General features: G+C 34.3%; 1 protein-coding gene across 1 annotated transcript; it reads left to right on the top strand.

The window, feature by feature from the left end:
• The first annotated feature begins 28,110 nt into the window (after positions 1 to 28,110).
• On the top strand, positions 28,111 to 45,695 carry LOC127560291 (flavin-containing monooxygenase 5-like). The gene is made up of 8 exons (XM_051994754.1): positions 28,111 to 28,245; positions 30,584 to 30,775; positions 31,257 to 31,419; positions 34,899 to 35,041; positions 40,571 to 40,770; positions 42,378 to 42,727; positions 43,413 to 43,485; positions 45,092 to 45,695. Exons 1-8 carry the CDS (start codon positions 28,111 to 28,113, stop codon positions 45,438 to 45,440), a joined length of 1,605 nt encoding a protein of 534 aa, XP_051850714.1. The 3' UTR covers positions 45,441 to 45,695.
• The last annotated feature ends 22,610 nt before the right edge of the window (positions 45,696 to 68,305 follow it).

Genomic DNA, 68,305 nt, shown 5'->3' with positions numbered 1-68,305 from the left:
TTTTTCCCCTCCCTCCCTCCACCCCCTCCCCTAGATGGCAAGCAGTCCTTTATATGTTGGATATGTTGCAGTATATCCTAGATACAATATATGTTTGCAGAACCGAACAGTTCTCTTGTTGCATAGGGAGAATTGGATTCAGAAGGTATAAATAATCCGGGAAGAGAAACAAAAATGCAGATAGTTCACATTCGTTTCCCAGTGTTCTTTCTTTGGGTGTAGCTGCTTTTGTCCGTCATTTATCAATTGAAACTCAGGTCTCTTTGTCAAAGAAATCCACTTCCATCAAAATATGTCCTCATACAATATCGTTGTCGAAGTGTATAATGATCTCCTGGTTCTGCTCATTTCACTTAGCATCAGTTCATGTAGGTCTCTCCAAGCCTCTCTGTATTCATCCTGCTGGTCATTTCTTACAGAACAATAATATTCCATAACATTCATATACCACAATTTACCCAGCCATTCTCCAATTGATGGGCATCCATTCATTTTCCAGTTTCTAGCCACTACAAACAGGGCTGCTACAAACATTTTGGCACAGACAGGTCCCTTTCCCTTCTTTAGTATTTCTTTGGGATATAAGCCCAATAGAAACACTGCTGGATCAAAGGATATGCACATTTTGATAATTTTTTGGGCATAATTCCAGATTGCTCTCCAGAATGGTTGGATTCGTTCACAACTCCACCAACAATGCATTAGTGTCCCAGTTTTCCCGCATCCCCTCCAACATTCATCATTATTTTTTCCTGTCATCTTAGCCAATCTGACAGGTGTGTAGTGGTATCTCAGAGTTGTCTTAATTTGCATTTCTCTGATCAATAATGATTTGGAACACTCTTTCATATGAGTGGTAATAGTTTCAATCTCATCCTCTGAAAATTGTCTGTTCATATCCTTTGACCATTTATCAATTGGAGAATGGCTTGGTTTCTTATAAATTTGAGTCAGTTCTCTATATATTTTGGAAATGAGGCCTTTATCAGAACCTTTAACTGTGAAAATGTTTTCCCAGTTTGTCGCTTCCCTTCTAATCTTGTTTGCATTAGTTTTATTTGTACAAAGGCTTTTTAATTTGATGTAATCGAAATTTTCTATTCTGTGATCAGTAATGGTCTCTAGTTCATCTTTGGTCACAAATTTCTTTCTCCTCCACAAGTCTGAGAGATAAACTATTCTATGTTCCTCTAATTTATTTATAGTCTCGTTCTTTATGCCTAGGTCATAGACCCATTTTGATCTTATCTTGGTATATGGTGTTAAGTGTGGGTCCATGCCTAATTTCTGCCATACTAATTTCCAATTATCCCAGCAGTTTTTATCAAATAATGAATTCTTTTCCCAGAAGTTAGGGGCTTTGGGTTTGTCAAACACTAGATTGCTATAGTTGACTATTCTGTCTTGTGAGCCTAGCCTTTTCCACTGATCCACTAATCTATTTCTTAGCCAATACCAAATGGTTTTGGTGACTGCTGCTTTGCTATAATATTTTTGTATATCTAGGTCTTTTACCACTTTCTCTGATCTCTTTGGAGTACAGGCCTAGTAATGATATTATTGGATCTGAAAGTATATATGATTCAGTGTCTTTTTGGGTATAGTTTCAAAATTGCTTTCCAAAATGACTGGGCAATTTACAGCTCCATAAATATTACATTAATGTGTGCAATTTCCCCAACCCCTTCAATAATTATTAATTTTCTTTTTTCTCCATCTTTCCAATCTGATGGATGAGAGATAGAACCTCACAGTTGCTTTAATTTACAGATAAGAACAGTATATTTGAGGGGAGGGGTAGAGAGGATTATATCATGTCATTTTACTAAAATTAGTTATTTTTATTGAACTACTAGGATTTTTAAAAATTGTGGCATTATCTCACCTCCATTAATATATTTAGTCCTAGAAGGTATATATAAGGAAACTCTCAGACCAGTTATAGATGTTACCTGACACCCTAATACTGCTGAGCACTCATCAAGGTAGATTTCATGATGGACATACCACTATCCCATAGCTCAACATCATCTCAACTTGAGAACAAAAATCACTCACTTTGGTTACTATGCTACATTATTCATTACAAAAACACAAAGAAGCATTCTGATTAATCACCTGCTTAGTGGCCAGAATTGCCTATATTTTATGCAATTAAAATGGCTAGTTTATTAATCGTTTTGATAAGCATTACCCACGACCATTCAGATAAGAATCTACTTTTTGGGTCACATGACCAGAAAAGGAAGGATACTTAATTTCTGTAAACTTTTCCAGTTCCCAGACTTAAAAAAATTATGTACTAGATATAGAATAAACAGACAAAATCTATACACAAGGTAAAAAAATCACATGAATTAATATTAGAAAACTTTTAAACTTATATCTCTCACATAGCACTCCAAACTCCTACTAGATGTTGGAGTGTACCATAATCAGAGCAATCCTATTTACAAGCTAATTATTCAGAGCCCAGCTATAGGAATCCCTCATAATAGACTAAGACTCATTCTATATTCTCCTTTTGAATGTAGTACAAAATTGCATCAAGTTTTTTGTTGATAAAGATATGGCTCTTTTTGCTTGATTCACTTCCTAAATTTTCACAAACATCCCTTTAATAAAACTTCTAAATTTTGCCGAGAATTAAAATTAAGCTCATGAGCCATAGTTTTCAAATTCCATTTTCTTCCCTTTTTCTGAATTTGCCATTCTCCAGTCCTGTAGCATTGCTCCTATCCTCCATGGTTTTTCAAATATCACCGACCAATGGTTCAATAAATACATCTTTCAATTTTTTCAATATTCTCAGCCTGGGAACCTGGGAACTTATCAAGAACAGCTACGTGGTACACTTTTAGTATCTCCTTACTTATTTTGAACTTTAATGCTCTATTATTCTTTTATCTCTATTATTTCCCATCTAAAGATCATTTCGCAAAGAAACAGTAAATAGAATGTTAAGCCTGGAATCAGGAAGGCCTGAATTCAAATCCTGCCTTACATAGCAAGTCAGGTAACCTCTGCTTGCATGTAAAGGGGGCAAACTATCCTGCACTACTTATGTCAGTTGTAGGATGACATGCCTTCAAAGAGAATATTGAGATACCAAAGAAAGAGGGGTTCATACCAGCTTGAGTATTAATTGGCTTTTAGGGTTAATTAGGTTAATTGGAAGAATTTATTTACAAAAGGCCAGTCATCCTGGGCAGTCGTAAGAAAAAGTAACATCATGGTTCCCTCATACCAAACAAAAGTATAAATGCTATAAATAAATATAAATAAATGCTAAAATAAAAAGTGTAAATAAGTATATAATAAAGAAACAGAACAAAGAATGAATAGGGCCAGAAATAGCCGGGGGCCATGTAAAAGTTTTTCCCTGAGATAGTTGGAGCTTCTTTTGCTATTTGCATCTTTCTGTGGAATTTTAGGTCATATTCCCACTCTGCTCTATTTCTATATACTGCTTCAGTTTCCTTAACTGTTAAATGGGGATATCTACCTGGTGTGGTAAGAATAAACTGAGTTATTTGTTAAGCCTAGCACAATATTGGACACATATTAGTGCTTAATAAATGCTTGTTTCATTTTCTGTTGTTTAGTATCTTCATTCCATTCACACTGAGTAGTAGTTCTATTTCCACTTTAATCTTCCTCTTCCCTCTGATAGAGTTTGAAATCCTATTTTATTTTTCCAAAAACTCCTTCCAAAATTAAAATACTTTTCATCTGCTCTAATTCTTTTTATTATTCTTTCCTTTTTAAAAAATTGTTCCAAGTGAAATTCAAAACTATAATTTCCTATTCCTCACTTATTCCATGCTATCAAGTAAGTACTAGGAGTTCATGATTTCTCTTGAGATTGTTAATCTTCCATTCTTGAAAATTAATTTTGTTACCATTTTCTATATCGTTAATAATGAACAAATATTAACTTGATTGGGATAGCACTAAATCAATAAATCAATGTACATGACAATTTTTATTGCATTGGTATGGCCCATAAACAATCTCTCTAATGCACCCAGATCTTGACTCCGAGGTCAGGTCTTTATACATTTAGCCATGCTGCTTCTCTGTTCCATCTGTAAAGTAGGATGATATAGGGATATAGGTTTAACTGGCTAGGTCACTTTGAGCAATTTGCTTAACTTCCCAGTGTTCCAGGCAACTCTGAGACTCTTATGTTTACATGTCCAAGAGTTGCTTTCTACATCAGTGATATCATAGGTCCCTATTTCTATTTATTCTGGTAAAAATATATTTTTAGTTTATTCAAAGAAGTGTTAAAGTGTTTTATCTAATTTATCTGAGCTTGGGAAATTATTTCTTTAGAGGTTTATGACCTGATCAATTTCTTTTTTTCTGAAATTTGGTTAAGTTCTCTTTTTCTTGTTCTGTTGGTCTGCATGCTTTGTATTTTTTATAAGCATTCATCTATTTCTTTTAAATTCTCAGATTTTTTGGCATGTAAATAGGTAAAAATCCTAACACTTTTATTGGTCCTTCCTCTATTATTTTCCCTTTTGTGACAAATAGTAGTAATATTTCTTTTATTTTTTAAATAAAATTTGAAAATAATTTCTTACTTTGACTTTTATTCATTAGTTTGTAATTATCATTTAAATTTATTCATCTATTTAATTTTCAGGATTTTAATTTTATGTTAATATAGAGTTCTTCAATCTTTGATTTCCCTGGTTTTTTGAGCTGCATGATAGTTCATGGATTTCTTATTTTCCTAGTTTGTTAATGATCATGTTTTAGAAAGATACATAAATTTTCCCTTAGTGACACTTTAGCTAGATCAACAAGTCTGGGTAATTCATTGTTGTTTTTTAATATAAAATTGTACCAATTTGTCATTTGATACACACATTCTTTGAATTCTATTTGGTCAATTTTTTTCTTCTTCAAATAACCTTTATTAGTTATAAATTTACTGAACTACGATCAGCAATAGATATGCTTCATTCTTCGCTTTATTACATTTGTTTGTAAGAATTTTTGTGTTCTAGAAACAAATATGAAACTGATCCTTAAAGCAGGAAGAGTAAAAACAGAAAAAGAAAAATATAGACCAGTTTGATTAATTAATAAGAATGCAAAATCCTAAATAAAATACTAGCTAAAAGGTTACAAGACTATATTACAAAAATTATATATTTATAATCAACTGGGATTTATACCAGGAATGAAGGGATGATTTAACATAAGGGAAACTATTAGAATAATTATTTCAATAACAAAATTTTACATCAATAGACAGAAAAAACTATTGAAAAACTTCAACACTCATTTCTACTAAAGACATTTGAAAGTATTGGATTTTTCCTTAAATTGATTAAAAGCATTTATCTAAAACAATCAGCTGGCATTATTTGTCATGTGGATAAAAATCCCAATAAGGTCAGATTGAAGCAAGAATGCTGGAAGTAATACATCTGCCAAAAAATCCCATGCACTATTTAAACAAAATTATTTTTTAAAAAAGCTTTACACAAATACAATCAGATTTAAATAATTGAAGAAATATTAATTGTTCATGGGTAACTAGGGCCAATTTAATGAAAATGACATTTTTACCCCAACTAATTTATATATTCAACATTATCTCAATTAAATCACCAAAAAATAATAAGAAAATTCATTTGGAAGAACAAAAAGAATATCAAAGTAAATAACAAAAGAAAATAAAGGAAGAAGGTTTAGCAATACTAAATCTTAAACTCTAAGACAGTAATTACCAATTATATTGTCTAAGAAACAGAAAGGTAGATCAATACAAAAAGGAATAGAGCAGACATACAATTTAGAACATTAAATAAACATTATACCCTACTATTTGACAAATGTAAAGATATAAGATTTGGAAATAATAATTTATTATTTTGTTTGAAAACTGTTGGAAAAACTAGAAAGTAGAGTGACAAAAACTGGGTATAGATCAATATTTCATATCATTTACCAAGATAAGGTTAAAACAGATACATGATTTAGATATAAAGATTTTACAAGAAAATTAGAAGAACGTGGAGAGTATTACTTATCAGACTTATGGACAGGTAAACAATTTATGAATAAGCCAAAAATAAAGAACAAAGTTAAGTGTTAGATGCATAATTTCAATTATATTAAGTTTTAAAAGGTTTGTATAAATAAAAAATATAACTAAGATCAGAAGGAAATAAGAAACTTGGAGCAAAGTTTTAATAGATGGTTTATCAGATAACAGTTTCATATCTGAAATTTATAAAGAATTTTGTGAAATCTATAAAAATTCTAGTCATTCCCCCAATCAATAACTAATCAAAATATGTGAACAGGCAGTTTGCCAATAAAGAAATCAAAACAATTTGTAGTCATATGAAAATAATTCTCAAAATCATTATTAATTGGTGAAAAGCAAATAAAAACTAAGATATTTTATACCCCAGATTGAAGGGGAAAGTGAAAAATATTGGAGTAAATGTGGACAAATTGGGACAGTAATTTATTATTGGTAAACTAATCCTAACCCTTTTGGAAGCAAGCTGGAATTATGTCCTGAGAGTTATTAAATTACCTGTACTTTGATCAAGCAATATCAATAACACTACTCAGTCTATTTCCAAACATGATTAGAGGAAAAGAGAAAAAACAAAATATATACATTATAAAATAGTTAAAGCAGCTCTTTTTGTGATGACAAAGAACTGGACATTACAGGGATGCCCCTCAATTGGGGAATAGCTCCATTAGTTGTTGTATGTGATTGTGACATAATACTAATGTGCTATAAAAATGATGAGCTCAATGGTTTTAGAAAAACATGGGAAGACTTGCATGAAATAGTGAAGAGTGAAATGAGTAGAGCCAAAAGAACATTGTATATGGTAACAGCAATATTAACTTATTCTTTTGAAGTTGTTTGTAAGACATTTTTACTGTAATATCCAAATTAACTGTATAAGATTTACTATATCTGTTATCTCTATCTGTATCCCCCCAAAAAAAACTGAAAAATGGAATTATATAGAGAATAACCTATTTGTATCTAATGGCAACTATAACTAGCTCTAAAGCCAGAGATGGGGGTGGGAGGGCAGGGAGGCAGACTGGGAAAGAAAAAAAATGAAACATGATAATTTTGTTGTACATTTGAAAGGAATAGCAAATTCTACATAGTAGATTTGCAGTTTTATAAGCAATCTTTTTTCATACTATGTTATAGAGATGTTTGTTTTAGTCCACAAATTAAAAATAAAATAAAGGTTAAGAAAATAAGTAAAAGAATCATCCAAATCTAAGAAATAAGTGTGCTATTTATAAAACCTGTTCTGTAGTTTCCTGGGGATTATCATACTAACTTTTCTAAAATTCCATTGAATCATTTAATTTCTTCTGGTGTTTTTGTTAGATTTGTATTTGTGCAAAAGGAACATGATATCCATTCTTAACATTGTGTTCTTTCTAGATTTCTTACTTCTTTCACTTAATCCATTATTCATCAATGGCTTATATGAGTAAGAACCGGACTTATAGGATAGTACTTTTCAGTCAGCCATCCTTTCTCATCTATTATATGTTGTATCAGACAGGGACAACTCCCCTGTTCATTCCTGCCTGTTTATTCTTGTACAGGTCATAAGACTGAGGCAAAGTAACTGATGCAGCCAGGCGAGCCGAGTCACAACTGAGAAGTTTAACCTAGGGAAGGCTGGGCTGGAGGATAAGCTGACTAAAACATGGGTCAGGTGGAAGATGGAAATCAAGACCATTTATTCCATAGCTAACTCAGCTTTATATAGAGCATGAGATAAGAAACACCTGGACCCTGTCCTGTGAGAGCCAATTCTGTTCCTCTCTACCTCACTTCCTAGCAGCCTTAAGCATCATGGAAAGATCTCTCATGAAGAACGTGCTGAACCCTGAGCTTACTTCTCATGGGAACAAGAGAATTGTAAGCTCTGATCTGGAATCTTGGCTTAGACTCTATTCAAGCACTTTACAAATGCCTTTTATTTCATGCTCCTGAAAATTTGTTGAATTTTGGCTCTTTTTATTTGCCTTAGGAGGCCCACCACCATCAGGAATTACATTAATAGGCTGTGGAAATTTTTGTAGTACCACTAAGTTAGTATATATCTCATTCTTTTAATTAGACACATAGGGACTATGTTTGGAGGAGGTTTAAGGAAGGAACATAATACACAGCACAATGATCCTTAGTTGCATCAATAAAAATAGTTAAGACATCTAGCAGATGCTCTGATTTAATGATGATTTGTAATGTCCATTTCCACAGACACATGACTCTACCTATTTTAAGGGATTACCCATAAGCCCATCTACCTTGATATAGAACAAGAAGCACCTGCCAATCAATATTATCTGATGACAAACTCTCAATTTGGTTCCTGAGTATAGGAAAGGTATAAGCAACTAAGCTGGTGACCATTCAATTGCAGTACTCTTTTGCAGGTCTTTCTAGCTACCTGGGCAACTTATTCTGCATATGGTGTATGGGTGCATTTTCCTTGATGGGGGCCCACTCATCCATTCCAATACCCCTTGTCTTTGAGATAGACCATTAAAGGGGCTACCAGGTGTAGGGATAATAGTTACTATAACATCCTGATTCCATTGAATACAAGTAATCATAGCTTTGGAAATGGCTCTCTCCACCTTCTCTAGGTTGTGGCTCTGTCTCTGGTGTGAGAAAACTGGGTCTCTTCATAAGATGTCAAATAAAGGTTGTAATTCATGTGGTGCAAGGGCTAAGGAAAACAGGATCCAATTTATGTCTCCCAGTAATTTTTGAAAATAATTGAGGGCTTTTAAATCCTGCCTTCTAATGGTTACCTTTTGAGCTCTTGGCAGCTCAGCAGTAGCCCTAAGGATAAATTTGGTTCTGTCTGAATAACTTTCATTTGTGATAGTAAAGCACGCCCCCACAGCACAGTAGGCAAAGAAGCTAAGATGTATGGCTTATGCAGCCTATTTGTCCCTCATGCTCCCACATAAGCAACAAGGCATTTTATAATGGTCTCTGCACTTCCCCAATTCCCCACATGTTAGTATCAGAATGTTCCACAGCCAGTCTAGAGGCCACTGGTCCTTATTAATAACTGTTTCATCAGCTTCTGTATCTTTAAGGCCCTCAAACCACTTTCCTTCATCTTAATCCTGAGCAGAGGAAGTTTCTGATGTACCTAGCTAATTCCATAAACATGAGGTCACTCTATTCACTTCAGGAGGCAAATGTTTATACTGCTGGGCATCTGTATCACGAAAAGAATGGCAACAGAGTCTCTGGAAGATACTTCAGTCCCTGATTCTGTAATGGTGTATATGGATGCTATGGTAACAATTTCCCCTGCAGTGTGGGCAACACTGCAAAAACTAAAAATACAATAGAGAGAAAGTAATGGCAACAGTATCCTGAGATAGTGGAGGTATTTGCTATATCTTAGTAGAAGCAGTAAAGAAAAGGGGAATGTTGTTTTAACAGAACAGTAACTACTGAGTATACAGTTCCCATTCCAACTGGGGCCGAGATGAGAGTATTAACATGGCTGCTGCCCATATTGTTGTTCTGGGGGCTGAAGCAAGTCCCCTTTTCCTGTTTCCTGATGTGCAGTCTGCAGCCCCAACAAAAACCTTTGCCACAATGGGGACAGGACCCCAGTTGTTTTTCCCTTCTTTGAATCTCCCCAACATCAAGTCTTATAATATCCTGTTTTCCCACATTTATAGCACCCAGTCCATTTTTTTTCCTTTGGTTGGCCCTGTACCTAAGGCTTCTAATTTCTCTGTCATAAGATCTACATAAAAAGCTTACGACTCCATCTTGGCAGTGCATCTAACCATTTCTTCTACAGAGGCTTCCCTAGGAATATCTGCCAAGGTTTTCTTACAATCTACATTGCAATTTCCCAAAGCCAGTTGTTTAATCAATGCTTTAGCTGCCATCCTATCCCTCACTGTACGCTGTACTGCTTGTGTCAAATGGACCAAAAATCTGTGAACATCTCTTGATTTCCTTGCTTGAACTCAGTGAAAGAGATGCCCTCAACAACATCAACGAACTTTAATGAGGCTGTTTTGGTGCATTTGCTCATAAGCTTCCAATGTGAACTCTAATTGCAGGGGCAGGGTTGAGTAATTCTATAATTTATATATTGCTCTTTGTACCTTTTCATTAGAAAGTATTCTTATTAATTGGGCCTCAGACAATTTTTCTTCTATAAGATATAAGTTTATGTTTTGTCTCTGATGACAGAGTTCTAGGAAAGTTTTAAGGAAGGATATCCTTATAAAGTGAATACTAGATGGGAAAGTTGATGTAAAGATATCGATAGCACATTAAAGTCAAACAGCATTTAACAATTTTTTTTAATCATTAAGATTTTGTAATGAATCTCTTCTTGTCTCAAGTTTCTGGGGTCAGATTATTTGAGAATCCATCAGATAGCTAAGATATAAAAAAAGAGGTTTGTCTGAATTTTTTCAGGAGTAGTTACCACACTTCATGAATATAGGGCTTTCTCTAAATTATGTATTATTTTAAAATCTGGATATTTCAGTCTCACTGATGAAAAAGCACATTGATTAATAACCATTATTCCCTTCATGATCTTTCCTATTTCAATATTTTAGCATTTTGTTTTGATAATGTTACCATGCCTAGTAATTACCAATAGTCCTCTTTTCTTTTGTAAGCCAGGAAAGAATGAAATGCCAATTCTTGCTTCATATGGATTTTTATCTTAAGATTCTTTCTGGCATGAGTTCTCATAGAAAAGTTACAATCTCCTTGTTTACAGGAGTTTTAAAAATGATATTTCACTGCTTTTCTGTTTTCTCAAAAGTTCCCAAACTCTCTAATCCCTTGCAGTTTATGCTTTTCTCATTTCTACATGCTTAAATTTTCTATTTCACTATAATAAATATATTTTTTTTCCTTTTCTCTCCCATCTCATGCAAAGCTGCTTCAATCAGCTAGAGATAGAGGGAGAGAAAGAGAAAAAGATTCTCTTTCCTTACACTATCTTATTCTGGAGGAGCCCAAAATTAGCTCTCAAATTACCTTGCCATGATCAAAGAGCCACTCTGAAAGAATTACTACTCTGAATGAATTCCAATTCCAACAATTCAGCCTGATATTTTTCCAAACCAGCAACACAGAGGCTGAATTCTTATCTCTGACAGGCTTGCTAACTGTTAAAATAGAACACAGAATGCAAAGCAGACATACATATACAGACAGACACAGCAGCTTTTACATACAGATTTAAGCCTGATATACTCAATAAGTCCTGGGATTGTCCTCCCAGTTTTCTTCTCTTTATATTTTGATATTTCATTATCAATTTCAGTAACATTTCCTCAGCTTCTTCCTCTTCTATAGTGACATAGGAAGCTTCTACCTTAATTACTTTTGTGGCTAAAGACATCTCTTTTGATTTGGGGATAATTGCCTAATTAAGTTTTTCTCACTTGTTCTGGGCTTTTGATTTGAACTTGGCCCATCTTCTTTAATATCCATTATTAGCCTGACGAATTAGAAAGGTTCCCCTACTTCTACCAGAGCTATGGAGAAAATGAAACTCCCCTTTCCCTCTTCTACCATAGAGCTTTCCTTTTGTTCATATATGTGCTCCCAGTGATGGGTTTATGTTTGGGTTTTTCCTTACCTTTCTCCTAAGAGGAGGACTATCCTCATCCTGATAGGGAAATCCAGATTCCTCCACATATAAGTCTGTACTGTGACTTACAATCCTCTCACTAGGGCCTCAAGTTCGGGCCCCAATTGTTGCAGTCAGGCAGTGCAGAGTCACAATCAAGAAGTTTAGCTTGTGGGAGAATGGGCTGGAAGAAGAGCTGACTAAAACAAGGGTCAGGTGGGAGATGGAAAACAAGTCTATTTATTCCATAGCTAACTCAGTTTTATATAGCTCACGAGAGAAAAAGTATCTGGACCCTGCCCCATGGGAGCCAAGTCTGTATCTTTCTGCCTCACTTCCTAGTGGCCTTGAGCATTGTGGAGAATATGCTGAACTCTGCGTCTGCTTCTCACGGGAACAGAAGAGTTGTAAGCTCTGACCTGTACTCTTGGCTTAGCTTCTGTTCAAGACCTCTACAATTTCCTTCTGTCAAAAGGTAGGCTAGAGGGAAGGAACTGGATACATTACTTACTACATCAAAACTTTAAGGAAACATGATCATGACTGGATTTATAATTTCCTTTTATTTCAACCTCCTCCCCTAAGTTTTTTTCCCCTCTACTAGACCATAACACAATAGACTGCACAGCTCAGCCTTCCCTAAATACCAAGTGACTTCTTTCTCTATAAAAAAGGGCTAAATAAATCCAAAGTCACCCTACTTTTTAAACAATTAAAAGAATTAAACTGTGACATATCCAGGAGGTATATTTGACAAGACAGGATAGATACCAATGAATTTTCAAATTGTAGGTCCGGTAAAAATGATTAGAGAATGGAGTCTCTAGCAATAATTAGGGCAGTTGAGTCAGTACTACAGCCTTTTTGTTCAATAGAAATTATATTGTGGTGAAATGGTTCTTTTATTTTCTTCTTTTCATTGTAATTTTTGTTTTATTTGACACATTTTGTGGGATGTTGTTTAGTCATTCTCTCAGGTTCAACTCTTTATGAAATTCATAGGATTTTCTTGGCAAAGATACTGGAATGTGTTCCAATTTCTTCTTCATTTTACATTATACAGATGAAGAATTAAAGCAGATAGGAGTTAAGTAACCTGTCCAGAGTCACACAGTAAATGTCTAAGACCCAGATTTAAACTCAGATCTTCACACCTCCAGACCCAGTGCTCTATCCATTCCACTGCCCATTACCCCATTGGAGAGATAAATGAAAGAGCTAACTATTCTGCTATTCTGTCTGAAGTACTAAGTGGCACATTTTAGAAAAGTCACTTAAAATTCTTTAGTACCTGAATTTTTCCTGCCTTTCTAATGTCTTTACACTTGAATTCTTTCCATACACTCCACAATCCTGCAACAATGCCCTACTTGCCTTTGCATGAACATGACACCCCATCTAACATGTCTTTACCTTTGTTCTATTTTCTATGCCTAGGATTCCCTGCACTTTTACCTCCATCTCTTAGTTTCCCTGAATTTGTTCAACACTCAGTTCAAATCTTATCTTCTTCCTGTGCCCCCAACTACAATTAGTGATTAGTGTCTTTTTGGATTGTCGTGTGTGTGTGTGTGTGTGTGTGTGTGTGTGTGTGTGTGTGTGTGCTGTCTCTGTCTCTCTGTCTCTCTCTCTCTCTGTCTCTCTCTCTCTCTCTCTCTTTCTCTCTCTCTCTCTCTCTCTGTCTCCCTCCCTCCCTCCTCTCTCTCTCTCTCTCTCTCTCTTTCCCTCTCTCTCTCTCTTTCTTTCTCCCCATGCCCTCATTACTATGTAAACTTCTTGCAGGGTTGAATTAATAGGATACTGTGTACTATTTGCATATCCAGCATGTTAGTGTCCAGAAGTCAACAAACAGGATAGGTAAGAGCTTTGAGAATTTGAGCCATACGACAAGACTATATGAAGATCAATTCTGATAGACATGGTTCTCTTTAACAGCGAGATGATTCAAACCAGTTCCAATTGTTCAGTAATGAAGAGAATCAGCTACACTCAGAGAGAGAACTGTGGGAAGTAGGTGTGGACCACAACATAACATTTTCACTCTGTTGTTGTTTGCTTGCGTTTTGTTTTCCTTCTCAGGTTTTTTTCTTTCTAGATCCAATTTTTCTTGTGCAGCGAGATTACTATATGAATACGTATACATATGTTGGAGTTGACATATTCTTTAACATATTTAACATGTATTGGACTACCTATCATCTAGGGGTGGGGGGAAGGAGGGGAACATTTGGAACAGAAGATTTTGCAAGGGTCAATGCTAAAAAATTCCCCATGCATATATTTTGTAAATAAAAAGCTATAATAATAAAAAAGAGAATTTGAGCCATAAAAGAACTGAAAATATTTAGCCCAGAGAAGAGAATGTTTTTTAGGGAATGAATAGGGGAGGGAGATGACAGCTACCTTTCAGTATTTGAAGAGTTATCTTTAGAAGAGGGATTATACCTGTTCAGTTTGGCTCCAAAAGTTACAGTTTGGGGGAAAATAAGTAAAAGTTGCCCCAGAGGCAGATTTAGGCTTGATGTCAAGAAAAGTTTCTTAAATAATTAGGGTGGTCCTAAAGTGTAATAGGTTGCCTTGAGAAGGAGTGGATTTCCTTTCCCTAGAATTCTCCAAGTGAAGATTAAATGACCACTTGTCAGAAAACATTATAGGACGGATATTGTTCCGCTACAGCAAGGGTAGAAAACGTCTAGTCTGTGGGCTATAAAAGGATCACAAATTAACTTGGTCTGGCCTTACCAAGGCAACTACAGTTCCAGTCATCACATTAGGGGTGAGTTAATTAAATGTTTGGCCAAACATAGCAGGCTAATTTTTAAGTTGATAATTTTGTGTGGCTCACAAATGATACTATAAATATCCAAATGGCCCTTGACAGAAAAAATAAGTTCTCTGTCCATGAGTTACAAGGTGAAGGTTTTATAATAACTTTTATGTAATAACTGGTCTTGTTGCTTTGTAATCATATTTTTACAGATGTTTTATCATTTCATTTAAAGAAGGAAATTCATCTCAGTTTCTCACAGTTATCCATACTCTTTTCTTTTTCTTTCTCTTAGCAATCATCTTTTAGTTAGGCTCCTGTATCTCTCCTGGGATGATATTAATGATTTGGATTGGTTCTAGTACCAGACGTATTTATACCTCTAAGCCAGTTTCCTCATATCTAAAATGAAACTTATCATATTCAAATTAGCTACTTCAAAGAGTTAAGGTGAAAATCAAATGAGATAATATATGAAAACAACATTGTAAACTTTAAAAGACTATCGAGAATCAGCTATGACTATTAATATTCAGTTCAATTCAACTATAATATTTCTATTTATCAAACATTTACAATGGCTAAAGTCATATGCCTAAGTGCACACCATTTCCCTGGTATCAAGTACAATCTTTGACTAAATTCTATTTGACCTGATTTAGTAAAAAGCTGGCATGCCAATATCTACTCACCTGTACCCCATATCTTGAAGCAAAGAGAAGAGGAGAGAGATGCAGGGAGGAGTTTTTGCATACCAGCTATCCTATAAAAGCAAATTTAGTTGGCTGGCTCAGAAGGGAGAAAGCAGACAGGACAACAGAATATCCTGTCCTCACTGCAAGAATTCAGAAATTCATATCTGCCTCATCACCTGGGTACAGCACAGTCAAATCTGAATTTTCTTTTTGTCACAGGTTAGTTTTATGAGCTTTCATTTCCAAAAACATTTGTGACATTAGGATTAAATATTAGTGATGTATGTGTGTATGTCTATATATACACATACATATATATACATAGATATACACATATATACATATGAACTTATGTATATATGGGGAAGACTATGTAATCAAACATTTAGAGAAAATGATTACTTTTCTTTTATATATATGTATAATTACCTATAACAGAGAAAAATGTTTTATTCACATTGTATGAAAATTCATAAATGAGAGCTAAATTAGTATCTTAAAGGCATTCACAATATTTCTAATCTTATTTCGTATTCAATTGGGTTGAATAATGATCTGCCATTAATAACCATAGGGGATGGGGTAGGATTTGATCCTTTTTTAGGCAGAAAAAAAACAGAGAAACAGATCAGAAAACACAAGGAGTTTCATAAAAGCAAAAGAGGAGAAACAGCAGAAGTATTCAGAGACCAACACAGGAAAAACAGCTTACTGGATCTAATAATTTCACTCCGTATTAAAAGTACAGATAATATAGTGTATGCCAAAGACCAAGAATAGAGTAGACATATTCAACTTTAGAATGCTCATTCTTAAATTATGTTGTAAAGCTGGAAGACAACAATTTTTGGCTCTAGTCTCTACATTTCAGCTTGTTTCTATATGACTTTCAATAAGTTGCTTAACCTTAGTTTTATCATTCATAAAATAAGGGGAAGATATGCTATGTTTTTTCTAAAAGCCAGCCCTAACTCTATATTTCTATTATCTATGATGTACAGCTATATTTTTAACATCATTTTGCTGGTGAGTGGTAGAAGGTATTACAAGAATGTTTCTCACTATATGTTCCATATCTCAAGAACTTGTGAATTAATCGGTAATTATAGAGGGAGAGAGAGTTATTTGCTCTTGTTCTTGTACCAATAGTTTATTAACATCAGGACGTATTTCTGAGCTATGGAAATTGATGAAATAGTAATAATATAGTTATAATAGTCCTCCATCCATGGCTTTTTTAAAATCAAGAAAGTACCGTGGATTTTTAGCTAGCTTAATCTCCCACCACTAGTTAGCGGAATAATCAGGGATTTATGTAAGGTCTTCTAAGTCTCAGAAAAACAGATGTGTTTCTATCATGTTGTCTTTGTGACAGATATTCTTGTTTTTTTTTTCTCTTCTCTTCTCTTCTTTTCTCTTCTCCTCTTCTCATCTCTTCTTGTCTCTTCTCTCTCCCTCTCGCTCTCCTTCTCCCCTTTCTTCTTTTTCTCTCTCCCTCTCTCTTTCTCTCTTTCTTTTTCCTCACTCTCAGAACCTCCTCTTTATGAATTCCATGAGTTACTTTTCCAATTATTTTATTCTGATGATTATCTCCAGAAAACACAAGAGGGTATTAAGTCTTTTTTTTTTCAAGTTAAAAAATGCTAGTTGAGATTTCATTTTACAACAACTGATGGAAAGCACCATGCTAGGGTAATGACCGCCTAAAATCTAAAATCCAGTAGAGAATGGCTTTATCCTCTCCCTCCAATACAGATTAGAGCATAGGAGAACTATGATCAAGCAATGAATTGATGAGATAAGCTTTGAGCAAATTTGTTCTGAATTTTCTGATGAATCAAAGAGGTCAAATCATGGAAGAGAACCTTATGGACCCTCCCTAAGTATTGGAATGGGGGAAAAATTTTCTAATTCATTTAACTTACTGCTAATAAGAACTATAGGGATCAACTTTCCAGGAAAAATAAAATCCCTCATTTTTATTACTTATCAACAGACATTTTCTTTTTGGTTTGGTTGAGAGTAGGGTTTTTTCCCCACATCACATCTCAATGCAGAACTTTAAAGTTCTTTGTCAGAAATGCTGAATATTTAAAGATCCACTATTGTGATTTGAGTAATTTAGATGATACACATTTTGAGCTCAAAAATAAAAAAATCTAGATGCTTAGCATAAATTTCCATTTATAAAATCAGATATATCTTTCAAATTCTGGACCTATCACCTGATTATTTGATTTATTTTTGGCACTTCTAATCTTAATTCCATGAAAATTGGGGTTGTGATTCACTTGAAACTTTTCAAAGAATTTTCACATAAATTACTATGCCATATTCTGACTATAATTCAATTATGTATTGTTATTTCCATTTTATAGATTCAGAAACTGAGCCAGACAGGGATTCTATGCCAAGGCAATTAATCATCTCACTGTAGTTTTTATTAGTAGGGTTATATCTGTAGTATTGTGTTAATTCTCATTGCTACTTTTAGAAGAATGGTAATAAAACAGAATCTGTCAGGATAAGGGGGATGAGAATGATAAGGAACCTGGAAGCCATCATCACAATATGAAGAATTGTTGAAAAAAGGAAGAGATGTTGCGTATGGACAGAAAAAGAGAAAGGGAAGAAACACTGTGGTTATCCTCAAATGTTGAAAGAACTATTATGTAAAAGAGATAGCTAGTAGTTGTGATAGCAAAGCAAAAATATTGGGTAAAAGGTACTTACCAAGAAATCAGAGAATACCCAATAAAAATCAGGTAGTGGGTATACAAAGTAACAAGTATATTTGCTAAAATCTGCCTTTTTTTCCAATGAAGATCTCTTTGGATTTGGTAATATCAAAGAAGTGTTTCTAGTAGTTACATGTTTGGAACTTTGAGATAGTTGTTTTCTGGTAACTGAACGTTAATTATCTAACAGCAAGGTCTCCTTTTGGCTTTTACTTTTTCCTACTCCTGGGGCAGATTATTTAACCCCTTTCTCAATTTCTTCAAATTATAAAATATATAATATAATAGTTACATAATATCTATATATATATATGAATATAAAGAAATATACATTTATATTATAACTCCCACCAACTTCCTACAATTGTTGTAAGTATTTCAAATGAGATAATATTTCACATAGCATGGTGCCTGGTGTGTAGTAGGTAGTCAATAAATTCTTGTTTCCTTCCTTTCTTTATTCCTTCATTTTTCTTTCTTATTCCCTTCTCCTATTTGTGATACCCAAACTGGGAAAACATAGGACAGGCCTCCTATATGGAAGAATAAACCAATGTTGTGGAAAAAATGAATAATGTACATATCTCAGTGCATTAATAAGGAAAAAATGTTTTGGTGCTGGATATTTTTATTCTTTTTTATTATAGCTTTTTATTTACAAGATATATAATAGGTAATTTTTCAACATTGACAATTGCAAAAGCTTTTGTTCCAATTTTTCCCTTCCTTCCCCCCACCCACTCCCCCAGATGGCAGACCAATACATGTTAAATATGTTAACGTATAAGTTAAATAGAATATATGTATACATGTCCATACAGTTATTTTGTTGTACAAAAAGAATTGGACTTTGAAATAGTGTACGATTAGCCTGTGAAGGAAATCAAAAATGCAGGTGGACAAAAATAGAGGGATTGGGAATTCTATGTAGTGGTTCATAGTCATCTCCCAGAGTTCTTTCGCTGGGCGTAGCTGGTTCAGTTCATTACTGCTCTATTGGAACTGATTTGGTTCATCTCATTGCTGAAGAGGGCCACATCCGTCAGAATTGATCATCATATAGTATTGTTGTCAAAGTACATAATGATCTCCTGTTTCTGCTCATTTCACTCAGCATCAGTTCATGTAAGTCTCTCCAGGCCTTTCTGAAATCATCCTGCTGGTCATTTCTGATGGAACAATAATATTCCATAATATTCATATACCAGAACTTCCGGCCAAGATGGCAGACAGGAGGCACACAGCTGTGTAAGCTCCACATTTACTCTCACTATCCATTTCATTACAAGCCTCTGAATTAATGCTTGACTGAAAAAAAAAAAAAAAACACAAATAGTTACCAAGAGAAGACCCTTGAGATTCGCCAGGAAAGGTCTGTTTTTGCTCGTGGGTGGGGATGGTTTTAGATTGGGCGTAGGCTGAGGGCAGTGGCAGTGAGAGCACGGGAGCAGACTGGAGAGGGGGTGGGGTGTGATTGCAGCAGTCTCTGCGGGGAGAGTTTTGCTACAAGATTGGATACTTTGCCCTGGCAGCAGAGAAGCTAAAAACACAAGGGAGAGGCGGGGAGTGAAGAATACAACCCCAAACAGTTGGAGTCTCTCCAGACCTGGCCACCCCTCCCCCACAGTGTCTCAGCATGCTCTCGGAGTCTCAGAGCGCAGGCACAGCACAGTCCTGCTAGTTCCTCGCTGCTGCCCTCCGCAGTCTGTAGAGGAAGCTCGGTAACACCACCCAGCCCCTCCCCCAAAGAAAGCAGACTCCATTTAGGGGTTCTTTCTTTTTTTTTCTTTGCTAGTTTGTCTTTGATTCTTTGACAAAATGAGCAAAAAATTGAAGAGGACTTTAACCCTTGACAGCTTCTGTGCAGATAGAGAGCAGACTCTAAATCCTGAAGAGACTAAAAACAGACTGTCTCCAGGTGAATCCCCAAAGGAGGAGATCATCTGTTCCTCAGCACAGATGAACTTCATAGAAGAAATTAAAAAGGCTCTCACAAGAGAGCTAGAAGAAAAATGGGAAAAGGAGAGGGAGTCTTGGCAAGAGAGTCTGGAGAAGTCATCCCACTCATTTAAAGACAGAGTAGATAAAGAAATAAAATCCTTGAAAAATAGGATTAGTGAACTGGAAACAGAAAATAGCTCTCTAAAAAACAAAATTGGCGAAATGGAAAAAAATTCCATAGAACAAAAAAACTCAATTGGACAATTAGAAAAAGATTTTTAAAAAGTGAGTGAAGAAAATACTTCATTGAAAATCAGAATTGAACAAATCGAATGGAATGACTCGAGGAGACAAGAAGAATCAGTCAAGCAAATCCAAAAAAATCAAACAATGGAAAAAAATGTGAAATACCTTCTTGGGAAGACAACAGACCTGGAAAACAGATCCAGGACAGACAATCTGAGAATCATTGGACTCCCAGAAAAGCATGATGAAAAAAAGAGCCTGGACATTATTTTCCAGGAAATTATCAAAGAGAACTGCCCAGAAGTCATAGAAACAGAGGGTAAAATAGACATTGAAAGAATTCATCGATCACCTACTGAAAGGGATCCTAAAATCAAAACACCAAGAAATATAGTGGCCAAATGCCAGAACCCTCAGATGAAGGAAAAAATATTGCAAGTGGCTAGAAAAACCCAATTCAAGTATCAAGGAGCCACAATAAGGATCACCCAGGATCTAGCAGCATCCACATTAAAGGATCGAAGGGCCTAGGATATGATATTCTGAAAGGCTAAGGAACTTGGTATGCAACCAAAAATAACTTACCCAGCGAGAATGAGCATTTTTTTCCAGGGAAGAAGATGGACATTCAACGAAGTAAGCGAATTTCACCTATTTTTGATGAAAAAGCCAGAACTTATCAAAAAGTTTGATCTACAAATATAGAACTCAAGAGAAATCTAAAAAGGTAAAGATTAATCTTGGGAACTATATTTCAGCTATAAAGATGTATAAAGAATACATGTATACCTTGTTCTAGAAACTAGATGTGGAAAGGACATTGTACCAGAAAAAGGGTAAAGTGGGGGTACTACATCTCATGAAGAGGCAAAGGAAACCTATTATATCTGAGAGAAAGAATGGAAGGGGATGAATATAGTGGGTATCTTACTGCCTTCAGAATTGGCTTTAAGAGAAAAATTTTAGACATATTCAATCTATGGTGAAACTTCTCCCACCTCATTGAAAAGTGAGAAGGGAAAAGTGAAAAGGGAAGGAATAAGCTAAGTGGAAGGGAATACAGAAACTGGGAGGGAAAGGGGTAAGATAGGGGGAGGAACTCTAAGGCAGGGGGAGGGATACTAAAAAGGGAGGGCTGTGGGAAGCAAGTGGTGCTCACAAGCTTAATACTGGGAAGGGGGGGAAGGGGGAAAGAAGGGAGAAAAGCATAAACCGGGGTTAACAAGATGGCAAGTAATACAGAATTGGTCATTTTAACCATAAATGTGAACGGGGTAAACTCCCTCATAAAGAGGAAGTAGTTAGCAAAATGGATTAAAAGCCAGATTCCTACAATATGTTGTTTACAGGAAACACACCTGAAGTGGGGAGATACATGCAGGTTAAAGGTAAAAGGATGGAGCAAAATCTACTATGCTTCAGGTGAAGTCAAAAAAGTGGGGGTAGCCATCCCGATCTCAGATCAAGCTAAAGCAAAAATTGATCTAATTAAAAGAGATAAGGAAGGGCACTATATCTTGTTAAAGGGTAGCATGGATAATGAAGCACTATCTATATTAAACATATATGCACCAAGTGGTGTAGCATCTAAATTCTTAAAAGAGAAATTAAGAGAGCTGCAAGAAGAAATAGACAGCAAAACTATAATAGTGGGAGATCTCAACCTTGCACTCTCAGAATTAGATAAATCAAACCACAAAATAAATAAGAAAGAAGTCAAAGAGGCAAATAGAATACTAGAAAAGTTAGATATGATAGATCTCTGGAGAAAACAAAATGGAGACAGAAAGGAGTACACTTTCTTTTCAGCAGTTCATGGAACCTATACAAAAATTGACCATATATTAGGACATAAAAACCTCAAACTCAAATGCAGTAAGGCAGAAATAGTAAATGCATCCTTTTCAGACCACGATGCAATGAAAATTACATTCAACAAAAAGCCAGGGGAAAGTAGACCAAAAAATAATTGGAAACTAAATAATCTCATACTAAAGAATGATTGGGTGAAACAGCAAATCATAGACATAATTAATAACTTCACCCAAGAAAACGATAATAATGAAACATCATACCAAAATGTATGGGATGCAGCCAAAGCGGATATAAGGGGAAATTTCATATCTCTAGAGACCTATTTGTATAAAATAGAGAAAGAGAAGGTCAATGAATTGGGCTTGCAACTAAAAATGCTAGAAAAGGAACAAATTAAAACCCCCCAGTCAAACACTAAACTTGAAATTCTAAAAATAAAAGGAGAGATCAATAAAATTGAAAGTAAAAAAAAAAAACTATTGAATTAATTAATAAAACTAAGAGTTGGTTCTATGAAAAAACCAACAAAATAGACAAACCCTTAGTAAATCTGATTTAAAAAAGGAAAGAGGAAAATCAAATTGTTAGTCTTAAAAATGAAAAGGGAGAACTCGCCACTAATGAAGAGGAAATTATAGCAATAATTAGGAGTTACTTTGCCCAACTTTATGCCAATAAATTCGACAACTTAAATGAAATAGAAGAATACCTCCAAAAATATAGCTTGCCCAAACTAACAGAGGAAGAAGTAAATATCCTAAACAGTCCCATCTCAAAAAAAGAAATAGAACGAACTATCAATCAATTCCCTAAGAAAAAATCCCCAGGACCAGATGGATTTACATGTGAATTCTACCAAACATTTAAAGAACAATTAACTCCAATGCTAAATAAACTATTTGAAAAAATAGGGATTGAAGGAGTCCTACCAAACTCCTTTTATGACACAGACATAGTACTGATACCTAAACCAGGTAGGCTGAAAACAGAGAAAGAAAATTATAGACCAATCTCCCTAATGAATATTGATGCTAAAATCTTAAATAAAATATTAGCAAAAAGATTACAGAAAATCATCCCCAGGATAATACATTATGACCAAGTAGGATTTATACCAGGAATGCAGGGCTGGTTCAATATTAGGAAAACTATTAGCATAATTGACTATATCAATAACCAAACAAACAAAAACCATATGATCATCTCAATAGATGCAGAAAAAGCATTTGATAAAATCCAACATCCATTCCTAATAAAAAAACACTTGAGAGCATAGGAATAAATGGATTTTTCCTTAAAATAGTCAGGAGCATCTATTTAAAACCATCAGTAAGCATCATATGCAATGGGGAAAAACTGGAACCTTTCCCAGTAAGATCTGGAGTGAAGCAAGGTTGCCCACTATCACCATTATTATTTAATATCGTATTAGAAACACTAGCCTCTGCAATAAGAGTTGAGAAAGATATTAAAGGAATTAGAGTAGGCAATGAGGAAACCAAACTATCACTCTTTGCAGATGATATGATGGTATACCTAGAGAATCCCAGAGATTCTACTAAAAAGCTATTAGAAATAATTCATAGTTTTAGCAAAGTAGCTGGATACAAAATAAATCCCCATAAATCCTCAGCATTTTTATACATCACCAACAAAACCCAACAGCAAGAGATACAAAGAGAAATTCCATTCAGAATAACTGTTGATACCATAAAATATTTGGGAATCTATCTACCAAAGGAAAGTCAGGAGTTATATGAGCAAAATTACAAAAAAGTCTCCACACAAATAAAGTCAGATTTAAATAATTGGAAAAATATTAAGTGCTCTTGGATAGGCCAAGCGAATATAATAAAGATGACAATACTCCCTAAACTAATCTATTCATTTAGTGCTATACCAATCAGACTTCCAAGAAAATATTTTAATGATCTAGAAAAAATAACAAAATTCATATGGAACAATAAAAAGTCAAAAATCTCAAGGGAATTAATGAAAAAAAATCAAATGAAGGTGGCCTAGCTGTACCTGATCTAAAATTATATTATAAAGCAGCAGTCACCAAAATCATTTGGTATTGGCTAAGAAATAGATTAGTTGATCAGTGGAAAAGGTTAGGTTCACAAGACAGAATAGTCAACTATAGCAATCTAGTGTTTGACAAACCCAAAGATCCTAACTTTTGGGATAAGAATTCATTATTTGATAAAAACTGCTGGGATAACTGGAAATTAGTATGGCAGAAATTAGGCATGGACCCACACTTAACACCACATACCAAGATAAGATCAAAATGGGTCCATGATTTAGGCATAAAGAATGAGATTATAAATAAATTAGAAGAACATAGGATAGTTTATCTCTCAGACTTGTGGAGGAGAAAGAAATTTGTGACCAAAGATGAACTAGAGACCATTACTGATCACAAAATAGAAAATTTTGATTATATCAAATTAAAAAGCCTTTGTACAAACAAAACTAATGCAAACAAGATTAGAAGGGAAGCAACAAACTGGGAAAATATCTTCACAGTTAAAGGTTCTGATAAAGCCTCATTTCCAAAATATAGAGAGAACTGACTCAAATTTATAAGAAATCAAGCCATTCTCCAATTGATAAATGGTCAAAGGATATGAACAGACAATTTTCAGATGATGAAATTGAAACTATTACCACTCATATGAAAGCGTGTTCCAAATCATTATTGATCAGAGAAATGCAAATTAAGACAACTCTGAGATACCACTACACCCCTGTCAGATTGGCTAAGATGACAGGAAAAAATAATGATGAATGTTGGAGGGGATGCGGGAAAACTGGGACACTGATACATTGTTGGTGGAGTTGTGAACAAATTCAACCATTCTGGAGAGCAATCTGGAATTATGCCCAAAAAATTATCAAATTGTGCATACCCTTTGATCCATCAGTGTTTCTATTGGGTTTATATCCCAAAGAAATATTAAAGAAGGGAAAGGGACCTGTATGCGCCAAAATGTTTATGGCAGCCCTGTTTGTAGTGGCTAGAAACTGGAAATTGAATGGATGCCCATCAATTGGAGAATGGCTGGGTAAATTGTGGTATATGGATGTTATGGAATATTACTGTTCTGTAAGAAATGACCAGCAGGATGAATACAGAGAGGCTTGGCGAGACTTACATGAACTGATGCTAAGTGAAATGAGCAGAACCAGTAGATCATTATACACTTCAACAATGATATTGTATGAGGATGTATTCTGATGGAAGTGGATTTCTTTGACAAAGAGACCTAACTGAGTTTCAATTGATAAATGATGGACAGAAGCAGCTACACCCAAAGAAAGAAACTGGGAAACAAATGTGAACTATCTGCATTTTTGTTTTTCTTCCCGGGTTATTTTTACCTTCTGAATCCAATTCTCCCTGTGCAACAAGAGAACTGTTCAGTTCTGCAAACATTTATTGTATCTGGGATATACTGCAACATATCTAACATATATAGGACTGCTTGCCATCTAGGGGAGGGAGGGGAAAAATCAGAACAGAAACGAGTGCAAGGGATAATGTTGTAAAAAAATTACCCTGGCATGGATTCTGTCAATACAAAGTTATTATTAAATAAAATAAAATAAAGACTATATGTTTCAGAGAAAGTGCTGACCTCAATTGTAAAAGGAACTTTCATACCTGTGACAAATGAATAAATAAATATATTCCCTAAAGGAAAAAAAATATTCATATACCACAATTTATTCAGCCATTCTCCAATTGATTGGCATCCATTCTGTTTCCTGTTTCTTGCCTCTACAAAGAGGGCTGCCACAAACATTCTTGCACATGTGGGTCCCTTTCCCTTCTTTAAGATCTCTTTGGGATATGAGACCAATAGTAACACTGTTGGATCAAAGGGTATGTACAGTTTGATAACTTTTTGAGCATAGTTTCAAATTGCTCTGTAGAATGGCTGGATGTATTCACATGGATATTTTTATTCTTAAGACAGCCTCTCTAAAGGACATTCCTCCTCCTGTCAAATCCTGAGAATCATTACATAGGAAGCTCAAGGTGCTTTATCAAATCACATCCAACTTTTGACAAGAGACCCAACTGTACCCATGTTCTCTAATGACTGAGACCCAGTGATATCCTTTGTCTCAAATCCTTTTTTCCTCATTGTCTCTGACATTAGATATCTCATGCTAGGCCTTGAGCTTTTCTCTGTAGAAGATAAGATGATTCATAATGGAAGTCTATTGCTTTATGCACATAAGTAAACCACCCTATAGGAAATTTTGTAAACATCATTTTTTTTTCTTTTTGCTTTTTTCTGAGGCAATTGGGGTTAAGTGACTTGACCAGGTCACACAACTAAGAAGTATTAAGTGTCAGAAGCCAGATTTGAACTCAGCTCCTCCTGACTTCAGGGCTGGTGCTCAATCCACATGCTAGGGTTGGAACATGATAGACATCCTGGGTTTCTAGTCATTAGAACAGTAAGCCTACCTTATTGTAAACCAATAAGTCTGAACATGCCCTTTTTCTTTCCTATATACCTCTGAATCATTGTTAATCAACTATTATTTGTTTATTACTGTTATAAATACTAGAAGAGATATTTGAGTTGTTTCTCCTCTGGAGACTATGCAGGCTAGGATCATTAAGTGTTAGTTCCATGATTTTTTGCTCTTTCCCTTACTGACTTTTGTATTCTGATTCCAGCAAGGATCACAATCTAAATAAAGTCTTTGCTTAGTCAAAATATATAAACAATTTCTGAGCCTGCTATTCATTTCCTTTATCCTGGTCTTAGCACAGTATAAATTTAGGAAGCATTTAATAAATGCTTGTTGACTAGGACTTCCATGGCTCTCAGCCCATTAGAAAACTAGAACTTACAGATGACATTCTAAGATCAAAGAAGAATCCATAGCTTTCCTTGTTTTAAATTATTTGTTCCACTAATCTTCTTGTGTTGTCAGATTAATATTCATGGGTCATGATTTTGTCCTTTTACCCAGAAGGCTTAACTACAGAAATTTCCTACTGATGATTTTTTTTAATTCCTATACATATAGTAATTGATAAGTCACCCTATAGCCATGTCTATACATATAACATAACAATAACAAGAAGGTCAGAAACACTCCTAGAATTATAGAAATTTACTTGTTTGCTATCTAGCTTTCAGTTAGCTTGTCAACAATTATGTATACAAACACACATATAAGAGGTTGAACATGATTTTAGAAGGAAGGCACTAACATTAAAGGTAATTAAGAGATCAATATCAAATCCATGATTAAGGCAAAAAAATGAGTAAAAATCTAAAGTTGCAGATCAACAGGAATGTGGAAAGACAATGGAAAAAGAGAAGCTTGTAATTTGTCATTTAACCAAGATTTAGTAAATATGATAGTTTATAAAGTAGGTGGGTTTAGAAAAATGTGGATCTGGGGGCAGCTAGATGGCAGATAGTGGAAAGAGCACTGACTCTGGAATCAGGAGGACTTGAGTTCAAATCCAACCTCAGACCTTTAACACTTACTAGCTGTGTATCCTTTATAGTCCTATGGAACCAGAGACCAGCCAACTTTGAAGGGAAGAACAAGCAAGAAATATTGAAAAAATGTAATTGGGTAAGCACATTAATGTATTGCTGGAGCTGTGAATTGGTCCAGCCATTTTAGAGAATAATTTGGAACTGTTTCCAAAAAGCCACTACATTAGGCAATAACCCTAGTTACCTCAAGAAAAAAAAAAGAAGGAGCTAAATTAAATTGACCATCCTTAATGATTCAGAGAAATCAATAGTAGCCATTTTACCAAAAGGATCAAAAAAATTGTGTGCATAAAAATATATCGGTATTAATCAAATCAAATTTTTCTATTAATAATTACAAAACCATTAGAGATCTGAGGGCAATGGAATTATTCAAAACGTCACCAACTATTTGTTCGAAGAGGATTGGCCAAAATTCCCAATGCTTTGGACATTTTATGCCTGAAACTCCTGCTTTTGAAAATTCTCTTTTCTGCTGTTTGCTAAAAGTAAAAAGATTCAAAATTCTCATTACTTGTTGACAAATTCTAAAGAGCCCAAAAGAGAAGGCTTTGGAAAAAGGCATCAAAGCCTAGAAATGCAATTGATTTAAAAAAAAAAAAAAAGAATAAGGTGCATGAAAGTAAAATCCTGTATTTCTCCTCAAAGGTAGAACTAAAACTCCTCTTTGACATTCTTCTTGCTCCAACAATAATGCCAGCAAAAAGAATTGCAGTGATTGGGGCTGGGGTCAGTGGACTAGGGGCCATTAAAGTGTGTTTGGAAGAAGGACTGGAACCCACTTGCTTTGAAGGAAGTCATGACATTGGAGGACTCTGGAGATATGAAGTAAGTTCAAATTTGCTACTGATCTTGATGTCTAATGGAAAATGTGTTGTGAATCAAGGCAGAGAACATTCATAGAAAGGCATCATGGAATCTCAAAAGTATTGAAATTATGAATAAAGTTTGCACCCATTGTTCATCAGCTAAAAAAGTCAGGCAGTCCTAGGGCCATGAGGAATTTAAAACCCAAAGAGGGTAAGTGATTTGCTTGCTAAAGTAATGAGTCAAATGGTGATAAAATCAGGATATTTTCTTTTCAGGATACTACTATACATTTAGTGTTAGATTATACATTTAAGAAAAATTAATTTTTAATAACTGCTGTTTTGAAAATTCTTCTAACCCTAACCCTCTCCTTCCCTTGATCTATAGTCTAGTAGGTACTAAGAACACAAATGTCCATGTAAAAGAATTATACTCTAGACAGGGGTCCTCAAATCAGGCCAGATGCGGCAGCTGGGGACATTTATCCCCCTCACCCAGGGCTATGAAGTTTCTTTATTTAAAGGCCCACAAAACAAAGTTTTTGTTTTTACTATAGACCGGCCCTCCACCAGTCTGAAGGACAGTGAACTGGCCCCCTGTTTAAAAAGTTTGAGGACCCCTGCTAGCTAATGAAGCACTACATACACCTGTAAGATAAATACATGGTAAAGGCAATGTTGCATAGTGAAAAGGCCAGCTTTAGAGCCAGAAAGACCCAAATTCAAATTTTTCCACTGACATTCTAGAATTTTGGCCAAGAGCAAGACTTCTCAGTGCCTTCAGACCACTATTAAAAACTAATAGATACATCAGTGCAGCTACATTAGTGAAAGGAGTTTCCATATTAGTTTTTCTCCACACTAATAAAATCACAATTCTGAACCAAAAAAAAATGTATTTACCACAAGTTGTAATGAATAGTATATACAATGTTTTCTACAAGTTTATGGAAATAAGAGGTATTCGATTTATCATAAGCTAGAATGACAAAGAAAAACTTCATTGAACATAAAGATTTGGGTTGAGACAAGAAGAATGGGGATGGATTTAACAGGAATAGTGAAGGAGACATTCAGATAGTGAAAATAAAAGCAAAGGTTCAGATGTGGAAATCCTACCTGTATGCTATGTGGAAGAAACAATCATCTGATTAACACAAAAGAAACTTAGAGTTGAAAGGGCCCTCTTCTCCAAACACATCTTGATAGAAAACCTCTTTGACATTCATAGAAAAGTGATGATAAAGTCTTGGCTTGATAATCACTAATAATGAGAACCAATTATTTCTTGACAGAGCCTATTCTATTTTTGAACAATTCAAATTATTTGAAGTATTTTTGCTCTACCTGCTTTAGAGCACAGGGTCCTTGTGGGAAAGTTGAAGAAAATTCATTAGTAATAAATTTTTAAAGAATAGTCATTTTGTCCTTTTTTCCAGAACTTGTGTTGATCAATCATTTCAATCATACCCATCCCTTCATAACACCATTTGGGGTTTTCTTGGCAAAGACATGAGAATGGTTTGTCATTTCCTTCTCTAGCTCATTTCATAAATAAGGAAACAGAGGTGAATTGCCCACACTATTAAAAAGTGTCTGAGGCCAGATATCAACTCAGGAACAGGAGTCTTTCCAACTTCAGACCTAGCCCTCTATCTACTATGCCACTTAACTGCCCATAGAACTACAGATTAAATTGGGGAGGGGGGGATTGTTAATGCAATTACTAATTCCCTTCTACCAAGTGAAACAGATTCACTGACCCAGATGGAAAGTAGAATTCCCCCATTGTCTGTATAGATAGATAAGTTCATGATAAATAAATTATTTGAATATGCCAGGGAAATCAGAGATGCTCCTTGAAACAGTTCTTTGTATTTAACAACCACACACTTTAACAGGTTCTAGTTACTATGACTTTTTCAGAGTTGGGAACTCATGTGAAGGAAGCACATTCTACCAATAACAATCAGCGATTTCAATTTATGGTCTTAAAGAAATGCCTGATTCCTATGAAGTTAAAGAGTATGATGAGAGCCACACAGCCAATATGGGTCAGAAGAGAGATTCCAAATCAGGTTACACTGATTCCAAGGCTAGCCCTCTATCCACTGGGTCACCTAGACCCTCCTGAATCACATTTTTTCCTTAGACCACATTTCTAATTATGGGGAAATGGAGCCAGAACCTCAAATAAGTTAAGTGGGTTGTTAACATATTTTTCAATTGTTTTCCCTAAGGCCTCTTTTAGTAATAAATCTGAAATCCTCATTTTTTTTGCCATGTTTGGAATGTTCTTTATTAGATATGCATCACTTTTCCTTAATTGATACAATGAAGTCCTTTGTTATCTCTAGGAAAACTATGAACCTGGAAGGCCCTACAGTGTCTACAGATCAGCAACCTGCAACACTTCCAAGGAGATGACAGCCTATAGTGATTATCCTTTTCCTGATCACTTTCCCAATTACTTGCATAATTCCAAAATGATGACGTATCTCCAGATGTATGTCAAGCACTTTGATCTTCTAAAATACATCCATTTCCTAGTAAGTAAGAAAAGAATATGAAAATTTCATGCATATTGTTTATCAACAAAGTCCATACAATTGAAAGGAAAGAGATGACCAGATTCAGTTCATCCTTAAAAAACATGTGATTTTCTACCAAGAGTTATAACTGAGACTCTCCCATTATCATCTCACAAAGCATGCAAATGGCTTTCTTCTACTTTTCTTCTGGGAAAAATATAGTCACATAATCAGAATTTTATACAAAAAACTGAGTTAAAATTTATAGTTATTTCAATGTGGGCTCATAGAATCATTGTTTAACAACAAACCAACAATATTTTATTGTGCTAAGAAATTTACTTTTCTAGTAAAGAGAACATTTGGAGGAACCCCAAGTAAACAATGAAGCTTTTCATGCTATAAAAACTGTGATGTACTAGATTGAGACCTAGCATTCTGCAAAATGGAAACTGAAGAAGGTGGGCAAAATAACCTGAGTTTATCCATTTGTTCTCAGTCAAAGGTATGCAGTGTGAGGAAGCGCTCTGATTTCTCTTCCACTGGCCAATGGGATGTTGTAGTAGATGCCAATGGGAAGCAGGAATCCTATGTCTTTGATGCTATCATGGTTTGCACTGGTTATTATAATGATCCCTATTTTCCATTAGAGAACTTTCCAGGTAAGTAACACAGAAGTACAGTGAACAAGACAAATGTACTATATTGTCCAAAAGAATGGCCAAGAAATTAATCACTTTTGTTGTTAATAACTTTTTAAAATAAAAATTTTTATTAGTAAAATTTTTATTAGAAAAGTTGCCTTATAAAAATGTTTGCTTCAAGAATTTTCTCTATATACAATGTATATAATTACATATAGATTTTTAATCACATGGATCTTTTCTTATAATACCATTGCTTTAAATTTTATCTATTTTTTATTTTTTCTTATATTTTCTTATAGTGCTCATATTCATGAAAACATTATTTCTCAACCATTCTAAAGTTGTCATAATTCAGGAGAGACTAAAAAGTGTTTGCTGAAGCTAGAATTTATTTAGAAAAGCACTGGCTTTTAGAACAGATTCCAAATACTGTATTCTATTGACTATGCCATATAACTGCACATTGTGTAGGTCTTCTGTGATGATCTTATGAGAAAATATTATCAAAAGCAGATCAGGATGGGTAGGCATGGATAGGCTATGAACCTTAGAAGGTATATTCAAATTGATAAGAATATAGGTTCATTTAAATGGGTTTCTGAAAAGTAATAGATATCCAACTTCCCTCTAAACCCCTTAGTTTCTAAGAACAGAGATCTTTGAAAAGGAAGATGTGAGCAAAGCTCCCAATATGCTTAAACACTAACACCATTGAAGCAATAGCATTTCCAAAACTCCTCAATAGGATTCTAGGAGACAATCCTCCCCTATGAGATTGGTACCTAGAGATGTCACATCTAGAGATGCAGTTCTCATATCTCTATTGCCAAAAAAAAAAATGATCAGAGTTGGGGAGTTTTAAATATCTTTGAATTATAATTTTTTTGCCTTCAAGTTGATGTTTTATTCACTAAGATTCTTCTGTGCTGGCAAAGATGATTGTTCACCATTATCCAAAGTTCCAGGGAAAATCATTTTCAAGTTCATTAGTATATAATAATGGTCTTCTTTCAATGTTACTTTATAAAGTTGTACGTTATAAAAAAACAAATTATAAGGCAGTTAGAAGGCACAGTAGATAAGAGTACTTGCCTTGATTCAGGAGGACCTGAGTTCAAAACTGATCTCAGACATTTACCACTTCCTAGCTGTGTGACACTGGGCAAGTCACTTAGCCCTGATTGCCTCAACAAAAACAAAACAAAACAAAAAAATATACTTTGATGATGATTCAAACATAGCATAACAACCCATTCATCAAATGCCTTCTTTGGCATTCTAGTGGAAACCAGTATTACTATAAACTTTATGTTGAGATGTTTTCATTGTTAAATAATATGTGGATTGAAAAATGATTTTTAAAAGAAATATTTATATTTTGTTTGGATAAAAACTCTATCATTGAACTTTGACTGTGATAAACATGCTTGCTTCTTTTCTGAATGAATGAATGACCATTTATTAAACAAAGCATTCCAGGCACTATGATAGACTCTTGGGATACATTTGCGATAAACTCAAAACAGGCCTTGTTATAAAGAAACCACATTCTATAGGGAGAGAGAACAATAGAGGAGAGTGCTGACTAGGAGACTGACTTTGGATCTAGCCCGTTACAAAAGATGGTGAGTTAATCACTAGAACAGTCAACTGGAATGCCAGAAGCAATATTACTGATTTGATTACTGAAACCAGAGCAAAAGTAAAGCTGAATATGTGTATTATGTTAAGGTTATGGAGGGGAGACTGTTGCAATGGTAGGATAGATAGCAAGATGGTCTAGATGGCTATGTGGAAGGTAGCATGGTCTGACCTTGGGCCAGATAGATATAACAGAATGGGTAAATTTATATTGTCACCAATCAAGACTGCTCATCCCAGTGCAGGCCCTAAAGTCAAGTGGATTGATTTGTGTGGGGAATAATGACAGAAAGATGGTGAAATGGCTTGAGTGGACATCTAGTTAGGATATGAAGTTAAGTGGACATAAAACTGCATGAGTAATTAAAAAAACAACAAATTCCCACTTTTCATTTTTTTACCTTTTAACTTTTCATTAAGAAATACATTTTGGAAAACATGGATGCAACAATTTGGCACAGTGAATAAAATGTTGGCTTTAGAGTCAGGTAGGATTGAATTCTAATCTTGCTTCAGAGATTTATGGCCACTTCTTATTTCCTCTTCTTTGTGTGCTGACTTCTAGGTTCTTTCTTGCTCACACAAACCTCTCCAACTTTCAGTTCTTCTCCAGAAGTAGACTTACTAGCCTATCTCTTCCCAACATTTTCCACAGCTCCTGAAAGTCAGCCTCCATTAATTCTTCTTAAAGTAAGCAAATAAAGTCTGACTCTTTTCCCTTGACCTATCCAAACATGAATCTCCTATGGTGAGCTGGTCCCTATTCTGACCCCAACTGGAATTGCTGTGATTTTTCTGAGTTTGTAGTTGTTTCCTTAAAATGAAAAGATTTTTTTTCAATTCCTCCCATCAATTTTAACGTACAACTTTGGTGGCAAATGTCTCTTTAGACAAGTAGACCACTGATCTGAAACAGAGGAGGAAACTGAAACCCAGAAGGCCGCATGACTAGCTTCTGCCACAAAGCCAGAGAGTATCCAAACTTCAGTTATTACACATTCAAAGGAATCTGAAGAGAAAAATGTAGTTTCTACTGTACTGATAAATTAGAATCTAAATTAGGAAAAGTGGGGGAGGAGAAGCCTACTCATTCCCAGCACTGTGACATCCAAATGATATTTACTGAAGGATATTCTCTACAGTAATAGGACTGTGGAATATCTCTGGATCTGAGAGCAGCTCAGATCTCAGGGGAAGACAGAGTGGACTTGCTAACTCTTCCCTTTTGTCCAGGAGAGGACACTGACACATTGGCTACTTTTTCTTGCTTCTGAAAGGCTCTGAGACAGCGACTGATGGGGAAACAAAGTGTGTCTCTTGCTTTCTCTCTTTGAGAATCTTAAGTCTCATTACTAAAAAGGAGGGACCAAGGAAACTGACTCATTCCAGAGCTGACTTTGGCCTGCGTTTCTGAAAACTGGGGGCTTGATCTTTGAGTGGATCTGAGAGACCTCCCCAGAGCCCAGGAGCTCATCTCTCACACAGCTGGCTGTTGGCTTATGACAGGGGTCATGGCAAAATAAATAACAAGGGTGACATTTTGTTCATGATCTGAATCTCTTCATTTAACTCCTTAACTCTCCTGATCTAGTTTTCTTGTGATCTTGGGCAAGTCACAACTTCTCTGTGAATCCATTTCTTCATCTGTAAAACAATGATATAATCATACTTTCCAGAATTTGTATGAAAATAAAATTAACAATATTTATTTATAAAAGAAACCTTTGTGAACACTGTCTAAAGCTAACTACTTAAAGAAGAAAAAACACAAACCAAGAGATCATTAACGATAAAACCCTTCTGATTCCATTGTTGAGATGGCACTAAGAAAGCTGATATTTTTTTCCTCACAGGCATCACAAGTTTCAAAGGCCTTTATTTTCACAGCTGGGAGTATAAAAGTCCTGAGAAGTTTTTAGGAAAGAAAATCCTTGTGGTTGGCATTGGAAATTCAGGAGCAGATGTGGCAAGCGAGCTCAGTCATGTGGCTAAACAGGTTTGGCTTTATAATTACCTTTCTTTGGAACAACTCACCCATCACCATCTCAAATAAACTTCTGTTCAATACTAAGCAGATAATGCTTTTTTACCTGCTAGAAGAATATCTTGAACTATTTCATCTATTTTCTCATGTATGATTTGGTCAACATAAAATAGGATTCCCAGTAACTTAAAGTAATATTAACCATCTATGAAATTTTTCTTCCTTACTTTATTTGCAGAAGAGAAATACAGTAAGAATAATTTGATAGGTAAGTTTTTTTTGAGACTTACTATAGGACCCACACTTAACACCATATACCAAGATAAGATCAAAATGGGTCCATGACCTAGGCATAAAGAACAAGATTATAAATAAATTAGAGGAACATAGGATAGTTTATCTCTCAGACTTGTGGAGGAGAAAGAAATTTGTGACCAAAGATGAACTAGAGACCATTATTGATCACAAAATAGAAAATTTTGATTACATCAAATTAAAAAGCCTTTGTACAAACAAAACTAATGCAAACAAGATTAGAAGGGAGGCAACAAACTGGGAAAACATCTTCACAGTTAAGGTTCTGATAAAGGCCTCATTTACAAAATATATAGAGAACTGACTCAAATTTATAAGAAATCAAGCCATTCTCCAATTGATAAATGGTCAAAGGATATGAACAGACAATTTTCAGATGATGAAATTGAAACTATTACCACTCATATGAAAGAGTGTTCCAAATCACTATTGATCAGAGAAATGCAAATTAAGACAATTCTGAGATATCACTACACACCTATCAGATTGGCTAAAATGACAGGAAAAAATAATGATGAATGTTGGAGGGGATGCGGGAAAACTGGGACACTGATGCGTTGTTGTTGGAGTTGTGAACGAATCTAATCATTCTGGAGAGCAATCTGGAATTATGCCCAAAAAGTTATCAAACTGTGCATACCTTTGATCCAGCAGTGTTACTTCTGGGCTTATATCCCAAAGAAATATTAAAGAAGGGAAAGGGACCTGTATGTGCCAAAATGTTTATGGCAGCTCTGTTTGTAGTGGCTAGAAACTGGAAATTGAATGGATGCCCATCAATTGGAGAATGGCTGGGTAAATTGTGGGATATGAATGTTATGGAATATTATTGTTCTGTAAGAAATGACCAGCAGGATGAATACAGAGAGGCTTGGAGAGACTTACATGAACTGAAACTAAGTGAAATGAGCAGAACCAGGAGATATTATACACTTCGACAATGATATTGTATGAGGATGTATTCTGATGGAAGTGGATTTCTTTGACAAAGAGACCTAACTCAGTTTCAATTGATAAATGATGGACAGAAGCAGCTACATGCAAAAAAAGAACACTGGGAAATCAATGTGAACTATTTGCATTTTTGTTTTTCTTCCCGGGTTATTTTTACCTTCTGAATCCAATTCTCCCTGTGCAACAAGAGAACTATTTGGTTCTGCAAACATATATTGTATCTAGGATATACTGCAACATATCTAACATATATAGGACTGCTTGCCATCTAGGGGAGGAGGTGGAGGAAGGGAGGGGAAAAATCAGAACAGAAGCGAGTATAAGGGATAATGTTGTAAAAAAAATTACCCTGGCATGGATTCTGTCAATAAAAAGTTATTATAAAATAAAATAAAATATATATTAAAAAAAAGAAGAAGAACTGAATACGAAATAGCTGATTGGTTTAAAATTAGAAAAAAAAAGAGATTTACTATAGTAGAAAACTTGAGACATATTAAACTTGTGTGGATTCAACTGTACATATTTGGGGGAAGAGAAGGAGAGAAAAAGACCAATACATAGAAACTAAAATAGAGAGAATATAACAGTTTAAATAACGTATTAGGGTAATCCTGAGATAGATAATAGTTAGAATCTGCCAGCCAATCTCCTCAATATAATTCTCCTCACTCCTTCAGATCTCACTCTCTAGATGGCAGATGAAAGGGAAAATGGAATGAAGTTGGAAAAGAGATAAGCAGAGCACATGATGCTCAGCTCTGAGCTCCCCAAACTATTCAACTCTTAGAGCTAATCCTTAACATGAAGTTACAATTATAACATATTAATTTCCCTTAACTACTATATTTTATAAATAATCTAAGAGAATTTAGAAAGTGTCATTTTGTTTTCAATGATTTTTACCCTTGATCTTGACTTTAGAACCTAACTTCTGCATAAGATAGTTCTATCTTGACAATCAAAACGAACTAGTTGACTGTGTTCAGTCTTAATACCTGTTAACAGGAGGAAAGTTTAAAAAAAAAAAAACACTGAATTAGAAGCCAAAAGATGAGAAAACATTGCTTGTAATTATAACAACTCTGATGTGGTATATTTAGGGACTTTTTTATACTTAGTAGTAATTTTTGCAATTATATGTGTAGATGGTTTCCAACATTCATTTTTCTAATGTTTTAAATTCCAAATTTTTCTCCCTCCTCTTTCCTCTCACCTCCTCAAGACAGCAAGCAGTCCGATATAGGCTATACATGTACAATCATGTTAAATACATTTCCAAATTAGTCATGTTGTGAAAGAAGAATCAGATCAGAAGAGAAAAACTGCTAGAATGAAAAAAGCAAAAAACAAATTTTAAAAAGTGAAATTTATGTTTCATTCTGAATTCAAACTCCATAATTTTTCTCTAGCTATGAATGGCATTTTCCATCACAAGTAAAATGACCTATTTCAATAAATTAGTTGGGAATAAGCATTTATTAAGTACTTAATACATGCCAGACAATGTACTGGTATTTTAAAAGTCATCTCATTTTATTATTAGTGTTAAAAATTTAAAAACAGAGAAAGGAAAATACATTGATTCAGATTGTCAATATTTTTCATAGAAATTCTACAATATAAAGCAATAATCAATGAGTAAGCAAAAGAATGTAGACCATCTAAACCAACAAACATGATCTCCTTGCCAAATAGAGAAACATGTTAATCAAAGAAAACTATAATTTACAAGAAAAAAATTTTTTACAAAATGTTAGGGAGAATATGGTAGAAGATGATCAGCTGCATTGTATATCAAAATAACGGAAGTAAAGAGTAAAGGAAAAGGAGTTTGAAGAGCCAGATCCTCTCAAGAAAATGTGTAGATTAAATTAGAAAAAGGGAAAACAAATGAGCAAAGTGAAACATATTTAACCATGTTTCTATCACCTAATCATCACACATCATCACTGAAAGTAAAAATAAGGCATTTGGATTCAGATAGGTTTTCCCAATTTAAGTTGTAAATTGTATCTTCTCAGCCTTCCAATTGCCTGAAACATATGAAGTAATTTTTGTTGATTATTAAAAATGATTAGACTCTGTTAACTTTTATTTTTTTCCAACAAAGTGTTTCCCAGTAATGTAATTTTATTTAAGATTCCTTGTTAGATATAAATGCACAATTTACTTCCTTCAATGATCTTCTAATTATCAGTATCATGTAAATCCTTAAATAGGGAGATATTTATTTAACAAAGATTATTGCCAACATCCTGGGGGATGTTAATAGCATTCAGATCGAAGTCAACTTCTCTATAGATGACAAGGTATTCTTTTGACTTTATGTGTGTGTGTGTGTGTGTGTGTGTGTGTGTGTGTGTGTGTGTGGAGAAAGAGAGAGAGAGAGAGAGAGACAGATAGACAGACAGAGGCAGAGAGAGAGACAGAGAGACAGGTAGGCAGGCACATATGTCTATATGACAAAGGCTTCTTTTTGTGGATAACACTGTCCTGATTTTATAAAATTCCAAAATACTGCAGGGTCTTTTCTTTTTACATTTATTTTTATTTTAAATGCATTTAACAAGATATTTCAATGATAGTTTCATTTTTTTCTTTCTCAATAAATTTCATAGAGTGACTTCATAATACTCATAAGAAAAAAGAAATGGGGCAAGATCAACTTTTGCCTCAAAGACATTCATGTCTTTGATTAGGCATTGAATTAATCCATCAATAGATAAGTCTTAGACAGGAGACAATGAACTGGATCCAGAGCTGAAAGTAGGAGATTAGGTTGGATTCCACTGGAGAATTCCAAATGATCCCAAAGCCTCTCTTTGAACCCCCCATAAGCACCAGTATTCTCCAGGTGATACAATATGGCTATGAATCATAAAACACTGCTACACCTGAAGGTCAAAGTTTCATGTGTCCCAAAAGGCAAAGAAGAAAGATGCATGGTGGACATAAATGAACTGTCACATATTTGATAAATATATGCCACTGCATATGTATATGTGTATAAACATGTGTATGCATATATATTTATACATATATAGTTTATATATCACATAATCTATAGATTGTATATATAATGTAATTCATATAATTATATGTAATAATCACATCACATAGCATATTATTCAGGAATAATTATTTACATGCAAGAAGTAACAAGAAGATATGTGTTGAAAAAAAGGAAGTGGACTCCTTATTTAAGGAAACTAAATGTTAATCGATGGAAATGTCAAGGGATGCACTGTCTTGCATGAAATGTTAAAGAACTGGAGAATGACATCCAGTACGTTAGACAGGTCCTCAATGCGGGATCAATGGGAGGACAAGGACAAAGATCATATGTGATGTGAAAATACAGATGAGTTGTAATTTGCCCCAGTTGAAGGGAAATACCACAATTAGATCAAGGATTATTAAAGTACTTGCAAACCTTTCAGCTAGGAATTCAAAAATAAATAAAAAATCCTTTTCAGGAAGCTTTTAACTTACAGGAATACTCACTGAATAGTGACTTATGTTATGATTTTTTTTAACTGTGGGAATAAAGTTTTCCAGTCATCTCTTAGCCTTGCTGGAACTATTCCTAGTGACAGATAGATGATCCAGTATATAAAGGGTTGAATCTGGAATCAGGAAATTTTTCTCATTTTCAGTTGTGTCTGACTCTTCATGACCCCTTTTTGGGTTTTCTTGGCAAAGAAATTACAGTAATTTGCTATTTCCTTCTCCAGTTCATTTTATAGATGAGAGCACTTAGGCAACAGAAATAACTTACTTGTCCAGGATCACACAGCTAATAAATGTCTGAAACCAGATTTGAACTAAAATCTTCCTGACTCCAAATTCAGTGCTCAATCTGCTGTACCACCTAGCTGACCTTAGGAGTCAGGAATATCTGAGTTCAGATCCAGTCTGATACATTTATTGGTTATGTGATCATAGGCAAGTCACTTCACCTCTGCCTACCTTGGTTTCTTCATCTATAAAATAGAAGTAATAATAGCACCTATCTGACAGGCTTGTTGTGAGGAACCAATGGGATATTTGCAAATGCTAATTGTCATAACTTATTATTATTATTAAAATGAGTGATGGAACAAACTAAGGAGATATACAGTATTTATTTTTTTCTAAAAGGAGCTGGTGGGAGACAAAAATAAGGGGGCGAGATAAGAACTTTGGCTCTCCATCAACTGAATAAAATGTCTGAAATGGTAAGATAGCATTGAAATAAAAATATTTTCTAACTGTGTCTCTATCTTCCAGGTTTTCCTCAGTACAAGGAGAGGTGCATGGATATGGAACCGTGTTTGGGATAATGGAAAACCCATGGATACAGTTCTCTTCACTCGTTTTCACAGCTTCATCAATAGAATGCTGACAACTTCCATAATCAACAAGTGGGCAGAAAACAAATTGAATGCAAGATTTGACCATGATGTTTATGGTCTACAGCCTGAACATAGGTATAATAAAAAATTGTTTTATTTTGGTTATTTTTTAAGATTTCTCTTTGTTTACTGGAGTCAGCAAGTCGATTAACAACCTTAGAGGTGAAGTAAAGCTATACATTCTACCAAAGATCAAAGGGTAAGAACATTTTCCTATTTTTACAAACAAAGGAAACCTATATTGTCTAAGAATATTCACCATATATTCTTCCCTCATAAGTCCCTAAATGGTCACATTTAATTGCTACCAAAGAAGAAATTAATTTCTTAGAACATGGCACCTATTGCCTTGGTCATATGTGTCATCTCCATATTATCAAATAATTTAGAAGCATGTTATGAAGAAATAAAAACAACTACTTTTTTACACTTAGAAAATTTGCCTCTAAAGAGGAAATATGAAGGCTAGAAATAGTCATTTAATTAAGAATCACAGAATCTCAAAATTAGAGGAAAGGTATATTAAATACAACTATTATCAAATGGTAATAGAAAATATTAATAGATATGAGAAACACAATCACTATCCAGTAACCCATACTTAAACCAGAATATCCTATAAAATACAACAACTAAACAAATAGTTTCTAAAGCACTTCAGTGAGAGATAAAGCAATACTACTCAAGTCAAGTCATTTCATATTTGTATAGTTTTCATTATTAAGAAGTTTTCCCCTTTATCTAGTCTAAATTTGTCTCTAAAAAGCCCAACACTATCATCCAGTTTTTCTTTTTGGAGCCTACTTTTTTACTTTTGTTAATTTTTAAAAAAAAAGGCTTTGTCAAATCTATAGATATTACATTCATCATGGAAACTATAATACATCTAAATCTCAATTAGTATGAATAAAAAGGATAAACAAGAATGCAGAGAATATTGAGAAAGGAAGATCAATTAGTAAATAATCAAAAATAGTTGAAGCATGACGTAATAATGTCCTAAATCAACATGATGGTAATGACAGATAGAAGGAGGTTTAGATGAGAGATGTTACAAAAGTATAATCACTAGGACTCTATAACAGATCAGATACTAGGATTGTGAAAGAGAGGAATCGGGGTTGACATCTATATTTACAATCTAAGTAACTGAAAAGATGGCTATTCCCTCCACAGTCTTAGGAAAATTGGGAAAAGGGAAGATTTGTGTAAGGGTCAGAGGAGGAGTCACAGATTTGGAGAGGGCAATATAAGTTTAGTTTGGACATAGTAAATTGAAGATACCTACGAAATATCTAATTTGAGATATCCAAAAGGCAAGTGGAGATATGATACTGGAGGTCAGGAGAGAAGTAAGGGCTAGGTTGTTTTCTTTCTTGTGATTTTTTTTCCCTTTTGGTCTGATTTTTCTTTCACAACATGACAAATTTGGAAATATGTTTAAAAACAATACACACACACACATATATATAACCTATATCAGATTGCTTACTGTCTTGGGAAAGAGGGATGGTGAAAAAATTTGGAACACAAATTAATATTGAAATCTCTACTGAGAATCTAAAAATAAAGTCCTGTAATGGCTGCAAAAAGTTATATTTTTTCCTTGAAATTTATAATTAACTCACTCTCAGAAAGAAAGTTTATGCTCACTTTATTGGATTTCCTTCTTTGTCCCATAGGTTTCTGAGCCATCAAGCTACTGTGGGTGATGAACTTCCCCATCACATCATTTCTGGAAGGCTACAAATAAAACCAAATGTGAAAGAATTCACTGAAAATGCTGTCATCTTTGAAGATGGTTCTCAAGAACATATTGATGTTGTTATCTTTGCCACAGGATATATTTTCAATTTCCATTTCTTAGAAGACAGCTCATTAATTCTTGACAGCCAATGTTCCATGTTTAAATTTGTATTTCCTCCTCAACTTGAGAAGCCAACTTTAGCTTTCATTGGCATTATCCAACCAATGGGAGCTACCATTCCTGTATCAGAACTCCAGAGTCGGTGGGCCACACGTGTGTTCAAGGGTATGTAAAAGATTGGTTTTTTACATATAGACAAAATAGTGAGCCAAACATATGGTGTGATATGAAGGAAAGAGAGCCATGTCCAAAACAACTTTGATTTCAGTTTATTGAAGTATTCCAAGTTATATCATTAGAGAAATTATTCTAAGGATATTCACTATCCAAGATCCCTTAATTCAAAGTAAATAACATTATCAGACTATTCAATAGTGTCACTGCATATCTCTTAGAGACAATATAAGTATCATAGTATTGCTTGACTTGTTAAGAAATATAGAAAGTTGTTCATGTTTAGAGTTTGTTTATTTCTTTATGGGAAGAGGCTATTTTTTTCAAAGTGAAACCAGTGTTGGGCCTTATGACATAATATTGTGATGTGAAACACTACTCTTAAAGTTTCAGTGGGGGAAATGACCCTCAGAATAAAAAGAAAGGCCAGAGTGAAGATTTTACATACAAGTTATGTACTGTCAAAATAATGGAAAGATCTTTAAAGAATCTACTCTTTTCCTGCTTTAACAATTAGGGAAAATCAAGCCCACTCTTCATTTAGCAATGATTTCATTGCTCCCATTTTAAGGTTTTGGCTTTGAAATTTAGAATTCAACAATTTCTTCTAAAACCGTTCTTCCCATTCAGTATTTTCTTCAGATATTCCTGCTCAAATTCTATATTTTTTCCCTAGGGCTGAACAAATTACCTTCAACAAGTGACATGATGACTGAAATCAAAAAGACACGAGACAAAATGGAAAATAAGTAAGAAACTTGACTGTTATTGAAAGACAATTTAACTTGTTTAAATTCAACTATTAGCCCATTAAATATCTTTTAGATTTTTCTCAGCATAGAACCTGGATCTAGACAATAGTGCCATGTTCTTCATAGGTACTTAATATATATTTGATAAATTAAATTGAATTGAACCTTATTTTCAGAATTATCAGCAATTATTTTCTATTGAACATTCAGGGAGTTTCTGGTTATCTGAATGTTGTTATTTGCCCTTGTAAAAAACTAGACTATGAACTTATTTCCTGACATATTGTCTTCTTATAGATGAGATCTATTAAGAGACAATGAAATGATAACAGATCTATATCATTCATTCATATTATCAAGGACAAATGAGGAAGAAAAATAAGTTGCACAATTCTTGGCATGAGGTCAAAAGGTTGTATGGGTTCAATCTCAATGGAAATAATTCTTGAATATCAGAATAAGGAACATATTCAGTATTATACTGAATGAAAGAGGTCATATTTAGAAAATATTATTTACTCTTGAGAAATTTGGCTAACCAAGGACTTTGGCATAAAGGAGAGAAATTAATGATGATGATGATGATAATGGTGATATTGAAGATGAGATGATAATAATTATAATGATAATATATTCCTGTAATTCCTATAAAATGATGTTCTTATAATTCCTGCAATATTATATTCCTATAATTTCCATAATGCTTTAAAGTTTACAAAATACTTTGCAAATATCTCATGTTAATAGTAGGAGATAAATACTTTATCCTCACTTTATGGATGAGAAAAATGAAACAGTTCACCTTTAGTAATCAGCTATTAAGTATCTGAGAGCAGATTTGAACTGAGATCTTCCTGATTTCAGGCCCAGTATTCTACCCACTCCACCATCTAACTTTTTATTTTTATTTTTTTGCTACTTCAATCATCTTTATTTTAATACATTGAGGGAAGTATGATCTCACCAAGGTGTTCATTTTCCCCAGTAGTGCAAATCACAAGTCATCTGTACTTGTTCTTTCTGTATAAGTGTGATTCTTATCAATCAGTACCTTCCTGCAAATCTGTCATGGGTGGTCAACTCAATGAACTGGGAACAGACCTTCCTCTAAACCTCTTGATATTTCATGAAACAAATGTAATATCATACAAATTACATGCATACACAGAGCTGGACACAAAAAGGAAATCTGTCTCTGTCATCAATGAAATTCATTTTTCTTGGTAATATTTTAATTATAAACCTTAGCACCTATATTTCAGAGCAATTCTATGTAGTGACCACCAGCTGCAAGACACAATAAAACTTCCTATAGACTAATTTTTTCAAAGTGTTAAAAAATAATCTGTCTAAATCTGCCTGCAATTTTCACCTAGCTCTAGCAAAGATATAAGAGAAGAAATGTTCACTGTGAGTAGACACAAAGGACTGCAAACTAAAGACAAGGAAATCATCTTGACATTGAATAGTCTAATATCACCTACCATGAGCTTCATTTATATTAGTTCTTTGAGATCTTCACAAATAACCATCATAATGCACTGAGAAATGTTCCTTGGAAAAGGCCTTCTTACTTTTTTTCCTTTTTCCCTTTTGGCTTTAGGTTTCTGAAAAGCTCACGTGATGCTCGTCGAGTGCCTTTTGTTGATTATATGGATCAAATAGCCTCTGAAATAAAAGTGAAACCCAACCTCCTGTCACTTTTTCTCTGGGATCCCAAACTGGCCTTTGAAGTTTTCTTTGGTCCTTGTACTGCATACCAGTACCGACTGCAAGGACCTGGGAAATGGAATGGTGCTAGGAGAGCCATCCTGACACAAAGAGAGCGCATCATCAAACCCTTGAGAACCCGAGTGCTCAGCATGAGCCACCCTCCATTCTATAGGTCTTTCTGGCATATTGGTATCTGTATTGGTATTCTCTTTTTCCTTATTTTTATAATTAAGGTATAATTGTTTTATCATCTAAATCAGGGGTTCTTAAAATTTTTTGTGTCATTGTCCTTTCTGACAATCTGGTGAAGCCTATAAACTCTGGGGATGGTTAATAAATAATTAGGATTGCAAAGGAAATAAATTATATTGAAATTTTAGTTTTAAAAAATTTTAATTCATGGATTTGAGGTTACAATCTCATGGGGGAATAAATGAAATGATTTTATGAGGCCTCATCATTGATCCTACCTTTAAATAAAAAATGAAATTTGGTGTGCTGCAAACAAATAATTGGTGATTTGAGTTTTTAATGGAAACCCAGCCCAATAAAACCACAAAAGAGTTGGGACTCTTTTTAGCATGTAGATTTTATTTGATGAGTGTTAAGTAAGGTCTACTGAAATATCTAGAAGTTTTTCAGATGAATTGGTAACAATCCAGGCCCCTAACTTTTATGTATGAGCTTTTAGCCCACATGTAAGTTATGATATTTATCTCTATTAAATTTCACATAATTCAATTCATCCAAATGTTTGAACCTGTCAAGATATTTTTGCATCTTGATTCTAACAATGAACATATTCGCTTACACACCTTGGTTTGTATCACTGAAAATTTGACAAACATGTCAATTACGACAATGTCCAAGTCATTAGTCAAAAAAAAAATATATTTGGGCACCTTACTCCTATTGTTTTTTTTTAACATAAACATGGGCCATTGTTACTTCTCCTTAGGTCAATTAGTTCTGAGTTCATATAACTCCCATCATCTCATCCATATTTATATATATTTCTAGCAAAGATAACATGTGATATTTTAACAAATATATTACAGAGAAGTGATGCTGACTAGGAAAAAATGTGTTTGAATCAAATATCTCTGATAATAGTGTGCAATGTTATTCAAATTACTAGTAACAAAAGAAATGTAAATTAAGATATCTCTGAGGTTTACTTCATACTTAGAAACTGTCAAAGATGATCATAGAAACTGTGACAAGAGCTAAGGAAAGACAAGCAGATGCACTTTGGTGAGGAAGATATGAATTAGTCTAACTATATTAAAAAACACTTGGAATTAAGTGAAAAATTATTAAATTATTACTGTCCTTTGATTCAATCCTTCTACTGCATATAAACTCCAATAGAGATCAGAAACAGAAACCTGTGTTGTGTGTGTATATATGTGTATGTGTGTATACAGCCACACTTGTGGTATCCAAAAGAACTGATATTAAATCAGTCATACATCAACTGGGGAATAGCTAATAAATTTTGTAAGATAAATGTAATGAAATACTATTGCATTAAAAGAAACAACAAATATCAGAAATGGAGTAGCCTTATATGAAGTGATGATGAATGAAGAAAGTCAAAGAAAAACACTAGCACAATATACAGAATGACTATAATAATTGAAAACACCACTAAATGACACATGAACTTAGATTAGATGGAAAGACTAATATGGTTCCCAAGGATAGATGATGAAATACACATCCCTTCTTTTGGCTGAGAGAGAGGAAAGAAAAGATCTACTAATACTGATTGTCATATACATTGATAGATAATGGCCACAGCGTTAAATCATTTCACTTAACTAGTTGTACTGTTATTTTGATGGGGAGTACTCTCATAAAATTATTCAAATATAAACAACAAAAAGGCATTGATTAAATCAAAATACATTATTTCCAAGATCCCCTTAACAATACTGTTAAAAAGATGATAATATTAGTTTGATATAGCCTATTCTTATTTAAGTTATATTGACTTTCTGTAATCACTACTTCTTGTTTGAGACTAGGATCATTCATAGATTTAACCATGGAAAGAACTGGAACTAGAAGAACCATCTAGTTGAGTGCACTTACTGCAATTCCTTTATTTTCAGTTGAAGTCCAGAAAGATTTAGAAAAGCTAGAACTAATTGCAATGAAAGTTAAATAGAAGGCAGCACTACATTCTGTTATTAACTGGTGAATATTATTATATTTCAGTTATAAAACTTGAAATATTTGAATCACAAATATGACTTCATGTATTCTTTACACCAAAAGATCTAAGACAGTAAAAAGACCTTTAATGAGCCAAGTTATATATTTGATAAATCTATTCAAAGTTCAGGAGAGAAGACTAATCTCATTGTTTTCATTTTCTCAATATCCACTCACTTCTCAACTCTGTAATTTGCCTTCCATCCCCATCACACTACTAATATCACAGAATCTCAGTGTTAAAAGGGACTGTCTTCATCCACATCTGAACAATCCTCTCCACAACATTCATCCATCCAGAAGCCATCCAGTCTTTCCTGGAAGATCAATACTAAAGGGAGATCTACTTCATTCTGAAACAGCCAATTCTACTTTTAATTATCTCTCACTATTAGGAATCAATCCCTTACATCAATCCTACATCTATCCTTCTGCAACTTCTACTCACTGCTATTAGTTCTTCCTTCTGGAGTCAAACAGAACAAGTATAAACTTTTATATGAAATGCGCACAAATGCTGCAACAATCAAATTCCCCATATGGTTTCTTTTCTCTGTGCCAAATATACCATTATTTCAACTGGTTCTCATATGGCATACCCTTAAGGCTTTTTACCATGTTGGACACCCTCCCTTAGAGGTGTTACATCTTATACATAGTCTATCAAAAAGAATTTAACAGAGCACCAGCCCTGAAATCAGGAGGACCTGAGTTAAATTCTGGCTTCAAACACTTAACACTTCCTAACTGTGACCCTGGGCAAGTCACTTCGCCCTAATTGTCTCAACAAAAAAAAAAATTTAACAGAATATTCTTAACAAAAGAACAGATATGATCTGGCTAGAGCAGAACACAACAGGGTGACCAAAGCAGGGATACCACCTCTGCCTTTAATTTTTTTTCAATGGACAAATATTTCTTTCCTCTCTTCACCCACTTTCATTGGAAAAATAAAAGAATAAACAAAATCTCATAACAAACATGTATAGCCAAGCAAAACAAATTCCCAAGTTGGTCATGTTCAAAAATGTGTGTTTAATTCTGCATTTTCAGTCCATCACCTGTCTCTCTTTCAGAGGATATCAACCTTTTCTTTATAAGAGACACTATATCTCATTTTATAAATCTTAAAATTGTATCAGTCTTTTTGTCTGTCATGTCACAAAAGGAGATCTACTCTCTGGAATAAGGTGAAAATAACTGATACAAATATGAGCAAGCCATGATCTCAAATTTACCTCCTATTCATTTTGTTTATATGTCATATAAACTTTGAGGCCAAGGACTATTCCATTTGTGTCTTCCTATCCATCATTTAACCCAGTGCTTGGCACATAGTAAATTTTGAATAAATGTTTTCTGATTGATTAATAATGGAAACAGGAAAACCAGATTCACCAAAGTATAGTGTGGAATATGGGAAATAAAGTTGGAAGACAAGCTAAAAAGAGACCATGGATGACTTTTAACTTTAGCCTACAGAGTTTTTTCAAACCACAGAAGATAACCGAGGATATTGGATCAGAAGAGTGACATGAGGAAAGTAATGCTCTAGGAAGGTTATTCTTTCAGTGGCATGAATTTCTTAGAGTCAGAAAGGACTGTATTTGGCCCAAGATGATTCCACAAGACTCATGATGTGAAATGCTATCCACATTCAGAAAAAGAACAGATGGAATCTGAATGCAGATCAAAGCATATTAATTTTACTTTCTCTGTTTTTTTCCCTTTTGTTCTCTTTCTTCTTTCATAACATGACTAATAATGGAATTATGTTTTACATGATTGCACATGTATAATGTGTATCAGATTTCTGGCTTTCTTGGAAAAAGGAAGAAGGATAAAAATTTGGAACTCAAAATCTTATAAAAATGAATGTTGAAAATTGGTTTTACATGTAATGAAAAATAAAATACTATTTTTTTTAAAAAGACTACATTCAGTACCTTCAAAACATACTGAGCAAGTCACCTAAGTTCCAATGTTTGAGCAAACTCGCTAAGATGCATCGTTTGAAGTAGTTTCCCTGTCTAGCAAGTTCACTATACCAATGAAATCACAAGTCAATTCCTCTCCATGTTAGTATCCCCATTTTACAAAATGGGAAACTGAGGTCAAGAGAGCTGTATAACCTATATTAGATTGCTTGCTGTCTTGAGGGGGAAAGGGAGAAAAGGGGGGAGAAAAATTTAGAATCAAAATCTTATAAAAAAAGAATGTTGAAAAGTATTTTTCCATATAATTAGAAAAAATAAAATACTATTTACATGAAAAAGAAAGTGCAATTTCTCAATGTAAGAGCTAGTCAAAGCCAGAAGTAGTAATTAAACTCAGGTTTCTTATTGATCTCTTTCTACTTTGTCTATAAATCTCTAAGGTAGGCTGTTGTTATTATTATTGTTGTTGTAGCTTTGATTTGTTGATAGGTTCCATTCAGAAGTTAAAACCAATGTAGCAGGTCTGTTTTTCCAAGTATAGATGTCCATGTTTTTTGAATTGGAAATTCCTGAATCTTCATCTTCTCATACAACAGTGACTCTGTGTTGTTGCCTCAGGCAAACTAATCCATGGTGTATGTTTCATTTACTCTAAGATGAAGGGCTATTAATACTTCCTGACATCTGAGGAATATTGTACAATATAATTAGATGATGTTCCTAGATTGCTATACAAATGCAAGTCTTGTTACTTTGAAATAGGTTCCTTGGCAGATCCAAGGAATCTGAAAGCCAGAATCAATGCCCCGTTTTCCCCTTCCATAAAGGCTTCCTTTAAGATTAATCCTCCTCAAGACTACTTCAGTAATGCCCAATGGGCATTAGTCAGGCAGCTGCTTTCCTTGGTCTCTAAAAATTACCTGAGTCATTAGGCCAGCTATTTCATTACTTATCCACAAATTTAGAATGAAATGCTAACTTTTTTGATTCTACCATGTTTCTCTCTCTCTTTCTCTCTCTCTCTCTCTCCTCTCTCTCTCTCTCTCTCTCTGTGTGTGTGTGTGTGTGTGTGTGTGTGTGTGTGTGTGTGTATCATCACAAATGGTCCTAAGGAGCTTCTTAACAAGGGAGAGAGACATCCTCAAGAATCAGTAGACTGATAAATAAATCTGACTTACCCTTGTAGTTTTCTGACATAGGTTGACATATCCACTATCATACCTTGGTCTTCAGTGCCTTTTGGGTATTCTTCTATTATAAATTGATATGAATTCAGGATGTAGCAATGTTCACAATAGAGGTACTTTGACCTATAGTCTAGGATTTGATTATCCTTCTACAAAGCATGAAAGTTATCATGATGAAAATGTTTGGGATCTGCATTCTTTATACACATTCTTGATGAACAAATTGAACTACATTTTAATGGGATTCTGATGCATATGAAGACATTAGTTTGCCAGGATGGCTTCTACCAAGTGAAAAATCTTGGGGATCTACATGTAGGAACTTGGAGGATTGAAGACTATATGGACATTCTGCAGTGGCCTACCATGTAATTGGAAGCAACCACATTTTCATTGACTGCATATCTGAACCTGTCATTTAAATCAGACTAATCTAGTATTTGCAGAACTTTTGTTGGATTAATTCTCAAGAGGAAGGACTCCTTCACTAGCATCATCATCACTTCATCTCCTCATCCCACTTCTTGCCTCATGTGACCTGAGAAATGAGGCTGGATCTTTGACCATTTTTATTCATTTTTTTACATTCTGGATGTATAATCTTGAGTCTCCAATCTGGCCCAGGAATATAACTCATGGGTATATGAAAGTTCATGCTAAATGTGGGAACAGTGACATTCTCAATAGCAAAGGGATGTCAGGCCAATAGAAACTGGCCCTGCTAGCTTTAAATTTGAACTTGGTAGGACAAATGTTATCTAGGAACTAAGCTAAATCATGAGTTTATCTGAACCTTATCTCTCAATCACAATACCCCACATCATATGACTCAAATAATTACCATAAGCAATATATAATTTATAACTATATTACATACAATTATATATTAATTAAGTTATATTTGTTATGATAATTATCATATTATGTTTATGTCACTTATAATAAACACGAAAGGAAATAGGTCATACTTCTATATGAAGCCATTTGCCTTATGATATCTCCTAAAACTCCTCTTATTTTTTCTCTCAAATCTTCAGGATGGCATTTCCCAAGATATCTACACCTATGGTTCTTAGGAAAGAGTAAAGACAAAGAGATGAGTTTCTAGAATCTGATCTTAAAATAATTAGTATAACAGAGTAAAACAAAGAAAAAGCAATGAGAATAATAAATACTCTTATAATTCTAAGACACAAAGTCAATGGGAGTCATGAAAGCTTTCATTGCTGAGTAGGACTCAGAATTTTCACTCCATGAACTTTTACTTTTAGCTCTGTAATCAAAGATCTATAGGATGAGTATTTATCAAACCTTATTACCAATGCTTGAGACTAAGGTCACAGTAGCAACAGTCACTATGTTCTAGGTTACATCCTAAAAATTTTAAAGTCTAAATACAAAGGCAATGGCCCACCCTATTCTATCATCAACATAGTAATAAAAAGTTTTTAAAAGGGGAAGCAAAAATGGCAACAAGAACCCTGGATGCCCTTTTAATGTATGATGTGACTCCCAATCCAAAACAAATTTAAGGTTATAAAGCTTGCTTGTCCTCTCTCTAATTTAAAGAAGATCTGATTTTTTTTTTTGCTGATTCTATAATTTACCAGTGTCTTACAAATTATGTGGTCCTTCAGGGAAACTTCTAGGACTCTCAGAGCTTCTAAAGAAAAGTTCATACAACAACATTGGCTGTAGTGAGAACTCTTCCTCAAAGTGCAGCAGCATGGTACTGATAAGGAGAAGCTGAAAGGCCTTGGGACTGAATCCATATCTTATACAGATATTGAATTTGTAATATTGAATTAAAATTTTGCCTTTCTTGAGAGTAATAATAGCTACTATCTATATAGCACACTCACAGTTGTAAAGAGCTTTACATATTATTTCATTTGATCTTTACAACAACCTTTTGAGGCAATTACTATTAGAAACGCCATTTTACAGATGTAAAAACTGATATTGACAGAGTCTAATACCCATAGCCAGGTCATCTAGGTAGTAAGTATCTGAGGCAGGATTTGAACATAGTCTTCCTGACTAACACTCTTTCCACTGTACAGCTTAGCTCCAGGATGAATAAAAATAATGAATGAGAGAAAATTGTCTATTAAAAGTGATGAGTTAAAATCTTTTAAAACACATTTATTTGTATGTATGTGTATCAAATAATTGTTAAATTGAGTTCAATTAAAATGAATTTTATTTATGGCTAACAAAATAAACGACACATTATAAAAGAATCCTGGGTTTTACATGAGTGAAAATCCAAGAGCTATACTGAAGCATAAAGTTAAATTTTTTCAGATTCTACACTACATTGGTCTCAAATTCAGTAAACTATTTAAAATATACCAAAACTAATAAGGATTGGAAGGGGAAAGTTGCTATTGTCTTTTAAACTTTGAAGTCATGTGACATCAATGTTGTACAATACACTTCTGATTAGATATAAACATGGAATATGACATCTTCATCCGTATAGAGAAAAATTTCCAGTTTACAATAAATTTAATAATAACAATCTCCTCATGGCATCCAGATGACACACTGACCAGAATACTGGGACTAGAATCAACAAGATTTGAATTCAAATCCAGCCTCAGACACTAACTAGTTGTATGATTTTAAGCAATTAATTTAACCTCTGTCTCAGTTTCTTCATCTGTAAAATGAGGATAATGATAGCAACTACTTCCTAGAATTGTTGTGAGAATCAAATGAGAAAATATATGGTAAGTGCTTAGCAGAAGACCCGGCACATAACAGTTGTTATGTAAATGCTAGTTATTCTTGTTTTTATTATGATATTTTTGTAACTCACTTTGCAATAGTATATTCCAATCTAGCTCCTCCTTTTATAAAAGATATCTAATATAGATATCAACTGGGTCCTTTTATACCTCTCATCTTCATATTCTAAAACTAATAAAATTTTTTGTCACTTGACTTATTGTACTCTGAGGATCCCTATGTCAGCAATGTTTAAAAGTTTTTTTATATAGTTCTGAGAACTAAATTTTACACAAAATAGCATCATAGAATGATAGATTTAGGGCTGGAAAAGATCTTGGAGACCAACAAATCCAAACCTTTTTTAGAAATAATGTAACTAAGATTCTAATAGATGACTGAATTATCCAGAGTCAGATAGCTAGTAAGATCTAGGTCAAATTTGAAACCATCTCTTACTGCTTATAATTCCATTGCCCTATCCATTATACCCTATTCTAAGTTAACTTAAATAATAGGGTTAAAGAGAAGAAAATATCTTTAACCAAAATCATCAATCTTATATGAAACCTATCTGCTATAAATCACAGCATTAAGGAAATTGATATTATAATGAAAGTCATGTAAATAACTGATCAGACATATTTGAGTGGGATGTTCTGGAATTTTTTATTACTCATAGTGTACAAGCAACTTTAACTAGCATCTAACAAATGGGAGCATTACACTAAGAACCAACATGGAAGGGTATATTTTCTCCTTGAGGAAACCATTGTTCCCATAATTCATTTTGGATGTCCCACCTCCAGAATCCTTGAACTATAGCTTCTCAGTAAGTTAAAGATTAAAATGCTCTATCTCCTACATTGACCTCCACACTACTGCGGTTCCTGGACTGCTGTTAACTATTGTTTCCCCACATTTTAAAAAAATCCAGTTATATCTATGGAACTCAGACATGGACACCAGTCAACATTTTGAAATTAATCTTGATGCAAGCTGGAAGGAAGAAATAAGAGAGGAAATATATCACAATATATAAAAGTATTTGGGCAACTACATAGTGCAGTGGATTAAGTGTAGAGCCTGGAAAACTCATCTTCCTAAATTCAAATCTAGCCTCGGACATTTAGTTGTGTGGCCCAGAGCAAATCCCTTAACTCTATTTGCCCTTTTTCCTCATCTGTGAAGTGAGCTGGAAAATGAAATAGCAAATCACTCCAGTGTCTTTGCCAAGAAAATCCCAAATGAGGTCATGAAGAGTAATGTTATGGGCCAGAACTTGAAACAAGGTACTAAGTGGAATTGAGGCGACAATGGTTAAATCTAGTCTAGCATTGACTTGATCCTACAACAAATAATGGTTTCCTAGTGATATAATGATTGGTGTATTCTCAGTGTGGAGCATATAAGCAGGGACTGAGAGCCATAGATGGGAAACTCAGAACCAAAGGGAGAAATTCAACTTGATCTTCCATCTTCCTGGTGGCTGGCCTGGCCTCCTGCATTTCCCCCACTAAGACCAAAGCCAGACTGAAAGGCTCTCCAGAAAGCTGCCCAGCATTAGGCAAAGAGATAATAAAGGATTTGGACTTTAACACCTAGCTACACTTGTGGTGATTACTGAACTAAAATGAAAGCTGCTCCCAGAGACCTCAAGAAAACCAAAACAAGAGAACATTACAAGTAAGACATGATTGAAAATGACTGGACAACAAATAACAAATGTTGAGCCTTACTGACTTGGTAGACTTTCTTGGAACATGTTCCAATGTGTTTTTCTGTGCTCTGGTGGTTATATTACACAATTGCAGGAGTGGTTCTAAAAATGATAAAGAAACTGAACTTATAAAATTACAGCTTTCATTGTATTATATTGATTTACTACAACTCTATAGTACTTTTTTCCCCTCCAATCTCCTCTAGAAAGTATCTGAAACATCTGAAACAGAGACTCACCCTTTTTATGTCAAGGATCTATTTGGCAGTCTGGTGAATCTCTGTTCAGAATAATCTTTATAAATAATTGGAGGAAATGCTAAATTTCAGTTAGAAGTTACTGAAAATAAAGGTGTCATTTTTCCCATTCTCACACCCAAGAAATATTTCCACAGATCCCCTGGGAGTCAATGTATCTCAGGTTAAAAACCCCTAATCTTAAAAAAAAATGAGAATAAGAATTAGAAGGGAGGAGAGGAGGAGGAAGAAGGGAGAAAGAGGAGGAAGAGGGAAATGGGAGGAGGAGGAGGAAGAGGATGAAGAAGAGGAGGAGGAGGACAAAGAAGAAGAAATGGAGATGGAAAAGAAGGAGGACCAAGTACAAGAAGAAGGTGATGATGATGATGATGATGATGATGATGATGATGATAGAGAAGGAGGAGAATAAGAATATTATCATTGCTTCCATTGAGGAGGAGGACAAAGAAGAAGAACATGAAGATGGAGGAAAAAAAAAGATGGAGATGGAGAAGAAAGAGGAGAAGTAAGAAGAGGAAAAGATGAAGAAGAAGAAAAGGAGAAGAAGGAGAAGGAGAAGAAAAAGGAGGAGGAGGAGAGGGGGAGGAGAAGAGAAGAGGAGAAAGAAGAGGAGGAGGAAAAAACAGTTTCACATCTAAGCAAACTGAAGCAAAGAAAGTTTAAAAGGGCTTGCTAGTAAAGGGCACAATCAAAACTACATCCAGATCATTTTACATTTCTCCAACACTCAAGTATAATTCATAAATAACAATTAATATTCCTATAGCTCTTTCAAGTTTATAAAATACCTTATATACAAGGTCTCCCAAAAGTCTTAGTGAACTTTTAAACTTTAATAATTCATTCTCTCACTGGAACTTTATGATAACTTTGTGATTGATATTACTAATCTTCATTTTACAAATGAAGCAACTGAGCCTCAGAGATGTTTAGCAAGTGTCAGAGCAGGATTCAAAGCCAGGTGCCTCCTGATTTTAGGTCCAGCCCTCTATCTTTGACATCACACTTGTGATCTAAGGTATGTTACTGAGCTAAAAGACAATATTATAAATAAGGAACTATGAAAACCAGAGGAGTCTATGAGGAGCCACATACTGTCCTTGACACTGAGTGAAACAAAGATTTTTTTGTTTCACTCTTCAGGGCATCACATTCTAGCTGGTATGCTATGCAATATAGACAACTAAGCTGCCAAGTCAGCACCACTTAATTATTTGACCTTAAAGGTTGTGAAATCATTAAAATACATTTATTTTTTTTTGGCAAACCATGCTTTAAGGTTAATGCTCTATTTTCAGAGGATTATACATTACTTACTAAGTATTTTCCTCAGGCACCTTGAAGGCTGAGGTTCCATGGCAGGAAGTAGAACACGCCATGGATTGAAGGCTTTTTCTTTATCGCTTTTTCCAAGAAACTCAATGAAATCAGGATCACTTTAAAAAATATTATCATTGCCTCCATTAAAAGCTGAAGAAAAAAAGAGGGCAATTCAGTGGGACAAAAATAACAGTAAAGAAAAGGAAAAGTATGAGATGTTCATTGATTAACAAAGTTGTGCAAAAGTTTGGAACCCACTGTGCAGCATCAAGTGAAATAAAAAAAAAAAAAACAAAAAACACAAACAAAACTCTACAGGGTATAGAGCTAACGAGCTGGTTTGTCCTTCAGAAATTCATAGGAATATCAAAAATGGGGGGGGTGTTAATTTAATAAATAAAATAACCAAAAAGGAAGCATAATTCAGATGTACTTGTCAGAGGTCTTCATCTGAAAATTCCCCTTATTACACAATGGATTCCATGTATTACATACATACATGGAAAACAGTAAATTACTCATACTTTTGAGGCTTCCAGCTTTTAGAATTTGACAATTTTTATGTATTTATGGTCTGCGATCTCTTAACTTGAATCTTTCCAGCTAGGGGAATTTAAATCCCAATTTCAGGTTTAGCCCAGAGTTAGATCCCAAGTCCAATCTGACCTTTAGGCAAAAGAAATTCATAAAACTCATGATTGCCCAAGTGGTTCAACATTAAATAATCCCTGTGATAGATACCTCTCTCAATATCAGCTTCTGCCAGCAATATAACTCTCCTTGTATTTTGTAAGTCAAGCCCAGGAGGTCCCTGTCTTGTTCTGTCCTCCCTCCTGCTGTCACATATATACCCGATTTCTGCACTACAAAACTGTTAAAGGCACTACAAAACTGATATAGACTCTATCTTATTTTTATCCATTAAACAATTTTATCCAGAATTCTACTAGAGATGGACATCAAGTTCAGCAGTGTCTATTTTCTAGAAGTACAAAATAGGTTGGACTAACTAAGAGATTAGAAATAGCTTCTAACAGTTCTTGTAGCTTTTCTGTAATTTAAAGAGGGGAAACAAAAATAATAGTCCCAAAGATAGAAATACTCTTATCCTTCCTCTAGCCCTGACATCATGCACATCTGAAAAGTAGACTGAACTTCCTTATGTAAAATCTTTATCCCCTTTGCATCTTGGGGAAAATATGAGAATAAAATAATATATCAATGTTGGGATCTAGGAATAAACAAACTGAAGGTGCTTTTAAATGATTTAAAAATATTACAGTACGTTGGAAGTATGTATAGGAATTGTAAGTCTTGGAGAATAAAAGAGGCTGGAAACTTAGAATGTGGATTTTAAATTTGAAGGTATATCAAAAATCATTTAGTCCAGCATCATAATATTACAGATGAAGAAATTCAGACCCAGTAAATTTAAGTAATTTGTCTAAAGGTCACAAAATTGTAAATTCTCATCAAAATTTAAATCCAAGCCCTTGGGTTCTTATTTATGTTCCATGCCTAGGAACTTCTAAGAAGAGGAGGTACAAGATAAAGGGAGGCCATGTCCAGAGCATAAGTTTTAGAACTAAAACAACAACAATAACAACCCATCATCATCATCATTATCATCATCATCCTATCTACATATTATTATTACTATTATTCTTTTTCTACAGAATCAAAGAAGATTTAGATTCATGTCGTATCTCCCATAGCAGTTGTCTGACCCTAAGTAAATCCCTAACTTCTCAGTACTCCAAGAGTTAGGATTGCAACTTATTTATTTCCAGACCAAAAACTCTTTCTACCACAAACTGATTCTAGCTTTAAAGTTGGGAGAAACATGAATAATCAAATAGAATTATGAGAATCATCACAAATTTGTAGTATCATCTTTTGGATGTGTTCTGATTAAAACTGATTTGGATATTGGGTATATTTCCCATTTGACAAATAGAAAGAAAATGTGCAACTTTTCACATCTATCTAAGCATTTTAAAATTTCAACAATGTTTCTTTTCTCCATAGTCAGCTGCTATGTTCATTTATTCTTGGCTCACCCAATTCATGTCCTTTGGTAGAATGATGCTATTAACCGTCAATGAGTTTTCTCTATGATTAAAGGTTAATCTCCTGAACTATTAATGCATATAATCATAATCCTCTGAAATCTTTTAGAAAAGCTTACCAATTTCAATTGAATGAGACATCACTTAATAACTCATGATATGACTGACATGAAAATTGTATTACTATTCCAAAGTGATTTTTTTAAAAAAATTCAGAGAAGACTTAGTCAACTACAGAGGTAAACTTCACATCTGCGGATTAAAGTTAAACATCATTATTTTTGAATAATTAAAATTATGAGTGACAATTTGTAGTACAGTTGAATATGAATGTGTTTGAAACTCACTTGAAGTAATTAACTACAATTAAAATTCAATGGTCTTCAGATTTTAAGTACTATTGTTTAGTCCAACCAGATGATAGTGCTTCAACCCTTAATCTTGCAGAGTTATTGTAAGGAAAATACTTTGTAAGCTATACCATGTTTTATTATTATTATCCACCAAAGTCCTATTTTGATACCTCAGCATGACTTGGAGATGACCCTGAGCTCTCAAAGCCTATTCTAATAGATTTTAAGCTCTGGCAGGTTGTACCATGTTGGAAAGGCTTAGTGAAGTGCCAGCAAAATATGTTCATTGCTTTCCTGAGCAAGCCTTTCTATGTATAGGCTCATCACCACTAGACCAGTAACTTGGGGAGGATTTCTTTGGCCATGGTAACTTATGGATCCATAAAAAATACAAAATGGTTTTTAGCATTACATAGATATGATCATTTCTGTATTAATAGAGGAATAGAACAGAGAACCAAATATGCTAAGAATCCTATCATTTTAGAATATAGACAATAACAATTAAAAAACTGAATGTGAAATAATTATTACCAAGAAGATAGCATATATAGTACTTTGAGACTTAAAAAACTTTATAAATGTGTTGTTTTATCTTCTAATAAGTAGGTAGGTAGTATGATTATCCCCATTTTCAAAAGGAAGAAAGCAATGTAGACAATGATTAAGGGACTTGTCATTGATCAGACTGCTAGTAAGAGGTCAGATTTGAATTCAGGTCCCCATAATCCCAAACCCAGCACTCTAGAATTGAATCATATCAATATTATGCAATACTTTTCCCTACAAGGTAAAAATACTCCATATTATTTGTTCACCTTATCTTCTACTACCTCCAAGCCTTTACCTATGATATTCTAGCCCTATACCTCAAATTACCATTTCTGTATATTGAAATTAGTAACTCCTATGAAGGCTCAAAACAGTCATCTTGTCCACCTGGAAACCTTTCCTGATCCTCCCAAATAATAGTAATATTACTCAGCTCACATTTCTCCTAACACTTAGTCTAGACTAGACTTACATGAACTGATGCTAAGTGAAATGAACAGAACCAAGAGGATATCATTATATACCTCAACAATGATACTGTATGAGGATGTATTCTGATGGAAGTGGATCTCTTTGATAAAGAGATCTAATTCAGTTTCAATTGATCAAGGATGGACAAAAGCAGCTACACCCAAAGAAAGAACACTGGGAAATGAATATAAACTGCTTGCATTTTGTTTTTCTTCCCGGGTTATTTATACCTTCTGAAGCCAATTCTCCCTGTGCAACAAGAGAACTGTTCAGTTCTGCACACATATATTGTATCTAGGATATACTGTAACCTATTTAACATATACAGGACTGCTTGCCATCTGGGGGAGGGGGTGGAGGAAGGGAGGGGAAAATCGGAACAGAAGTGAGTGTAAGGGATAATGTTATTTAAAAAAAATACCCTGGCATGGGTTCTGTTAATAAAAAGGTATTATAAATAAATAAATAAATAAATGATCTACCTAGGGGGAAAAAAAAACACTTAGCCTAAATATTTTCTTGTCACTTATCTCAATCTTTTGAATCCTAGCAAAGTGTTTACAAGCTTTTTGGCTGTAATATTGAAAGTGCTTTGAAAACAGGGCATATAGCTCTATCCCCAATGTTCAGTACATTGATTTATGACTAGTAAGCATTTAGTAAATGTTTGATGAATTAAATTGATCTGGAACAAACTGAATTCCGTTTCCAAACTGAAACTTTTGAACAATTCTATTTAATTTTTCTTAATATTATAGAATCATTATCCTTTGATCATAGAATCTGTCAGGATATCGGGAGACACTCCATTTTCCAGAACTAAGACCTAGGAATCAGACTGTCCCTGAACTTGGAATAACAACAATCCTTTGCACTCACCTGAATGATCCACTTTTTGGCAAGATCACACAAAATAATTGTATTGATTTGACCAGTACCAGGTATTTTCTAAGCTCATACAAGTGCTAGACAAGTTTTGGTCATAAAGCCTTGTTATGAATCAAACTTATCACATTGTTGCTGTTACCCCTTACTGTCAAGACTACAGCTCAGTGCAGCCAATGGTAAAGGTATTGTGTTTTGGCCACACAGGAGTAGGCTCCAATATGGCCTTTATCAGTTTCTGCCTGGGCAGTTGACCAAAGAGAACAGAAAAACAGAATGTGGCTGCCCAACCAAGTCCAGGGGGCTTGGGATGTGGTAAACAGGATGCAATTGTCCACTTAGCCATGTGCAGAAAGTTTGGGTTGTGCTCAATATTTCAAATCTGGGGCCCCAGCAAAGTCTTGTTAATTTCAAAGCCTTGAGAAATTCCAACCAATGATTGAAGAGTAACCTCCCCTGGGAGGAAATAGCCACTACTTTATTCTATAAATACCTATCACCAACTATGTCCTCTGACCAACCAGTTGTCTGATGCCCTTTGATTTTTTCTGGCTTTATGGCAATAAAGCCTCTTCCTTTGAGAAACAAGTCCATCTCGGTAATTCTTTCTGATTAAACCTGCAATCTCACTGCAACACTAGAGTGGGTTCCCCCCCACAGTAGAGGGTAAGGAGGGAGCACATGTATCTAATTTGCCTCCTTATTTTCAAGCCATTTCCCCCTTCCTTTAAAACTAAATTTCTGTTTGATTTCTGGCAGGTCATTTACAGATTAGAGGTTATTTCAGTCTAGTTGACAAATCTAAAAGCTAAAAGTTACTTTTGAAACTTTTTTTTCTGCTTCTGCATCTCCATTTACATTTAGAAACTTTTTTTTAATATTCAGGTTCAAAACTCTTCAGAACTTGGCCCCTGTATGCCTTTTTAGGCTTTTTGAACATTATTCCCACTCTATAATCCAAACCTACTGGCCTGCTCACTCTTCTAACTGTTGAGGGCAAGGACTGATTTTTACATTTATTTTGTATTTCCAGAATTAGCACACAGTGCCTGATATACAATAGGTGCTTTATAAATGTATATTGTCTAATAGACATTTCCCATATTTGTATAGACTGTTTCCTATGCTTGGAATATACTCTTTCCTCATCTTTGCCTTGTGAAATACCTAGTTCCCTTCAGGAGTCAGTCCCAATGTTACTTTCTACATGAAAAATGTTCCTGGAGGAACACTGTGTGCCCTCCTGAAATCATCCTATATCCACTTTGAAAATATCATGTATTTACTTGTGTGTACATGTTTTCTCCATCAGAATGTAAATTCCTTGAAGCTGGACATTGTTTAACTTTTGTCTTTTTACCCCATCACTTAATATAAGGCCTGGAACATGGTAGGCTTGAGAAGTTTTTATGAATTGATTGCCAAAGAAAATTAAACTCAGAGAAGTGATTTGCTGAAGGTCACAGCTAATTAATGTTGAAACCAGAACTTTGGTCCAGATTAGCTGAATTCTATTCCAATGCTCATTCCCTGATATCTTTGGTTTTTTTCTGTACTATTTTCAACTTTATTGTGTGAGCTACTATTCCACATTGCTAAAAAGGGGGATGGCAAATCCCTCTACTATCTCAGTCAAGAAAATTCCCAAAGGAATCATGAAATTGTGATGGTCTCACATCACCAATCTTTCATCACTGATTACTGAACACATTAACTTAATAGTCCAGAAGTATTTCAAACTCAACACATCCAAAAGAGAACTCATTTCCTTTTTCCTTAAATCCTTATCTCTTTCAAAATTCCTTGTTTCTATCAGAAGCAAAGCCATTCTTCCAGGCTTTTAGGTTCACAAGCTCAATGTCATTTTTGATTCTTCTCTTATGCTTACTCCACCTATCTAATTAGTTTCTAAAGTTTTTCTTTTCTGTCTCCATAACATACCTTTCCAATATTATTTACACATTACTTTTTTTATACAACCTATAATCAAGCCAAAAATGATTTTTCTGCTGTTTCACAAAATGTTGCTATTGTTTATCTCTCTTTGTGTGAAATAATACTCCCTTCTCTCATCTACTTCTTTAAATCCCTTGTTTTATTTGAAATCTAACTTGTATGACTTTTCACATGAGATTCTTCTCCCCACATACCTTCTAGTGCTTTCCATCTCAAGTAAACTTTTATCAGAGTTATATTTATTGTCTATTAGAAGGTAAGTTACTTGAAGGCAGGGACTGGTTTATTTTTATCTTTTATTCCTAATGCCTATTAAAGACATAGTAAGTAAGAAATAAATGTTTAAGGAGGATTCTTGAAAGATGGCAGAGTAGGTCAATAAATTTCAAGCTCTCCGGAATTCCCCCACAAACAGAATTGTTGCTCAGGGTAAAAAGATACTGATGAAAAATCAAGATTTTGGCCAGAACAGGGAATCTCCTGACCAAGAAGCTCTAAATAAAGGCCCCAGGCTCAGGATTAATCAATGCAAACACCTCCAGATTAGCTCCACAGAAACATCAAGAGGGGACCTGTGGGTGAACTGGGTTTGGCTGGAGACTCAGCACAAATCAGAGGAACTTTCATCTCCTGGACAGCATATGGAGTCCAGGGTCTAATTCTAGGAAAACAAAGGGAAACATGTGTGGTCAGTAATGCCAAGACTAAAAGGAGCCAGCATACCGAGTGAGTGCTGAAACAATGGGGAAGGAGTTGTTGGCTGCTGGCACTTGCAGAAGGTTGTAACTTTTGGTTTGATGTTCCAGGTCAGAGAGAAGAGAAGTAAAGCTAAAGGCACCATCCCTCATTCCACAATTACAGATGCTTATACTTATACTTTTCATTAAAAATATATTGAATCAGCAAAGAAAAAAACTATAGAAACCTACTATAGGAATAGAGAAGATTGGGATTGATCTTCAGAGGAAGACAATGAAGGGAAAAAGGGGAAAAAAGACTTCTTCTGTCCCAGAGAGTAACCTTAAATGCTTCCTCCCAGATAGCATTTATAGAACACACAAAAAAATTTAAAAATCAAATGAGAGGCATTGAGGAAAAAACTAAAAATAAATTTAAATTTAAAAAATCCAAAAAAGACAAGAACATTCTGGGGATGGGAATTAACAAATTAGAAAAAGAGATACTGAGTTTTAAAGATGAAAATAATTGTTTGAAAATTGGAATTAGGTAAGGGAAAGTTAGTGAAGTATAGGAGACCAAGAAATAACAAAACAGAATATAAAGAATGAAAAAATAGAACAATATATGAAACATAAGAAAAACCACATTTCTGAAGAGCAGATCAAGAAGAGAAAATATGAGAATAATTGGACTACTTGAAATCTGTGACCAAAGAAGTCAATCTTGACACAAGATATAAAATATAATAAATAAAAGATATAATCCAAGAAAATTGTCCTGGAGTAATAGAACATCAGGAGAAAGTAGAAATAGAAAAAAAAATCCACTAATCACCACCATAAAAAAATCCTATGTGGAAAACACATAGGAATATTATTGCCAAATTTCAAGACTTCCAGATAAACGAAAAAATTTGCAAGAAACAAGAAAAAAATTTAAATAAGTGGAGCTACAAATAGCCACAATAAAAGACTGCAAATCCTGAAATGATATGTATTGGCAATCAAAAGAACTAGATGTACAGCCAAAAATATATCCAGCAAAAGTTTTCCTTAATATTGAATGGGAGAAAAATGGACATTCAACAAACATGCAGATTTTCAGGACTTTCTTTCAACTAAACCCAAACTCAACAAAACATTTAGCATGTAACATGTAAGATCCAATATCAAAGATTAATTTCAAGGAACTTGGTGTGGAAAAATTGTTTATTTTTTTTACATGGGAATGTATACATATGTTTAAGATTGACCTCAGCAGTTAGATAGTTCAAAAGAAAGACTAAGGCAGAGTTCAGTATAATCTGACTCTTAAAAAGTAAACCAATTTTTTTAACAAGGTAAAAATAGTAATCATGTTACATAAGTGAAAGAATAGAGATAGAGGCATTAGAGGGAGGAAGGAGGGTTCAGAGTTCTGAAAACCTACTTACATTGGAAATGAGTTAAAAAGGCAACAACATATATATATATACCATGAAAGGTATAGCACCCTCCAAAATCTATAAAGAAATAAGGGGATGATGGGCAGAAGAGAAAGCAAAGAATGGGGGAAGAAGACCAGTGAGGGATTCATGGATAGAGGGAGATTAAGTAATAGAAAAGCAAGGAGCAGAATTTAAACAAAAGAGTTAGCAGGGACAGAAAAGAAGAGATATACACAAATACTACTTCAAGGATCGGGCTTTATTTATTTATTTATTTAATAGGGGAAAAAATCATGGCTAGTAATCATTGATCTTAGCTAAACTTAAAGATTCAATCAAAAAAGATATCTACATTATATGTCAGCCATACTAATATTGTTTTAGATATATGTTTATATATGAGTAAATGTGTATATGTGTATGCATATCTGTGTGTGTCTGAATATATATAGATATGTATTCAGGTTGTTCTATGTATGTGGGAGGATCTATGGATGCAAATGTATATAAGTATGTATGTGTGTAAATATGGGTATGGGTGTGGATGTGTATGTATATATCTATATATGTATATATAAATATATCTGTGCTTAACTATAGCTTGCTTGGGGATGATAAAAAGAATAAAATTTTTAAAATATGCAGCCGAGAACAAGAACAACCTATAAGGAAGCAAAGAAAAAATGGACACTCGTGAATATAATTTCTTATACTATTATATATCCTTTCCTACACTAGTACTTTATTGTTGTAGATTTTGAATCCTACCTGATGTTCTGCTGGGCACATGATGATATTCTGTTCTGTTTTGTTTTCCCTTTTTGTTTTTCTTTTTTCTATTCTTTTTTTAATAAACAGAAAACAAAATTTTAAGGGAAAAAATGTTTATTCATTGATTGATTTGGTCTATTACCTGCCACCTGACAATCAAAAATAATTCTTGGTAAATATTTGAAGTGAAGATAAACTATAGTTCTGCTCCAAAGTAAAATAGTACTTCCCATTTTGTTCCTAATATTCTGACTTCCATTTGGCTATTGTTGCTATAGCTGGTGTTGATTCTGGTAGCATATTAAATGAATATTTACTTATATTAGCCCATTTACAGAGAAAATTTAAGGTCCATGAGGTCTAGACTCAAGATATTTACCCTGGTTAAAAAAAGTAATAGAGCAACAGTAGTAGGCAGTAGCAATAACAGCAACAGTAGCAGCAGCTATAGTAACAGTAGAAGCAGCAGCAACAATAGCAACAGTAGCATAATAACAGTAGCAGCAGCAAGAGTAACATCAGTAGCAACAATAGTAATGTAGCAACAACAATAAGAGAAATAGCAGCAGCAACTGTAATAGTAGTAATAAAGCAGCAACAGTAACTTTGTTACTATTATTATTACTAGCATTTAGAAAACTGTCAGATAATAGTAGGAAAGTTATTCCTCTACATCTAGTTCTCTTTTCCTTTTTGATGATGATGTAATAAGATTGGTATTTTATATTTCTCAAAGTGTCCTTATGTTTCTGTTATATTCTCTATTCTGTTAGCCTATAAACATGCAGATGTTATGCCTCAGTTTCTCTGAATTGTTCTGTCTCAGTTTCCTTGAATTGTTCTGCCTCAATTTCCCTAATGGAAACTCTCCCTTCTTGGTCATTAGGACTGAGATAATTAGGGCTGTGGAGTTTTGATCACTCTTACTATAGTTAACAACAAGCAAATATTGGAGTTCACAACTCTACCACCAATGCATCAGTGTCCCAGTTTTCCCGCAACCCCTCCAATATTCATCGTTATTTTTTCCTATCATCTTAGCCAATCTGACAGATGTATAATGGTAATTCAGAGTTGTCTTAATTTGCATTTCTCTGATCAATAATGATTTGGAACACTCTTTCATATGAGTGGTAATAGTTTCAATTTCATCCTCTGAAAATTGTGTGTTCATATCCTTTGACCATTTATCAATTGGAGAATGGTTTGATTTCTTATATATTAGAGTCAATTCTCTATGTATTTTGGAAATGAGGCCTTTATCAGAACCTTTAACTGTAAAAATGTTTTCCCAGTTTGTTGCTTCCCTTCTTCTTGTTTGCATTGGTTTTATTTGTACAAAGGCTTTTTAATTTGATGTAATCAAAATTTTCTATTTTGTGATCAATAATGATCTCTAGTTCTTCTTTGGTCACAAATTTCTTCCTCCTCCACAAGTCTGAGTGATAAACTATCCTATGTTCCTCTAATTTATTTATAATCTCATTCTTTATGCCTAAATCATGGACCCATTTTGATCTTATCTTGGTATACAGTGTTAAGTGTGGGTCCATGCCTAATTTCTGCCATACTAATTTCCGGTTTTCCCAGCAGTTTTTGTCAAATAATGAATTCTTATCCCAAAAGTTGGGATCTTTGGGTTTGTCAAACACTAGATTGCTATAGTTATTGACTATTTTGTGAATGACTTAGTTTTAACTCACAATGGGGACCACAGAGATTTTTAAGAGAATTTTCATCAAGCTTCAGGATTATATGCTTTTTGAACTTATATTGTTAGATTGCCAAAGTTTTACATTATAATTATAGTTATAGAAGTCTGCTATATTCATACTCTTTTCAGCATCCTACAAAATCAATAATTCCTATGAAAAATTATTTAGCAATCTATAATTATATAAAACCCAGATTTCCATTAAAGGACAAGAGAGGCAAAATGATTGCAAAGAAAGTTTTCATTCTTAAATTTTCTTTCCTTCTCTAAGTTTCCAACTACTTCCCTTTGTATTTAGTATTTGTGTTTAGTATTCCATGTTGTCACTTGAATTCATCATTTTTTGAAAGGGGCCTTACACATTAAGAACATCCTTTCATATCTTTTTGTCTGTCCTTGGATTTGTTTTGTTGCCTGCTTATATTAAGATTTCTTTCTAAACACATCTTTAGAGTCCCATAACAAAAAAAAAATCTTTTTTCTGCATTAAGTACATGTGTGCTAGTTGCTCCATGTAGAAAAGGTACATGAAGAAGATACCTGTTTTGACTATTTTTTAAAAGCTACTTTCAAGACAACAAATATATTTCAGCACTTCCCCCTTTCATTTTTATTTTATTCTGCTTTCCTAAGCCAACTAAAAGGATTTGGCTTTCATGATTATTATCATTATTTTAAAAAATGATTGTGCACCCATAGCAGTGGCATTATGTAGAATATCCAATTAGACACAGTCCCTGACTAAAGGGCTTATGGCCATTTATTGAAAATAAGTTGAAAGAGTCATGGGGAGGGGTTGCTTATTAACTATCTCTCCACACTACCAGTGTCCAGAAATTGTGGTGAGGAAGC

The sequence above is a fragment of the Antechinus flavipes genome, chromosome 4 (assembly GCF_016432865.1).
Source record: "Antechinus flavipes isolate AdamAnt ecotype Samford, QLD, Australia chromosome 4, AdamAnt_v2, whole genome shotgun sequence".
NCBI classification, from domain to species: domain Eukaryota; kingdom Metazoa; phylum Chordata; class Mammalia; order Dasyuromorphia; family Dasyuridae; genus Antechinus; species Antechinus flavipes.
Note: the sequence above shows the minus strand (reverse complement) of the source record. Positions and strands in the feature narration are given on the sequence as shown.

What these genes read in the sequence shown, in the direction of transcription:
- LOC127560291 (XM_051994754.1), top strand. Translation starts at nt 28,111, where the DNA reads ATGCCAGCAAAAAGAATTGCAGTGATTGGGGCTGGGGTCAGTGGACTA. An exon ending in TCCATTAGAGAACTTTCCAG is followed by an intron (nt 31,420 to 34,898) that starts GTAAGTAACACA and finishes TTTTCCTCACAG; the next exon opens with GCATCACAAGTTTCAAAGGC. An exon ending in CGAGACAAAATGGAAAATAA is followed by an intron (nt 43,486 to 45,091) that starts GTAAGAAACTTG and finishes TTTTGGCTTTAG; the next exon opens with GTTTCTGAAAAGCTCACGTG.